Source organism: Ylistrum balloti, unplaced genomic scaffold, assembly GCF_031769215.1.
Source record: "Ylistrum balloti isolate Yb309-2 unplaced genomic scaffold, AGI_CSIRO_Ybal_v1 Utg369956, whole genome shotgun sequence".
Classification (NCBI taxonomy): Eukaryota; Metazoa; Mollusca; class Bivalvia; order Pectinida; family Pectinidae; genus Ylistrum; species Ylistrum balloti.
Genome location: NW_026782056.1, coordinates 344,948 through 417,036, shown reverse-complemented (window position 1 = coordinate 417,036; position 72,089 = coordinate 344,948). Strand labels below are relative to the sequence as shown.

General features: G+C 35.3%; 2 protein-coding genes across 2 annotated transcripts; one reads left to right on the top strand and one right to left on the bottom strand.

Annotated features, from left to right (window-relative positions):
- Window positions 1–5,632: 5,632 nt before the first annotated feature.
- LOC132547459 (tropomyosin-like) lies at window positions 5,633–6,634 on the bottom strand. Its single transcript, XM_060211215.1, has one exon. The coding sequence runs from the start codon at window positions 6,632–6,634 to the stop codon at window positions 5,633–5,635; it is 1,002 nt and encodes a 333-aa protein (XP_060067198.1).
- Window positions 6,635–59,513: 52,879 nt separating this feature from the next.
- On the top strand, window positions 59,514–71,340 carry LOC132547456 (protein TEX261-like). Its single transcript, XM_060211211.1, has 5 exons — window positions 59,514–59,625; window positions 60,818–60,897; window positions 61,289–61,442; window positions 63,822–63,889; window positions 65,301–71,340. The coding sequence occupies exons 1-5, from the start codon at window positions 59,556–59,558 to the stop codon at window positions 65,532–65,534; spliced, it is 606 nt and encodes a 201-aa protein (XP_060067194.1). The 5' UTR covers window positions 59,514–59,555; the 3' UTR covers window positions 65,535–71,340.
- The last annotated feature ends 749 nt before the right edge of the window (window positions 71,341–72,089 follow it).

Sequence of the window (72,089 nt, the reverse complement as noted above, 5' to 3'; positions counted from 1 at the left end):
GTGAAGTGTTACATTGTCTGTAAATGTGAAGAGTGACATTGTCTGTTAATGAGAAGTGTGACACTGTCTGTAAATGTGAAGTGTGACATTGTCTGTAAATGTGAAGTGCGACATTGTCTGTAAATGTGAAGAGTGACATTGTCTGTAAATGTGAAGTGCGACATTGTCTGTAAATGTGAAGTGCGACACTGTCTGTAAATCCTTTTCTTCAGTGGTCATTATTATTACGTTGTACCTATAGCAACAGGGACGACTACACATATTAAAATGTCTGTTTCTAATTAATCACAAATTCATTGAAGAAGTATTCAGTATGGTGTTTATCTGAAATATAGTATTTTTCGCAATAGATCATTGGTCGATTGTAACTGTAAGGATTTTTAAGCTGCCCTATATGTAAACTTAAAAAAAATATTTTTGTTCTCTGGCGTTCAAACAAAAAACGTACTTCTCAGATTTTTCCGTGTAAAAAACAACCAGATGAATATCGACGTGTCAGTAATTTCAACTCAATTCGATGAAACCAGGGGAAAATATGAACAACAGAAATACCTTAATCAATGGAAGGAGAATGAGAACATGGGTATCCGCAGGGTAATCGTCTTATACTATTTGGTCAATCTTATTAAGTACTTTCTCGTTTCCAAATGAGAACAAAGCAAAAAAACAACGGGACTAACAGGTATACTAACGAGTATCGAACACGTACAACTTCAAATCGCACAAGAAAATATATTTTACCCTGTCTGATCGTCATAACGACCGTGAAACGTCTCCATCATGATAATCAACATCTTTCTTTGTTTTTTCATCTTTTGGCCTTGTTTCATTTGAGTCCGACTTAAGATTCTGACCATATTTTCCTTTTTGTTTTGTGGAAAGCTGATAAATCACCACTGACACGTGCATTAAAATCCTGTTGATTACAGTCTGTAAATCAATGTCTTTACTTAATAACTGTACAGCACATTTACTCTAGAGATATTATAAATCTTATTATTAATTTTATCCGCATGACAATGCTAATCCCTTTTATAAATAGATATACCAATTCTATTGGTGAATTTAGCAATACATTAGTTATAGTGTCCCTGAGTCAATCAGGTCGGGATATCGATATATTTCACCTGATTTCTAAAAATAGTTTGATGATGTGATAATCTAATTTAAAAATAAAACTTTAACTTGACCTTCGACCTGATTATGACAGATGTCGATAACCAGTCCTGTTCACTCACACACACAGGTGAGTAAAACTATATAGATATCTTTGTGTTAAATACAATGGGATTCAACACAGCTATCGTACACAGCTTTCGGCTATAACATGGACTAGTACACATGGCTAACTCTATAACAGGATTAAATCTATTGAATTGCACCAAAATTAGGGGGTTTCACCTTTCTTGTGTCCAGTGGAACAGACTAATCATTACACGTGTTTGTGTGTCGATGTATGACCATGTTTCGCGGGTTCTTTCCTGCAATTATTTCCCAGATAAGAAAGGGTTTTATCACTGGGAGTGTAATAAGTACCACACAATTACATAGATAAAACATCACACCGGCCTAAGATAGGGCCATTCCTTACGTATATACATTATACATTATAAATTACGCTGTTAAGTCTGAATAAAGGTTTACTTCATCTACATCTCCATTTGGCTGATCCATCTAATTGTATACATGTATGTACTAACTCATTCCGGGATACAAGAGAAAGGGGGTCTGGCAAGCCTCAGAAACATCAAGTACATTTCAATCGTCATCAATTATTTCACATATACAAGAGCATTTTTTTCAACAGGTCCAAATCGTCCAAATTTAGTCTACATTTTAGAATAATCTAAGATCAGATATTTTTGTGGGGCTCAATTTCCGTATTTTTTTAAATGGACACTTGATTTCGTAAATGACACAGTTCATTATATTTACTAAATAATAAATTTAATAGTTCGTTGACATAAATTCTGGAATTTACATTAACCACGAAATCCATGAAAATAAATTTTCCGTGAAAATCAATTATTTTACATTGTTACACCTTAAACTTTGCTTATTTACATTTTGATAAATTCACATCGATTACGTCCCAATTCAGTAAGTCTGCATTTTATATCGTTTTTTACCGACTGAAGTTTCGACAGTTACAAATTACCGTACATTCTAGGCGGACAAACGACTTCTTTTAATAATAGATAACTTATTCATAAAACATTAACATCTTAGGGATATGATATACAAAAATCCAAAATCCCTGAATGATTGGCACCTGGTATGTTTTAAATCATTCTTATAATCGTAAGACATTACCAGGTTCGTCATTATTTTATTTTAGGGGATTCGTGTCATTGATATGGTATTAGTGTGCGATTTAAATTCACATTTTCTGGAATTAAGAGACGCGGGGCGCCCTCTATCAGATAATTAGTTCCGTGTATAGACTTGTTTCCGGATCAGAGTTGTGGCCTTGTAAATATCCATCAATCTGTCGAATCCATTGACTCTCCTATTTGTAGCGTCTGTCAGAATTAACCGGGTTTTACAAACCGGAACTCTTTTATCCTACTTAGAAATTAGAATTTTCTGTAAGAGTGAACTAAAACCAATGTATATCGAGGGTAATTATAGAGCGAATGAATGTAATACTACATGATATTTGTTGATAAGAAATTGTACAAACACAAATATATAAAATAGATAGGCACAATTTAAACAAACACTGAAAATATTGACTTTTACGTTGATTATGCTGTTCACTTCTTCAGAGAAGAAACGTATTAAGTTTATAATGCTAGCTGATTTTCTATCCCACAGGAACAGTATTATTTTATGAAGTTTGAAATTCCAATGATATTTTATAAATATCTTTTTTGATATTAGAAATCCTAACTATATTTCAATTAAATTCATTCCCAACAAAATATCAGAAAGATGCCTAACGAGCTGTTTTCTGAATAAATTGTATCCTACATCACCCTTAACTAAATCAGTGAATATATCACAACAGGTGGGTCTATCTTTACAACTGTTTTGTTAATAAATCATATTATCCACACAGTGGCCAAACTCTAGACGCGTTTTGATTGGCTGTCAGGGGCTATCTTTTATTAACCCTATCTTCGTGCTCGTGGACATTATCATGCCGAACGCTCGCAGAGTGAGAAATGAAACGTGTTTGAATTCACTTCTTTTTCTGTTTGGATTGTTTTTTTTTTTTTTTTTTTTATTTTATTTTAATTGTTCCGTGAATAGCCAGTTCTTTTTTGAGAAGGGACTCCTTTTGGAGTGAAGTTTCCTATCCAAAACCACAACCACGGCAGCATTGACAAGTTCATTTCTCAGCCTTAGTAGCAACACAAACCGCCACCGGTATGGAACCTTGTGTTAACGCCAGATTAATAGTGGCGAATTTTGACATAAACACCGACAACACTGATATCTTTTCTCCATCCGTATAAAAATGATAATAAAAAACATCCAAGAGTTATTTAATCCAGCGACAGTTGCAATGAATATTACTGTGAATGAATGGACAATTTGGCATGAAGGAAGCTTCGTGCAATCGCGGAAATCTAAACACACAAAAAGTAGTTCGCGATTGTTTTTTGAACAATTGATTTTTTATGTGCATTTCTATCAATTTATTACTTTCAATCCGTGAATGACCTGCTTTAATTTGTTATAAGAACGGTAACTCTGGATAGAGATTGATAAGACACAAATGGATACCAGAACAGGTTGATTCAACTTCGGAATAGCCTTCTTTTGTGGTAGAAAAAGGTTACACAAGATAAAGGTCACAAACACATGAGCTACTCGCTAATCTCCCTCCTCGCATCCCCCCTCCCCAAACCCCTGAGTGAAAGAAATACCATATACAACAACCACTTGTGTTAGCTCTATTTATATATATCATAGTAACTTTGACATGGTTAGCTTATGTATAGTACTGTATTGAAATACATACTGCGTGTAATCTACAAAGATTTCACTTGCTGTGAAGTAGAATTTGATATGAAAGATTTATACATGTCTACACATAAAACGATCTGACTACACTTAAAATCAGATTACAGATTACATTGATGGGTCAGATATGACAACTTAAGAAAGTACATGTACACTTAATGTACCGGTGTAGATTCCATAATTACGTTACGTTAGCTTCTCATATTCATAATTAAATAGTGTAGATACTTATACAATTAACATATATATGAATACATACATGTAAGTACATATGTATACTGTAAGCGACAAGGATAGTAGTTAAAATGTACTTGGAATTATAGTTCTACACCTTAAATGCCATACAGATGTTTCTATACATACTTAGATCATAACATTATCATCCAGTCTTTTATTAGATAACAGTCGATATTTCGTTACTTTTTTTAAAATTTCAGATTCATTGGTAGAATAAAGGAGCGTTTGGGGTCACCTGCTCGACCACGTCGGTTTCCCCCCGTGTACTTCGGTTTCCTTACACAGTTAGACCCCTCACTTCTGTCTGGGTCATCAAGAGTGATTAGTATATGTTGAAACAGCCTGTTTCGAAAGTGTTAAAAATAAACAAGATATGGACCACAAATGGATGATTTAGGACGTATTCTGTATGTATAATCGTCCTCGACAGCACCAAACATGTTAATATTGGTAAACTAATTAAGTAATGTCATGTTTTCAAAGGAGACCAGTGTCAAAAATAGCGAAACCACCAACCACTATGAGAATGTTTTTGATATGTAACATATCTTATTACGGAATGAAGTCTATTCATTATTCATTATTTTTAAAATATTATGTTGTCCTGTCATTCTTTGGTATGGATATCTACAATGAATGTCTGATGAAAGATTGAACTTAAGACACACAAGGGAATATCGTCTTTAACTACCAGTTTAGAATTAGATACAGCATAGCCAAATAACGAATTAAAATGCATCATACAGCTTATTCGTCTTTCTAGGACTAGTCAGTGATGCTTACGGCCTAAACTTTGAAACCTAGGATGCAAATGAGGACAACCAAAACATCGTTCGATAGAAATCTAGATGGGATGGTGCAACAACCAATGTATTACAGTAACATCGATCACTGTGCTTTATCGTTTAATGAATGATACTTATCCTTGTAAGACATCAATGATTGTTTAGGTTGATGAAACAGAGCGTAAGTAACACAAAGCTGGTTATGGTTATTCTTCCCGAGAGGAAACAACAATATATCTTCAGCAAGTTTGGCAGACAATAAACAATTCAAACTACATTATCCAACAGACGGAGAAATTTGGTTCTGCGTAAGAATATTACATGTGTGGTGTGCCTCAGACTGTACACACCCTTTGGGAAGTGACATGCACGCATTATCGTGATAAAACACGATATGTACATCTACAAATCTGGTAAGATACGCAACAGCCGAAAACGGAGCCAAGAAAATCACTCTAAATTCAATGGTCTGTCAAGCTTATTAAATAAATGTAAAAATACTTACTGACATGGTTTGTTATGGTCTATGTCGTGATGATAATATTTTATAAATATACCGCTATATTATTACTTACATCATTTCAAAGTTCACCTAATGTGTGATGAAACACATTTATGTACACTGAACTATGAGCAGGCTATATACAAAGTAGTATAACTGCTTCTAGACGGCACTCTCCTACTGGTCTTCCCATCTCTACTACTGGTCTTTCCATCTCTACTACTGCTCTTTCCATCTCTACTACTGGTCTTTCCATCTCTCCTGCTAGTCTTCCCATCTCTCCTACTGCTCTTTCCATCTCTCCTACTGCTCTTTCCATCTCTCCTACTGCTCTTTCCATCTCTCCTACTAGTCTTTCCATCTCTCCTACTGCTCTTTCCATCTCTCCTGCTAGTCTTTCCATCTCTCCTGCTGGTCTTTCCATCTCTCCTACTGCTCTTTCCATCTCTCCTACTGCTCTTTCCATCTCTCCTGCTAGTCTTTCCATCTCTCCTACTGCTCTTTCCATCTCTCCTACTGCTCTTTCCATCTCTCCTGCTAGTCTTTCCATCTCTCCTACTGCTCTTTCCATCTCTCCTGCTGGTCTTTCCATCTCTCCTACTGCTCTTTCCATCTCTCCTGCTAGTCCTTCCATCTCTCCTACTGCTCTTTCCATCTCTCCTACTGCTCTTTCCATCTCTCCTACTGCTCTTTCCATCTCTCCTGCTGGTCTTTCCATCTCTCCTTCGGCTCTTTCCATCTCTCCTACTGCTCTTTCCATCTCTCCTACTGGTCTTTCCATCTCTCCTGCTAGTCTTTCCATCTCTCCTACTGGTCTTTCCATCTCTCCTGCTGCTCTTTCCATCTCTCCTACTGCTCTTTCCATCTCTCCTACTGCTCTTTCCATCTCTCCTACTGGTCTTTCCATCTCTCCTGCTAGTCTTTCCATCTCTCCTACTGCTCTTTCCATCTCTCCTGCTAGTCTTTCCATCTCTCCTACTGCTCTTTCCATCTCTCCTACTGCTCTTTCCATCTTTCCTTCTGCTCTTTCCATCTCTCCTACTGCTCTTTCCATCTCTCCTTCTGCTCTTTCCATCTCTCCTACTGCTCTTTCCATCTCTCCTACTGCTCTTTCCATCTCTCCTTCTGCTCTTTCCATCTCTCCTAATGGTAATTCCACATCACAACAAATACCAAGCAAATCCCATAAAACTAATGAAAGTAAAAACAGTTCGATGAAGTATGAAAAGCAATGGAAACACAGTTTCTTTCGAAATAAGCGACAACAGAAGTACACGTGACAAAAATAAATAATGGAAACAAAGAAAACCACAAAACAAAACGAGGAAACAACATGAATCGAAGATACGTCAAAACAGTAACCTAGGAGACATTGTAACAAATTGAACACAAGGCAGGGAGAGATAACTGAGAAGATACTATATACTTGTTTTAATAACCCTTATTGGGATAAACATCTTACACACCGTAATACTGTTGATTTAGATGTGATTCACTTCTGGTAATGGATAAACAGGACATCTCCCAACACGTTTATATCAACACTGGAATCACCAGTACGACCTGTTGGCTACATAAGGATTACAGGTAGATATACTGTATATATATGACTGCAATGCGTAGTACTGTAATTACAAGCAAACAGAACTCGATTACATATCCCCCGACCTGGGATACGAGATTCTTCAGGTTCTATTAAAGGGGTGATTCGTCTTTTGTTAATCTTCGATCGATGAACTTTTATCACTGATTTAAACACAGGGACGTTACGAAGAGTCCTAGCTTGGTTAATAAGACTCTCGTGACGCCTTTTTGACCCGACTTTGTTTATTATGCTTCGTGCCCGTAAGGACTCTACTTTACCTACGTATATTTACCATTATGACACTTTAATTTCTTCTTCCAATACCCTTACAGGCATTCAGTCAGTCCACGCGCCTCTGTTTTGCGGTATGTAATTGGTTCACAAAGTTTTTAGATTCATCATTCCAACAATAACGTCCTTTTTAATCATTATTTCATTCGTAAAGCCCACACAAAATAATGGAGCTTCGGCTCAAAGTAACAGCTAAGACACGGAAATCAGCTTTTAAGAGTAAAAGAAAGATATTTACGAAAATTAACTCGATTTTCAAAAGCTTGCTTTATGACTGACACGGATATAATTTGCTGTACACACACTATGACGCATATCTCGTATTGCAACAGGGAACTCCCGTTGTTTACGTTAGCTGAAGCGATGTGATGAAACGTGCGCGGATTTATCTTAAACTCCACAGTGCAAACAATCATCATACCCCACACGTATTTCATATTTCAGCGTAAATGAATGTTTTTATAAGATCTCATCGATGAATGTATATTCTTTTTTGTAGATTTTATTTACATCATTCTGAGAGGATAGATACCAACAGATTGGTCTTGTCGCCCACATATCACTTATCACTGATTGTTTTATGATTAAAAGGGAGAAAACTGTTGGATCTTTGACAACGCTGTCAAACGTTTTGGTGATACATATCGTAGACAGAAATCAAGGTGGTATACTATACCAATAACACTGTAAACATCGGAAACAAAGAAAATAGCTTAAACACTTACCGATATAAATTTATCTGAATGCTGGACAATAAATTCATGTTTACTTAACAATAAAGGTGACTCAGTTCAACGAATATTTCAAAAAATTTAATAAAATTAGTTTTCATCCGTCAGTTTATGCAGGGTTCTGTACTCATTCTTCAAAGGAAATTGATTCTGACCTGACTCGGGGATACGCATTGCACGTGAATGTAACATTATATTGCATGTACGATTTCTCTTCAATGCTTAAACACAATAATATTTTAATATTCGAATAGGACCAAAGCGAATCACTGACTGATGCTAGGAGGCACGATAGACAAACATTTTTACTATTGTACTATATACCGTGACGTAATTATAATGAGGTACAATCTGACAATCCCTGAATCTTATCTACCAAACAAACATTTGATACATTATCAACTGTAATGTTTTAAGGATAGGCTGGTGTCACTATCGTAAATAACTTCAAAGTCAAGCAAAATGATTATCTTTATCGTTAAATATCTATAAAAACAAAGGCCAACTTGGTATTAAAATATTACTATATTTTTATGGTCCCTTGTGAAATCATTCTAATGTAAAAATCAGTTTATGGAACAATTAGATGTTGACTTACCACAGATTCTGGTTTACAATGTACGTTACTCTTGGGATGCTGACGAGGTAAATACTGTAGCTAACATATTCCTCAAATAGTCTCTACTCACTGCTGTGGTCAGTCCGATGAGACTAATTAGTTATGACAGGCTATGAGTAGGTAATAATTAAATGTACTAACGACGATGTCATTTGAGCAGCATGTACAACGGTTTCTTGATGTCTGTCCGTCTGACAGCATTTTAACGACCATAGCAAATTATACAAGATTTTTCATGTTATCGATTTCTGTTTCAAAGTATTGTGATATCCAGAATGTGTATGGACGGGTGTATCCTTGGGCAGTGTGTTAGTTGGTCATAACGTCTTGAAAATAGCTCCATATGTGCGAGGAACAATACAAAAAGGTACATGTCGACAATCACTGAAATTTCAAAAGCAACAACTTAGCGTTGCATGTTGTGTTTATTGATAGAGGTTAGCGTGCGAGTTGAGGTATAGAACTGATGTTTTCAATTACTCGATTTCATCAAGTTGATCATCAGCAAGTTATCGTGCTCAATGCACATGCTTAACAAAGCATAGACATAATCCAGATAGGGAGCTTCTAAATTCAAACTTAAGATGTTTTCAAGTAATTGAATTCGATTGAGGTTTCCATGCAGCCTTGTTCGTTACGTGACAGAAACCATACCCTGTCCTTGGCTTTCTGGTGAGATCAGTTTGATAGACTGCCAGACTATCTGCTTTATCGTACATACAGGTACATGAATAAAGAAACACTCACCTGTTGTTAAGGTCAACACAAATGTCGGTTCACAAACTCCTATTTATAAATCCCAAAGACGAGTACGTGTAGAAAGAGTGGTTGTTCTTGTCCGGTATCAACACCACTCACTTCCTGTCCTAGGTAACAAGCATAGTACGGACCTCACACGTGTTTCACCTAAATAATTATCGTGTAATTGAAAAGAAAAGGTATTGCACTGTGCGAGTCCTACACAGGCACTACATCGCAGGCTTGAGTGACATAAAGTCTTATATTACTCCTGACACAACAGCCAATAATAGTACGAATTGTGTTCTTAATCTTGTCATGGCTATCAGGCACATCAGTGCTCTAATTATCTAACACTCCGGAGTAAGACGTGCGCTCAACTGTGGCGAGTCCCCTTAAACGTGACAGAGTTTGATAATTTCTTTGTTTAGCTTCACACTTGAAAATGAAGTTTCAATTATTGATATTTTTATTCTTAACATCGTGACATAAAATAAATAGTTTCGAACCGTTTGTCATTCATTGTATCTGTTAAATCGTACAAGAGATGTATAGCAACGCTGTTGTCACAGATGTTTATATAATTCAAAACTAAATAAGAAATTTCTTACAATAGTTGTAAGCTAACAGTTCGTCCGTGATATTAAAGTATACTCAGACATTCCGATCGTTTACTATTTCATTGTACTAGCATTAAGGTAGACCGCGCTCGTCCACGCTCGTTTCAAGGACGTTAACACACACAAAAGGCTCACGTCGAACGATTTCTCTGTAATGAAAACACGAGTATACATTACACAAAACCATACACATACTACTTAATAACTAATCCGGCATTTCAAATTTAAGGCGAATAATAATTAGATACACTTTTTCATGTCATGAAAAGAATAAATCTCTTTAAACACTTCGTATTAAAATTATCCTGGAGGATGCCGTGTTCGAGAATTGTTTTACGAATGCATCGTTAAGTCAAATTGGTAGTCAATTCACGGCTGTTTTGGTGTATGGGTCATAGGTCAATCACAGGCCTGGTTTAGTGTATGGGTCATAAGGTCAAAGTAACAGGCAACTTTAGTGTCCGGGTTATAGGTCAATTAGATTACAGTTTTAATCCATGGACTATACGGTCAACTGAGAGGGCAGTTTTAGTGTATGGGTCATAAGGTCAACTTAGAGGATAGTTTCAGTGTATGTGTCATAAGGTCAACTTAGAGGATAGTTTCAATGTATGGGTCATAAGGTCAACTTAGAGGATAGTTTCAATGTATGGGTCATAAGGTCAACTTAGAGGATAGTTTCAGTGTATGGGTCATAAGTTCAACTTAGAGGATAGTTTCAATGTATGGATTATAAGGTCAACTTAGAGGATAGTTTCAGTGTATGGGTCATAAGTTCAACTTAGAGGATAGTTTCAATGTATGGGTCATAAGTTCAACTTAGAGGATAGTTTCAGTGTATGGGTCATAAGGTCAACTTAGAGGATAGTTTCAGTGTATGGGTCATAAGTTCAACTTAGATGATAGTTTCAATGTATGGGTCATAAGGTCAACTTAGAGGATAGTTTCAGTGTATGGGTTATAAGTTCAACTTAGAGGATAGTTTCAATGTATGGGTCATAAGTTCAACTTAGAGGATAGTTTCAGTGTATGGGTCATAAGTTCAACTTAGAGGATAGTTTCAGTGTATGTGTCATAAGGTCAACTTAGAGGATAGTTTCAGTGTATGGATCATAAGTTCAACTTAGAGGATAGTTTCAATGTATGGGTCATAAGGTCAACTTAGAGGATAGTTTCAGTGTATGTGTCATAAGGTCAACTTAGAGGATAGTTTCAGTGTATGGGTCATAAGTTCAACTTAGATGATAGTTTCAATGTATGGGTCATAAGGTCAACTTAGAGGATAGTTTCAGTGTTTCAGTGTATGGGTCATAAGTTCAACTTAGAGGATAGTTTCAATGTATGTCATAAGGTCAACTTAGAGGATCAATGGGTCATAAGTTCAACTTAGAGGATAGTTTCAATGTATGGGTCATAAGTTCAACTTAGAGGATAGTTTCAGTGTATGGGTCATAAGGTCAACTTAGAGGATAGTTTCAGTGTATGGGTCATAAGTTCAACTTAGATCAACTTAGAGGATAGTTTCAGTGTATGGGTCATAAGTTCAACTTAGAGGATAGTTTCAATGTATGGGTCATAAGGTCAACTTAGAGGATAGTTTCAGTGTATGGGTCATAAGTTCAACTTAGAGGATAGTTTCAGTGTATGTGTCATAAGGTCATAGTTTCAGTGTATGGATCATAAGTTCAACTTAGAGGATAGTTTCAATGTATGGGTCATAAGTAACTGTTTCAGTGTATGTGTCATAAGGTCAACTTAAGGATAGTTTCAGTGTATGGGTCATAAGTTCAACTTAGATGATAGTTTCAATGTATGGGTCATAAGTTTCAGTGTATGGGTTATAAGTTCAACTTAGAGGATAGTTTCAATGTATGGGTCATAAGTTCAACTTAGAGGATAGTTTCAGTGTATGGGTCATAAGTTCAACTTAGAGGATAGTTTCAGTGTATGTGTCATAAGGTCAACTTAGAGGATAGTTTCAGTGTATGGGTCATAAGTTCAACTTAGAGGATAGTTTCAATGTATGGGTCATAAGTTCAACTTAGAGGATAGTTTCAATGTATGGGTCATAAGGTCAACTTAGAGGATAGTTTCAGTGTATGGGTCATAAGTTCAACTTAGATGATAGTTTCAATGTATGGGTCATAAGGTCAACTTAGAGGATAGTTTCAGTGTATGGGTCATAAGTTCAACTTAGAGGATAGTTTCAAAGTATGGGTCATAAGGTCAACTTAGAGGATAGTTTCAGTGTATGGATTATAAGGTCAACTTAGAGGATAGTTTCAGTGTTCAAAAATTCAAAAATGTTTAGTGTATTGGTCACAACGTTGAAGTAAAGGACTGATTTTCTGTATTGATCAGATGGTCAAAGGTTAAACTAGAGGACTGTTTTTGTGTATGGATCGTTAGGTCAAAAGGACATTTAGTGCAAGGATGATACACGTAAATCTTAGGTGATTCTTTTAGTACAATATCCTACAGATATTGGATGATAACGAAGGAGCGTCAAGTACATGTGTATACCCTTGTGATATTAATGGAATGGATTAAAGAGGGACACAAGTTTTACAAGGAATATCTTTATATTATCAAATGTCAATTTCAATCGATTTCTGCAGTTTTCCACGATGTTGCGCAATTATGTTAGAATGATTATAGTGTTTTTATAAAAATGGAAGGCTGTTTTCTGACATATTTACATATAGGAATAATAAATCTACGTTTCTGTGAGATTATAGTGTCAGTTAAACTACAACTTCAATTTTTGTGTGTATATATATGTATATGTATATATATATATGAAGAGACGTCTCAGAACTGTATGTGTCATATACATGCGTATGTTACATGCTTAATAAAAGATACTCGCATTTGATAAAATGAAATTCATCCAATCCAATTACAGTTTGATCGCCCAAGTCTAATCCCCTACCATCGTATACACTAGTCATACAATCGATGTCAGGGGGACACCATATCGACAAAAAACAACCAGCTATACATGCAATAATCATTATTATTGTCGCCGCACGACTGATGTCATCAATGTACGATTGTAATCCGTGAAGTAAAAAAAACATGTAAACAGCTGTTGAGTGCGGTTGAATAATGAATAATGTGTTTGTTCATTACATTTTATTGCTGACATGCGTAATACACAGTGAGGGTGATCATCGGACAGTAGATTTGTTCATCAATAGAATGACATTTATTTTCACAACCTACATTAATATTTCAGCGGAGTTGAAAAATGGCTGGCTGGTATATTTACCACCAAGTATTGTTTATGTATACAGAACTTAATTTGTTTCATTCGAGAGTTAGAGAAAAGTGTTTATTTTTGCTTATCAATAGAATATAGTAACACTGACGTTCGAATGCATTTCTGGTGACGTTAAACCGTCTGTTTTTCTTCGTCAACGCATTTGTTGTAAACTACCTATTAACTTTGTTTGGTGCGTTTTTGTACTAGTGGTATAAATAGTATGTATACTGTTTATATATAGAGTGATCCTCAACAGTCAATATAAAGCAGGGTTCCATTGCGATCGGATGAGCATAGTCCAGCAAGATGGCGAAGACTCGAGTTCACTACCACTGACGAACGGCGTCAAAAAAGACGTGGCGCTTGCCAGGGCGTTTCTGCAACAATGTAGTCTCTACTATGCCGTCTTCTACCACTACGGTATATAAGTAAGCTACCAAACTAACGACATACTCCTCTGTCTCGTCGACTGCAAGATCAGGCGCATGATTCGATCGCCACAGACTTTGCTGATGACGTCCCCTGAATTCCATTTATCGACTACAGAATTCAAGGAAAGATGGAACATTCCTCATAGGCATGCTATGTGTAATTTGTTTGCGTTCGTTTATCAGTAATACCTCTTGTTATTTGTCCTTCTGCAGCATCCTGATTTACATTAACCCTTCTTCTGCACTTTGTTGTATTTCACTTCACTTCTGTTCTATCCTTTGTTTGTTTTATCTTTTTGTCACATTTTGCGTTTGAAAGGCATGTACATTAATTATATTCTCTGTGACCAATCTTTACATGGTCTTGCCGATGAAGAAGACTACGCTTACTCTTCCGGAACACCTTGTCTTATTCTCCTTGTACTTTTTAGGAGTTTCCGTGTAAATTCTTCTTTTGTTCATATTCTGTCCTACTTTATCTTGCTGATAATGGATTATGATAATAATGACATATTTGGTATTTACTTGTTTTTCCTACGTTCAGGAAAAACAACCCAATTATAACAACTCTTTATTTTTTGACATACGTTCAAAGTCAAGGTCAGTCAAGGTGTACTACTTGTCCTTTGCTTTAGGGTCACTTCCTTACCTTCTTAAACATTTAAAACAAAAAAACTTATCCTAATACCTCAGTATGACTCGCCGGCCTGAATGATTTCATTAAAATTGTCCTCTAAAATCTTACAGGTGATAATCATATACAAACGTTACTTACGGTGTTATTTCATATACTGAAAGTGTTCTCTTTCCTATTATTTTGTGTGATCTGTGTGTACAGGAATCGCAAGCTGATAAGGATTTCCATAGTAAATATGGCAAATTTATCAGATTCAGAAACCTTTCTCTTGGTGATTATGAAAAATAAGATTACAGTATACTTAAACTGAGTGGTATCTATTAAGAAACACTCTTTGTGGATATGGAAACAAAAATAGTATTAATGGAAGTGACTCCCAAACAAATACAAACCGATATAAGACGAAGATCAGAAGGCTGTCAGGAAAACAACAAGTGCCAATCTGCGTACTCAAATGTACAGTTGTAGTAGGTTCCTTTACAGATTAATTGGATGTCATTTCTCAGGTAGAAAGCAGGTGTATAGCCATTCAATGTCTCAATGTGTAGTCTGAGTAGGACTTATACGTGTTTAAAGTAAAACCCAAACTCTATCGAAAACGGCCAAAGAAACCGCAAATGGAGGGATGTTTACTAAAAGTAGTTTTGTCCTAGTTTTACTGAATTTGAGATTGGATCATGATAATATGTTGATATTCTCTTGTTGTAGTTTTATATTGGGGCTTTAAGATAAATTACGTACTGAACTTCTTTCAACAACCCTTTCCTTGAAAATAATAATGCTACTGGGATTACGAGAACTTTCTTAAGTTTTAGCATGCAAGACTTAAGTGTATTGTCATGAATATTTTACGAGCCAGCGATCTTTTAAGCCCTGACAAGCCATTAAAACATGCGAGTGAAGTGCGTGCTTATCTTTTCATTTCCCATTATTCCGACAGTTTGACCTTAACCAGTAATCTATTCAATCACAATCGACTGTCGATGCGTAATACAAATACCAAAAGTTATCGCTAATATCTTTTCAAATAAGATTTTTTTAGATAGTTCATAGAATGATAGACACCCTATGTAATTCTTCTAAATAATAGGTATTTCAAAGCTCCCTTTAAAGATTGTTTTCGAACCATTACATTCTCCTCAGTAATAGGAAGAAATACCGTGATTGTAGTACTTATACGTTTTGAAGACATACATATGTATGTCTCTCGGATCGGAACCTTAACCCTAGCAATAGACATATTTCTCATTTCTCGTATATTTGTTAAGATTAATTAATCACAGAGGAAAACTACAGCCAAATTCAATGGCAAACCATAGCTAACCACTTGTCACGACCAATACTACGGGGAAACTACAGTCAACTGAAAAGGAACACCATGACCTTAACCTTAAAAAGAGCACCACTTCTGCCAAATAGAGTGGGAAACTACCACCAATTAAGTGGAACACCACGGTCTATTACAGTGGAACACTACGGCCAATCTCTGTGAAACACTATAACCAATTGCTGTGGAACACTACGGCCAATCACTGTGGAACACAATGACCAATTAAAGTGGAACTCCAAGCTCGGCCGCTGTGGAACACTACGTGCAATCACTGTGGAACTCCATGGCCAATCACTGTGGAATACCACGACTAATTCTAGAAGAAAACTACTGTCAACTAAAGTGGAACACTACGACCAATTACAGAGGAACTATATGACCAATTTGAGGAACTCTACGGTCAGTTACAGGAAAGCAATTCGGTAAATAGCAATGCACCGCTAAAGCATATATTCTGCGGACCATTTCAAAGGAACACAATGGTCAAATGAAAAGGAATCCTGTGTCCAATCACAGAGGAACACAAAGGTCAAATGCAGAGGAATCCTGTGTCCAATCACTGAGGAACACAAAGGTCAAATGCAGAGGAATCCTGTGTCCAATCACAGAGGAACACAAAGGTCAAATGCAGAGGAATCCTGTGTCCAATCACTGAGGAACACAAAGGTCAAATGCAGAGGAATCCTGTGTCCAATCACTGAGGAACACAAAGGTCAAATGCATAGGAATCCTGTGTCCAATCAAAGGGGAAAACAAAGGTCGATTACAGACAAATACTGCGGCCTCTTACATTTCTAGTGAATCTACATATTTCACACCTCGTCTTATACATTTCATCGAATTGCCGATATCTTCAGAATATTTCGATTGTCATTTAGGTAAAATAAACAGTAGCTTCCTATTTTTCCACCTATATAGCATTCTTCTTATCGATTATTTCATTTTAAACGTTTTATACACTGTATCGCGTTATCAATGGTTACTTAAAATGTGCTTTTGAGGAGGAAATGGTGTCAATTAAAGCAAAGATACAGATATGTCGTTTCTCTAATCTGACTTCTTAAATGTGTCAATATAGTTTCTCTCTCAAGGCAGTGTCTTCGTAAGTCGTAATTGACTAGGTTTACACTGTAAAACTGACAATAAAGATATCTGCTATCTGTCATATCTATGATGAATTTCTTCATTCTGAATTAAAAGCATTGTATCAGCATCTCTAAAAATGAAATATATTTCCGTAATGTTTTTTCGCGATCAGTAGTAATTAATTGCTTTATCTTCGCTTTTCAGAGCATTTCCACATTGTATATTTCCAGATTTGTTTTGACAGAATATCTAAAGTTTTTTTTTTAATTTTTGATACAATATAAAGATAATAATTGCAACTTTCTAACATCCTTCTCGGATGAGTTTTACTATGGAAAGTAACAGGAAAACAAACAGTCGATGTGGTCTTGTAGAGGCAATTTCCCATATAGTAAAAGTGGATGTAGGTGTTCGTGGGACATGTAGTAGATACCTTATTATCGAACACTTGTATCTTATTTACGTCCAAGAACGAAGTTTAGATATCGATCATATCGTAAAGTACAGAGAGGATTTAGTATGTTTATAAAGTGAAGGAATACGAATTCCTAATAACAACGATCGGATAAATATTTAGAAAACACTGAACTATCACAATTTTTATAATCACAAAATAATTAATAGATTAATTGATACAATACTAACAAATGCCATATAAATTTACAGATAGATGAATTGGAATGGATGAACAATTCAAAATATGCATGTAGATTAACGTGATCAATCCATAAGAAAAACGAAAAAAAGAAAAGAAAACCTTTGTCAAGCAGCTGAGTTATCTTACCCGAGATGTTACCATTGTCAAGAATGTACAGAACCTTATGCTGGCAGGCGATTTAACGCCAGATTATACTCGTTTATGGAAGGCTTAGAACCTTACGCTGGCGGGCGATTCAAAACACTTTTGCAATCTCCGTGATTATTTTTTGCTAATATGCAGACTGAATTGTAAGTGTTTTGCTTTTGCTGAAATATCAACGCACCTAACGTCCCTGTTAACTCCAAACACTTCTAAAATGCTGTCCCTGTGGCATATTGTGTATACTAAAATTAGGTAAAATTAGATACATACGAGATGCTGAAGAGGCAAAAATGTAGACAATTGGTTGAAAATACTAATTTGAGAAAGGCAAGGAAATCGGTTGATCAAAGTCAAAATGTTTAACAACGCACAGGGATTTTTATATACAAGTATACCTTAAGGTGCTTCATTGCATATAGATAGTAAATTCACTGAATCATGATAAAAGTGCTGGCGGAATTCTATGTCCACATAACAGACTGGGTCATGTGAGGACGAAAACGCTCATCACCACGACTGAATCCAAATTTCAGGGTGATTTGAGAGCTACTAAATTCAGTTTTCAGAAAGTTAATGACAAGGCAGTACCTGGTAAGCAAAATATATCTTCTGGTCAATACCACTGTAGGAAGCAATACAAAAAACATCAAGAAAATACAACAAATACAAAAATGGCAACATAATCATAATACTGTGATGTAACACTATTCCTGACTTACTGTGATGTAACATTATTCCTGACTTACTGTGATGTAACATTATTCCGGACTTACTGTGATGTTACATTATCCCTGACTTAGTGTGATGTAACACTATTCCTGACTTACTGTGATGTAACATTATTCCTGACTTAGTGTGATGTAACACTATTCCTGACTTACTGTGATGTAACATTATTCCTGACTTACTGTGATGTAACATTATCTTTGACTGACTGTGATGTAACATTATTCCGGACTTACTGTGATGTTATCCCTGACTTAGTAAGATGTAACATTATCCCTGACTTACTGTGATGTAACATGACCCCTGACTTACTGTGATGTTATTCCTGACTTACTGTAATGTAACACTATCCCTGACTTACTGTGATGTAACACTATCCCTGACTTACTGTGATGTAACACTATCCCTGACTTATTGTGATGTTATTCCTGACTTATTGTGATGTAACACTATCCCTGACTTACTGTGATGTAACATGATCCCTAACTTACTGTGATGTTATTCCTGACTTACTGTGATGTAACATGATCCCTAACTTACTGTGATGTTATTCCTAACTTACTGTGATGTAACACTATCCCTGACTTACTGTGATGTAACATGATCCCTTACTTACTGTGATGTTATTCCTGACTTACTGTGATGTAACACTAACCCTGACTTACTGTGATGTAACATGATTCCTTACTTACTGTGATGTTATTCCTGACTTATTGTGATGTAACATGATCCCTGACCTACTGTGATGTTATCCCTGACTTACTGTGATGTAACATGATCCCTGACTTACTGTGATGTTATTCCTGACTTATTGTGATGTAACATTAAAACATGTAAATATCGATATCTGAATCGTTTGATACTTTAGATGTATGCTGCGATCCTGTTGTGATCTAGAAGCCTAGAACCTGAATGTTGCTGGGATACTGTAACAGTTCAAATTATAGAGGTTACTTTATATCATTATTTGATAATGTTAATGTGAATGTTTTAAGCTTAAAAGTGTATGGACTGATTTAAGCATTTGCACAATACCTTAGAGAAAAGATGTTTTGATAATATGATAACAACAGAATTGGTATTTTTCAATGCTAATAACAAAACTGACATCAGACAATGTTAACAGTAATTCTTGGTAGTCTATAAGAATAAAATAACAGAAATCAGACTTAAAAAATTACGTGTCGTCCTTCGAATGACTTTATTGATTTCAGTTTAATCATGAATCAAATACAAAATGTTTTACATGACTTGCCCACGTCTCGATGACGAATTTAAAAAAAAAAACTTCGCTTTTGGCTAACTGTGGTAAGGTGTGTTAGAACCTTTATCATTATTCTTACAAGGCTTGTAAAACATTCCCATTAAGGAAATTATACCTAATGGTATCAACTTGATCACATCCGCCCTCCTCTGTAAGTTCCAATTTCGTAATATAGCTAATCGATGCTATTTCTTGAACACTCTTTATCCAACCAATACGCATACTGACATCTTTACGTGCATGGATATCCATTTCATCTATACTGGAATAAATACTATTTTAAGCAAGCCTGTAATGCCGATCTCATAAGAATATAGCTTGGTTTATCCTATAAGATTTGCGACATGACGTGTTTTATTCTCATTAGTATGTTCATTAGTTGGGAACTTGACATTGCTAGCTAGTGTTGATTATAAATGGCGAATGTCGTCTACGAATCAGAAGAAGCACACTCTTCCGGGACACCTGGTCTCATTCACCCACTTATTATTCATAGTGTTTTGTGTCTACTTTTCTTCTTATATTTCGTACTTTTTCATCGAGTATGAGCTGGCATTCTGATTATATTAGCTTGTCGGTATTTACTTTGCGTTTTATAAAATCGAATCAAAACAAACGATTTGTTGTCATTGTAACTGTACTGAGTATCCATGGTTGTGTTCATGATTTTCTGGTTATTATGTAATATTATAGAATGATTTGTTTGACTGTGTTCCAGCAATACTATAGAAAATTAGACATACTATAGCTGCCATATGGTGTGTAAAACTTATCAATGGAAGGGAGCGTTCATTCCCAGTTATACTAACCTTTCCGTAATTGATTATTAAGGTTGGAAGGGATGGGAAAAGGTTGCTAGGCGAGGTATTTGATCATCTGTAAGGGTCGTTATGTTTCTGTAATTCTTTACCATTGAACAATCTTATGCTAATATTGATCTGTGGTAATAACAGTTAAATTCCCACTGGGAACATTCCGGATTCTGTTGCGCGTTAATAACACGTAAATAGCGGAGAAAATTAATTCTAATGGCCTTCTTCATACCCAATTAGACAGGCATTTACTCGGCACGCTGACTCTAAATGTGAAAGGTTTGTAAAATGTTTAGGTGATTGTCTTTTCATCTAGAATTGGAATAAGTATATGGAAGTAGTAAATCTTTCGAACGGAGTCAAACAACTTTGTTTTTTTTTTTTTTATTGTAACCTTAGTTATACAAAAAGAAGAGGTATTGAGATAAAATTGAAACAATCATCTATCTGGAGATATTCGATTTACTAGTTGAAGACTAAGGAATGGTTATGCGCCTGCTTGACGCTTACAGATCGCATCAATCAATCAAGTATGGTAGTGAAATCGATTACTTTTTTCATTGTTGAACATTCAATCACTTCTTAATCCGAGCTAGAATGTAGCAACAGTAACGATACAGAGATAGGCGTCCGTCTGGTTTATCTTAGTTTCAATTTGGTGAAATCTTCATTTTCAATTTTATTTTTCAATTCAATCAGAAAACTGTGGCGGTAGTATAAAAATGAATGTTTTGTTTTGATCATTAATTTTAAAGACATTATAGAGTTTTGCTTTCTCTAAACTCTTACATCTGGCTATTTGTACCTACCTAGGAGTGTAGGGCTGGGGACCGGTTACCTAACGTCGTCAAGAGATAGTGGATGTTTGAAGGATTACACGTTGTCATTGGCGATGTACATATTCGATTAAATCGAGTGTTCTAATTGGATGGTAGGTAACCGAGGTAGAGAACACCTCCCCTACAGACTAGCACACCTCTATCTTAGTTTGATCTATACTGTAATCTTTGTTGATGAGACGCATTCTGATTTTTCAGGGTTTTTTTTATCAAACGCTCAAGTAAATGCCGATTACTTTTTTAAATGAACATCTCCAAGATTCAAAGTTATTTGTATATCCTGTAAAATCTAAACCTCGTCATACACTAATTGGGCTAGTTTTTTTTAAAGTCTGTTGGTATCTAGACTAATAGGCTAGTGATGAAAGACAAGTTTCTGCCTTGAAGCCTCTTCATTATGTCCTTGAGGTTTTTTTTTCTACAAATAGCCATATCCATCTAAAAGACCCGTTATAACAAAATGCAGTGATAATATTTTTGCAGTCATACTGTTAACTTTGTTGAAGATCTTACATAGATGATTAATGCAGAAGATACTGAGCGGCATATACTTTGTTTTTCAAAACCGGTTTGCTTTTTTTTTTTTTTTTTCACATTTGTTAATATAATTTCGGACAAATTTTAAACTCTACTAGCCAGGGGCGATTGAGCGAAATTTAACCAAATTTGGTGTGAAGAGGAAGATGACTCAATTTTGTATACATGGTTGGGTCTTGGACTATCAAACATCCTTGGTGCATTAGGGCCGGGGGAAATTGAGTATAAAAAAAACTTTTTTATTCTGTTTGCATTTTGTTCAAATTCGGTCAGAATCATCCATGGCAAAAGTACATCAATTATGTATAGAGCGGGGCCCATTGAGGGTAACAAAGCAAATTCTTTAAAATACTCGTACGTCTGTAGGTATGTGAGGATCCTCTCCCATTTTGGTTTGAAGCATCCTTGGATGAAATTTGTTTTACAAAAACAGTGGGTCTCGACCGAATGCTATCAGAGGGATGGTTCAGAATATGAGAAATAGAGCAAATTCTTTGAAATACTTTTTTTGTCGGTAGGAATGGCAAGATTCATTCCCAATTAGAAATGAAGCAGACTTTAGTGAAGTGTTTTTATTTCCTAAATGGTTTTGCTGACCCACTTTAAGCAGAGGGATAGGGACCAATGGGGAAATAGACACAAACCTTTTGAATTAATTTTCCTTAAGTTTGTACTAAGAAATTTCAGTCAAAACCAGTTCAGCGATACAGGTCCCGTGGACCTCTTGTTGAAAGTCGATCTTTTGATGTACTTCTAACCAAATTAGTGCCGTCTTTTGTTATTATTGTTAGTATTCAGCATTTTTTTCCGGAATCTATTGTTCGGGTTAACACAGCACATACGGACACAGCAAATTTACAATGAGAATAATCCCTGATTGCAAGCTTACTAAACAAACGTAATTATCACTTTAGTAACTAATGACTTAGTACAAGCTGATCGGACACAAGAGAGAAGACATTAGATATAGCCCAATGAATGTTTTATTTATTTTCCTTTTTTACGTGAGTCACTAGCAAGTTCGGATGATATTTCAATAATATAAGTAGCCAAGAATGATTTGGTGTAGCTTAAAATACTGGCATTGTTCCAATTAGGAGAATTTCACTGCAAAATGCCAGTATATCAAAATTATATCAATATATTTGCGTAGGCAGGCGGAAGATCTTTAACCAGACAACTAACCTTTGCGGAACATTTTGTTCAATCTTCTTCTGGCTGTGTAATATTTATTTTACAAACATTCCATCTTATTTTGTTGTGTTGCATGAACTTCTATTTTACAAACAGCCCAGCCAGGTTTGTTGTGTTGTATTAACTTTTATTTTACAAACAGCCCAGCCAGGTTTGTTGTGTTGTATTAACTTTTATTTTACAAACAACCCAGCCAGGTTTGTTGTGTTGTATTAACTTCTATTTTACAAACAGCCCAGCCAGGTTTGTTGTGTTGTATTAACTTTTATTTTACAAACAACCCAGCCAGGTTTGTTGTGTTGTTTAACTTTTATTTTACAAACAACCCATCATACTTTTTTAAACCTTGCTGTATTTACAACTAAATTGTTTTAACCTAAAACTTAACCTGTCTTCATTTACATGACCAAAGTAAACAATGTCGTAATTTTAAATATCTTTGCCATCCCGGATATATATCAATAATCATTTTGGAGGCAAAATTGTCATTTAGACTATATTTTAGCTAGTTTAATATGCGGTGTTTTTATCTACCTGCGAAGTAGTGTAAGAAACGCCTCAATAAGACGAATATTACAATCAATTTAATAAAGAGTTTTTTCAGAAGTCCGTTTGGCATCTGATAGTGGCAAGAAATACATAAACACTAATGAAAGGTCGCCACGCCCCCTTCCCGTGTGGTCTGCATAAAAACGTAACTCCTCGGCAAATAACTATTAGGAACGAATAACAAAGCCAATGAAGGTAGATAACTCTAATCATCCTCAAAGGTAATTGATATTATCGACCTTGAACATGAGGCCTCATTACGGCAGTAGAAGTAATAAGATTATAGCAGTTTTAGATGTTATTTCACGTACTAATATTGTCAATGATTGAAGAAAGATAACACAATTAAATCTACAAATATCTAGCATTGAAATGATCTTAGCTTTAACAACGTTTACAGGTACCATTTCTGTGTGGTAAATTTAGCTTCTTTAGACAACGAGCAATTACAGTAAAATAGGATGTTTACTATTGTCATAATGAATTACGTAAATAATATAATATCGCTATGGATTAAGCTCTTTTAGTTGTTTTCAATTTTACTGAATGTACATCTAACTCTCAACAATCCACTTTCACCATCGACATAAAATCTTTCTTTTTACCCTCAATATCATATCTTTGTTTTTATTTCTAACTTCCGTTTTCTAGTGAGAAATTTTCACTGTTGGGGTAGCACTGACACTCCCAGTCTTTTATCAACGTGGTTTTATAGCCATTATACACTCCTGAAACACCTCGTTATAAACGACGTGACAAACAACAAAGATAACCATTTACATCCGTTAATTGCTTCATTACCATACCTTCATCGATAATTAGTCTTCTTAATTATGTACGTCGGTAAATGGTATTCCTCTCTCTATTGAAAGCAAAGAAAGTTATTTTGCTTAATATTTGAACTTTTTTGAAAAGCGTAAGCATTCCGTATGTTCTCAAAGGATCGTGCTAACGTTTCTGCAGTTAAAATATCAAGACTGCAAGCTTATTTTTGTTGATAAAGATACTTGTCAGTGCAATCAATTCATTCACCTGAATATATGTGTGTTTGGTCGAACCGCAGATTAAAGATTTGGCTGTGTGAGGTAAACCATAATACATAACTGAATATTGCATTTCATCAGAAAAGAAGTAAAAGATTTGTATGATTCAAATACTGAATTAAACTACATAATACAACTGTTTCGTCCACCTGAATCTCGTAAACCATGTTTGTATTGACCATTATAATGTTACAAATGAATATATACCGCTGTTTACAGCGTAATGAAAACGTGCGGGTGATTTGTTTTTGTGAAACATTGGGCCTATATATATATTTTACATGCTAGTTTTAAAATTAAAATGAAGCTTAGTTACTGCCTTCAGAAATTCCACCAATGTTAAATGTTAGTTGATACCTTACTAGTACATGGTGTATTTGTTAATGGGTGATGTTGGCGACATCTTAAGTACACAATAAGATTGCTCACGTGACTTAGTTAGTAGCGAAGACGTAAATTATCGACGTTTCTTTTAATTCGTTCATGCCCTAGATTTAGACATGTGTTGACAATGTGTATTCAAGGCGTTTCAGAGTTAGAAACGATAAACAAGAAACCTTCAACACTTGTGTAGTTAGTTCCATTTCTTAACAAGTATGATGAGAAAACACATTCCTACTTTGCCTACTATTAATTAATACAAGTTGTTTTTGAAGTTATTTTGTTAAGCACGTGGCTTTGATTAAACACATCTTGATATAAAACCACATGTTTGCTTCTTTTAAAGTTTCAGTTGAGGTGACCTCGAAGAATTTACATATAACTTTCTTTATCAAATAAATATGATAATAGAGCAGGTAGAGAGGATTTTTAGAAATCAAAGTGTTTTTTAACACCTTAAACTCTTAAACATAGCATTGATGTAGGTATACTCAAGTGACTGATTTTATACTAGAATGTCGCCATGGAAGCAGACGAGTTGTAGGTCGATGACCCTTAGCTGATCCAGCGGAATGTCATTGTCTGAATTACAAACTGTATACTGATCGCAATCCATGCTAGCTGAAAGTACTTCTAATGAGAGAGTCTTCCTATATCATTATTGACATGTACAAATTAACAACATTTCTTCCTCGTCTGACATTTTATTTTCCGTCGTGTGTATACTTGTATAATGTTCTATACATAGATGTGGTTGTACAATGTATAGTATATGTATTCTTTATTGATGACAAGGTAAGTACAAACAGCGAACACGTATTTACCATCCATAGGCATTTTTTCGAAGTTTTCTGTAACTACAAATGAATGCCGAAAAAATATTTAATCACATGTATTTGCCGTCATTTAGTGTTACCAAAAGTATCAAATGACTTAACAGGCTGTGCTGCACCAACCCTTATGTGTCACTGAGACAATTTACATGTGAAAACCAACATGTAAACTAAATCATGGACCATGATAAATCAAGATACAAAAAAAGAGCAATAAAGAGTAAGACGGATCTTGGTCTCCTCTTCACAAACAAGTAGGTTAGCCATATGGTTACCTAAAATCTGGCATCTTTGTTGGCCAGGAATGTTCAGTACGATACTCTGTCAAAAAGGAATGTTCTGGATTGTAAGAGTGGTAAGCGAAAATGCAAGTGATACAGTTAGATATCAAGCCCTTCACGACAACACTATACGACTTCAGAAAATGCTTACTGATAGAAATTTGATTTCTATCATATGTGTGGCAACATGTCACGTAAATTTGTTTAATCTAAACACTTGGACCCGTTGTGCGTTTTAAACTGAATGTGATCAACCCTTATTATATATATAATCCCATTTCATTGTCCTCATCCGTCAACTTGGCAGTAACTTCGGGAAGAAAACATTAGTTTGTTACAGATAAAAGTATCACATATTTAAAGCAGTGCTGATCTTTCATCCCACTGAATGGCCTTGAATAAAAGTCTTATCGAATAAGACGACGCACCTGGTCTAACGAGTAGTCTTATTAAACAGACATCTTTAATCCTTTACGAAGGTACAAGGGTTTCTTCCTTGATCAATAAATTACACGTTCTGGAAAATTCCCTTCGTTAGGTTGTGATATGATTATATATTGCTTAATTATATCAGGATAAATGATTAGTCTTTCAACGAAAACCACCGTTATACAAATATCCAATGAGGGTGATCCATTATTCTCCATTCAAACAAACGGGGCGAACCCGTCTTGTACCTGTATAGTGTTACAGATACTCCAATACTCCGTGAAAAGGCACATGATTACACCTTCTATGCAGATATTTTTTTGAAATATTTACATAACGGTTTGAAATGAAACGAAAAAATGTTCTGTGCTGGTGGTTATTGAATTAACGGTAAGGATAAAGCATTGACAAAGAAGACGATAATATGGAGGTATATGTAATTAAATACAATTATGCTTTTAATTTGGGTTAGCCTCCGACCAAGCCGACATACCATGCTTTGTTAGATCTTTAAACAACTTTTCGGTCTCTAAATAGAATACCTTGATGAAACTCTACACTTAACTTAAAAGATTTTATATATGTGCAAGAATATTACTGTTGTAATGATCACTTCCTGATATTCATCTATACCCCGACCTCGCCATTTTAAATCTGATAAACTGAACAAGGTAGAGGGGAGATATCTTCATTTTGTATTCTTTACAACATACGCTAGCAGTCAATCAAATACTGGCCATAACATATATTAAGAACCGTCAATATTTCATTATAACTTGAACTGTATAAGTGTTATTTGCAGTTTGCAACAGTGTACAATACAAGTGTTGCAGTCGGAGATATGGCTTGGTTTGGCTTAATTAATTAACACGAGGTTGTCCCTGTTTCCAATTTCAAATAATCAGATATGACCCTGTTTATATAGGTGATATTTTAGCATTGCGTTGTTTTTTGTAATATTTAGGGCTTTAGAAGGCAGACGTCTTATCACACGTTAGTTACACACACACACACACATACATGTATTTATAGCTATTTAATGTACTTTCATTTCACACGTGCTACAGCTAGGTTTGTTTTGTCCATACTGGACTGAAACGTCATTTAGATAAATTGAGAATTAGATCTTATGACTTTGAGTCTTATCCAACGGCCGTTTAGAAACAGGAGTTACGGCGTGGGGTCCTATCCAGAGGATCATTCTTGTCACCCGTCCAGAAAATTTCTCTTGCGGGCGGGATATATTGTACTCTTCTTCTGTGAATGACATGAAAGGTGAAATGTTAACACTGTATGCACATTTATTTACAAATGTAATATGTATCTATCTTTTATTGCATCAGATAGTTTGTTAAGTTGCTGTTCTGGTTTAAAAACTGCCACCTCAGACAGAAGAAGATTAATTTTTATTGAAGTCGTATTGGGTTAAGCGGCAAAACCAGGCGCCATTTCTATCAAATCTAATCCAATGTGCTTGAATTCTGGGATGTTTATGTGCTAAATGATTAGATTTGACTGTTTTATGGAACTTGACAAAGACATGTGCCTTGTGTGTATTACTATGTAATTCCATAAGCTTATATAAGAGCCAGGGTTCAGCAACATGGGTCAGTGTGTATCATTATATCCTCATTAAAGGGAGGCCACTCTAAGTGTTAATCCAATAAAGGTGATAATATCTAGCAGAATATTAAATTGCTAACACTGCCATGAAAGACTTTAGAATGGGTGATTTATGGAACTATGTACTAATAGCTATGCCAACAGACATAAAAAAAATTAACCGTTCTTGGCCACGACAGAGATATAGCCTCAGGTTGCAATATATTTGACAATTCTACTTAGTTAAAAGAATGTTTGGTTAAATACCAGTTCCTTTAAGATAACAGTTTAATACAATTCGTTGAAATTATTCTGACATTCCATCGACTTTTCGATATGGGTCTGGCGTCTCCAGATGATAGCACATCAATAATTCCGACCATAATACTGATATTGTCTAAACTGAAAACGGACATAATTAGAATTTTAAATCAATAGTCATTTGAATTGCTATATCGCAAGCCTCCAATTTGTAAAATGGCCGAGAGTGAGTATACCCTTTTAAATTTATTTTGAAAAGGAGGATTTCCTCAAGATTGTAAACGTTAGACTTGGTACGGAATAAGAAGTGATACGTAGCATTAACGTTATGGTTCTGGTTAAAAGTAATATTTTTAATAGAATCATCGATATACAGTTTGTAAATAGTCGGTCTGATTAGAAGGGAGTTAATTCTGCTTCAGTATCATTACCACTATATACTGGTAGTAAAACTTTGAATGACAATATTTAGCCAGGACCAATGAGCTATATATGGTTTTCCCAGCATTATTCTGGCTATGCCTATGGAATAACTGATTAAATGACAATATTTAGCCAGGAACAATGAGCTATATATGGCTTTCCCATCATAATTCTGGCTATGTCTATGGAATAACTACATCGATAAAAAGTTGATACAGATTATATCTGGTTACAAAACTGTGTGCTTGTTTCCGCATCATTACCTCTTTACCGTATTAATCTCTTTGGAATCGTGATCCATTTATAAAGTCATCACTGTTTACAGGTTTTTTTTCTATTAGAATCAGCTTCAGTGTGTCTATGTTTCATCCGGACGTTGGTTTTTTCTGCAGAATTATTCTTTCTTTTGTCTCTTCTATACAGGTGTATACTGTTGAATTAAACGTTTATATCTATCTGGCTATGACTGGTTTCTCTCGGACAGACACGACAGATTTTAGGTGTCATCTATCTATGGTTTAAGGATTATGTATGTTGCCACTTTCGTAATTGTTCATATGTGTATTCCTTAGGAGGTTTCTCTAAGCTTAAATCACTTGAGCAATATATTGAAATTACCTCTTGCAAATAATTTTATGTTATATTGACCGTACTTTGATACAAAGACAATTCTAATTTCCCAAAAACCAAATACAATCACTTCGAATAAATAAAACGTATCTTTGGGGAATGGAAACATGTTCTTTGTTTGAATAAGAAAAAACAATCGATATTTAGATCACTTAAAGATTTTTGCTCTCAAATCACAACAGAGATGCACTGTTTTCTTTTATTTTTCTTTCTTTTTTATTCAAAGAAATGGAATTTATTTCCTACATCCTAATGTAAAGGAATTTAGGGATTTAGAAAAAGCGTGGCTACATATTTTTCATTTACTATCTATATGAATTGATGTCATATAGTTTAATAGCCATTCAATTCATTGCGGGTCCATCGTTGAGAAAACTTAATATCTAGCCACAGATTGTCGATTCGCGTGTGTATTTAGATATAATAATATTAAAGAAAAAGGAAGTGCTACAATTTGATACTAACGTCATAGCTATAAAATTAGTTAATATGATGAATTCCATCAATATTTATCAAACTGTTCTTTAATCTACAAATTGATCATTAGACTGGCGAGGAATAGACGAGAATTTGAAATCGTTATGCCCAATAACTGACCGATAAAAATATATTACAACTCAAATGTGGTAAAACTATTTCATATCTACCTACACGGTTTCATTCATTGCATTTCTTCATCAACGGCGTGCGAAATACTTATCCATCAGCACTATCGTGATCTTACCGACTAATGTAACCGACTAATGAGTGACGTGCAATGAGGCCTAAACTATATATACAATATTGCTAAGTGCTGAATGTTATCTCCAAATTTAGAAATTAGGGTATTACGCTGCGTTGGAATAAATATATTTCATAATTCTTTTAAAAAATGTATTTATGATTGAAATATAAGCATCATCATATTGTACTTGTTTGCCATAGATGACAGATGTTAAACATAGTTTTAAACACGATATCATGTCCCAGCTGTTCCAATAGACGTGACAACTACCACCGGGCCATGTAAATCGACAGACCGGACTATTTAATGCATCATTTGTGCTGACCAGATTTGGAGTTATGCATAGGGTCAGCATATATTTGTAAACGCACTTGTTAGTATGGATCATATGAGATACGAAGAGACTAAGCGCATGTCGAGAGTACATCGAATCATGGATTCCGCTGAAGCTTAAGTGGCTATCCATGGCAATCTGCAGCAGAGAGAGCATTTATCACGTAAAATCTTCACAGAAGGAACCGTTTAGAATGTGAACAAGTCAACCAATAGCTGATATGTATACTAACTGTTTTCTGTCTCGGTGGACTTCTGTCAAAACCATCCCTGCCATGTCGCCGAAGTGGCGGTCGTAAGCTCGCGATGGGAAGTCTAATATGTCCTTTGAAGACGAAAACTAGAATAATTACTCGAAAGTTTGAATGCTAACTACACGCTCGAGACCTCTAACGTGATTAATTGATATTTTCTATTATTTCAGGGTGTACCAATTGCGATATGGCACGTCAGGGAATGGTGCTTTGTTAACCGGAAGTTGAACAAATGACTGCCGTACGATGTAATACGAACTTGTTTGGCCGGGACTACTTGTATACGACATAACTAAAGCCTATACTGTTTTAACCGCCATGTCTCTGTAATCATAGAGGGAACACTCCTTCTTCATCTCAATATCCGACATTTTTCTTTTGTTTTGCTATAATTTGGCAATCATTTCATAGAAATTTCATAGTACAATCGACACATAAATTTGTTCTGTGAAATATCCTACCAATGTCTGTTGCTTGTTATACTTTATACTAATTAATTAATTGGAATATATTATACTGTCATGTTCCAATTTATAGTTTGTTTCAAACTGTGTTTTATCTTTTTTGTACTATTTAAATGAGTATGCATTTATGCGTTTATCGATGTGTAAAGTTTTATTAAGTTTCAGTACAACAGATTGCTGTGGTACATTGTATGTTACATAGCTTCGAATTATTTTCAATAATATATATTAAGTTTTCTACATGTTGCAATAACTATTTATTTTTGAGCTTATTTGTGCAATACATTGAACGGAAATGTTCTACGTTATTCTCCATCTAATACGTTGAAGAGCTCTTATAAACCTTTCAGGATGACCGATAGTTCTTACAACTATATATCATTTTTCAAATGCTTTTACTTGGCGCTGCCTAAGAGCGAACTCATTGTGATCAATACGTTAGCTGTACACGAGCCATTTGTCATATAAAAAATGCAATGTTTTTTGGTATTTTCACAATTCGAATGACAGCTGAGTCAAATCATGCAAATTTTAAGTTGATTTCGATGAAAGTTCAGGCGACACAACTGTCCAAAGCTATCACATATGCAGTTTATTGGCTTTTGCTGGATTTTTAAAACTTTGAATACCCACACATAATAAAGCGCTCTCTGTAATACCGTTAGTGCAGTAATAGTTCCTAAGGCGGAATTTCTTACTTACAGAAGATCTACCAAAATAACAATAACGTCTATGAAATCTAATATTTGAACTACTTTTAATACTGGTAAACTGAGTCATTGCGCATGTTATACACTGCAATTTTATATTATCTTACAGCGCTATCTTCCACTGAACTATCACGTTACGAAATACCACCACATATTACCAGCTGAACTCTTCTATATATGTGTCCCTGTTCATCATGAGAACGATAATCTTCTGTGTCGACGTATCACATTGAGAAATCAGTGCACGTTCCATCAGTGTATAAATTCCTATATGATTAAGACAGATTATACAAGAAATGCTACAGAAAATACCAAATAAAGTGAAACATTAGTTTCGTGGTACAGCGAGTTCGATTTCTCATCATGTAATTATGTTGACATATTTGTAAGATTTTTTCGACTGCATAATGAATACAAAGGAGAAAACAAAAAGGAAAACTCTTAACCTATAGACAAAACGAACACAGAAATATTATATCGTTTAAATGTGGATTTATACGTGAACATATCGGAATAGGGTAAACATGTAGTAAACAGCACCTGAACCACTTTCACAGAAGCGCGATAAGAAAGAACAATCTAACAATACTGAGGGATGCCCACACGTTTGATGTATTTGTTCATTATATCACTGTAAACTTCCTCACTAGAATCCAGAGGAAGAGTGCGGTTCTTGATATACCATAAGATTGTCATTAGTACAGTGTGCACCTCTAGCTATTTAATGTCGTCTGGTACCAAAGCTCTTGGGGTGCAGAGGGAGACCCATAAACTGAAGTTGTAAGGCAGCATAAAAAAGGCAGATAAGGACTATGGACAAATAACTCACATTATGTAATAACGCTTTCCAGTATCTTGAATGTACATTTTTTTAATATCTTAATGTACATTGAATATTAATTTTCTTTCAAAGGTTTTATCAAATCTTGTATCTTTTATCATATTCTTGGTTTTATGGCTAAATAGTGAGTGCCCCAGAAGCCAGCCTTTCCTCCATTGTCATATAATTCAAAGATCGATTTGTAGACCAGTTAGGAAATTTTACTTCAACCCAGGTGGTCTCTCATTAATAGCACTCTGAAACAGTAGTGAAGAATACACAAAAGTACTTAAGAAATATCTATTTAGTAACGGAATATAAGTTGAGAGTGAATTTGTGTTCTATGTTCCCATAGAGACCCTCAATAAGCCGTAGACGACCAGAACCTATTAGAAAGACCTTTTAATTAAATGTATCGAAATTGGATGAATAAAAACGTGTTTCAACTTCATTGGCAGGATTAATAGTATAGATGAAACGACAATGCCACGACTTTATGTAGATTTGGAATGATGAAATATGGCAGATCTTGTTCCAAAATCTTCCCTGCAGAAAGTCAAAAGAATAATTGCATTCGTAAACTGCTATGTTTGTGTCTATTTCATTATCATGTAAAATAAGTGAATGAAAATTAAGTAAATATCGTTGTTTATGGTTTGCCAGAAGCAGTTCATGTCAGTAAAAACGATCTCTTTAAAAGGCTTGTGCACTTAATTCCTCCAGAAAACTACTTGAAGGAAACAAAATGTTGTCCGGTCCCTACTTCGAATGATATAAACAACTGAATCTTATTTAACATATTTATTTCTAAAATATGTCACTGTTGACTTAGAGACTAGATTTAAGCGCTATAGATCTGTACATTCATTATCTTATTATCAAAATTAAGTTTTGTCTTTAAAAGTCAAATCTTTATTAAATTGTATGTTTTAAATGTCTGTGCGGTGGAAAATAAAAGATTATGATATCTTATCGTTAAACAAGTATGCAGTTATTTATAAAAGTCATTAGAACCGCAATGGATAGAATGAAACAATGACAATCTCAGATACACTTTCACATCTTTCAAAATAGCAATTGTATACGTCTTAGTTCAGATTGACACTCCTGTTAACTTTTGTCTCCATATTATGTTGTTTTCAACCAATTACACGTATTTGTGTTTGAACAGTGTAAAACTGGAAAAACTAATTTGTGTCAGTATCCCAGAGAAATCCATCTGGTTTCGAAACCGCTCCGTCCAACACGATCAAATATCATTACAATTACAGGCTCACGCCTTCTTTGTTTGGTGGTCAGCCATAGCCATTTCCTTGCATAAAACACATAAATGAGCAAATATGGGTTGGACATTACTCCCGTGTGTACTTCTTGGCTATACCTAATACCTCTTCTCGAAATGTGTTCCAGTGTTGACCTCTGAAGTGGACTGGGGCAAAACGTCAATGACCAAATAAACCAGATTATTTTGTATTATTACCCTAGTTACACCATGATTGTCCTAGTTATAGGAATTGTATCCATGCCAACCAGTTGTTTGGACCTGTGCAAAGGCAATAGTTAACGCTTACCAAATAACCGCGATCTCTAGAGGCCGGTATCAATTTCTCTTATAATGACCTCCCTTGAAATAAGACATTACATGATGGATAGATGTGTGGCTAAATTATCGACACATTACCACTATCATCATGTAGCAACTCTTTAGATACAAGTCAAATTACAAATATTTGACTAATTGCCATATTTTCAACAGGGCTACCATTTAATTGATACAGCTGTAACACTATTGACAACAGGCGTGAATGAATAGTATGTAATGTAAAGTGTCCAAGCCTATATTCTCTTGTGATCTGCTAACTCATAATAATATTTGTGACGAATTAACAGCTATAGAATATATCCACAATGGGGTTAAATATATAGTTAGACACTTAGTCAAACTTTTGATAAAGAATTGCTTTTATATTTGATCACTTGATGTTTGATTTTCAAACCTTTTTATTAGGTATGTTTCTATTGTTGTTATTTCCATTTTTTATTTCACCTGCTGCTTCTCCGCTTAAGCCGATAAAATTGTTCAACGATGTCAAACTTTAATGTAACTAAGCCATGTCATTTTTTCAGTCCACAAAACAAAAACGTTTAAATTTAGATATTAAAAGGCTGACTTCTCCAACACATTCACATCAATGTTTTGTTCATATCTTCTAGCACTCAAAAATTCATTACGAATGCAGTACTAACGGTCGTGCATCATTGTGATTAATTTCTAAATTTCTTCAAAAATAATTACGACAAATAGTAAATGCCATTTAATTGTGAAATATTCGATGTCTATTGTTTCCGACTGTATTTGTATTAAAGCTAAATTTCATCTTATATTAAATTCAGAAAACGACACATTTTCTGTTCTAAGAGCCGTTTCATTGAACATGCACGTGCAAAGGGATTTACTTTATAGTGCTGAACAATTAATGATTATGTACGGTTATATGGCAAGGTTGTTCAACAACATATATAAAATAGGCCGGGAGATGTTTCCGCCTGAAGTATTCAAAATATCCATTGTGTAGCCCTTGTAATAGAGTCCATGAAGGTCGGGACATGTTATTTGTCAATTCTACAGAGGTCGATAAGAGGTCCAATAGCAAATACTAATGATAAATTGTCTACCAAGGGATGGAAATGGACTTGTAGCTCAAATCACTCTTCAATGGATAGAGGAGAAAACACACACTTACCCTTGGGGAAGCATTTATCGGAAACAGTAAACCAAGTCCAGACAGACTGTCCTACAGACATAGTCACTTGGCAGGGGCTGGCGACATAAAGTGAAATTTAAAAGATAGAAAAGTGTTTGAACATATCTTTATGACTACAGTGACAATATCAAAACAGATAATGCCGTTTAACTGCCAGTCGACTGTCTAGTTTATATCTATATCGCCAAGTGAACATTAATGTTTATCCTGGCGATTTTATCACAGGCAGCATATTTAAAGTAAAGATAATATTTCTAGTGTATCGACTGTCAAGATGATATATTAGATAACGTTTAGAACTTTGCTTTGAAATTATACTCCGCCGTTAGGTCTGTCAATATATATTCCTCAACAATCTACTTCAACAACCAAGAAAAGACATGCTGTCTCTCTTCCCTTTTACGCGTGTGCCTTATCCGAAGCCACTGGTACATATGTTATTTCTGAAAAAAAACTTTCATATCAGCACATGTACGACCATTGTTGTATTATATTGGGATACGTGTACGGAGTAAACCTACAACAGACGCTTCATCATAGTTCATCATCAGACGGAGAGGTCTTTGGTCTCACACATTGGTCCCCGGAACGTCATTAGAAGTGCCGAGCAGGTTGCGATATTTAGGTTTATATACTGCTGAAGATCATCTGTATTTTAAAAACAAAACTCGAATATCAAGGATACTATATTTTCGTTCCGTTCTATTTTGGGAGATTATGTTATTTTTCAAAGTCGCATGTACGTTCTGCCAGGTGTGTAACCACCCACTCTTCCCCTCACTTCATTCCAAATCTAAGTTAGCTAAGTACGGCGTTGTTGTAAGTTGTTAAGGAAATCGATTTGATGCATATTCCTACATGTCCTGCATACGCTATAAGACCACACAACGTTTAGATGACGGTGAAATAACTAAGGGCTTCTGTATGATACTTGTCTGAACGGCAGGGTACAACAGACCATGGGATGTCTTAAACTATAGCATCGAGAATGTTTCTACACTAACGGAAACCCTTCCCGAAGTTATTCTGGAGGTCGTCTATGGACTACATCGCTACGCCAACACAGATTTTGCATGCAGCACGGCTTTGCAAACCGCAAAAGCTTGATCTCCTTAATGTTTCAGATACCCGATTTGGCAGTTAAGAACCGTCTTCATGATGCTAGCAATACGACTTCACTTAGATACCCGTTGTGTAAGATATCTATTAGACTCAATGTCACATAACCTGGACCTTTACAGGAATGGGAACCGATCCGTTCTACTGACGAGTCCGGATCTAGTCTTCTATGTTTACAGAATGACACATCCAACACTAAAACAGTTCATATCCTACCTCTTTGTAACCGATCATAAGAAAAACCTTTTCTTGGGTTTATGTTTTTACTGTGCTTACATTTTGTTCATTGTCTATTGCTTGGTTAAAAGAATTTTAAAACATCGCAAAAACTTCTGTTTAGATATGCCTAATATAAAAATGAACATTTTAATGTGTCTGATTGGAACACGATTTCCCTTTATTTTATAACATCCTACAGCGTCCTATTTTTAGTATATCAGTTATGGTTTTTGTTCGATACATTGTGATTGTGTTTGTTAGTATTGAGTGTGTATCAATATATTTATTGGTATTTCGCGAGTGGCGTTCCTTTCCTCCTGTCTGTAGATAAAATCCTAGCTCTACATATAACTATAGTCTCTTGTATTCCAACAGGACGTCTTCCTTATCCATTACAAGTTCCCTGGTTTGTGCTGCATTTCCTTTATCAATATTTTATAACAAAAGTACATTTTATTTCAACTGTTGCTTCATATCATTTCCATCAAATTCATGTCATGCATATGCCCCCTCAGGATCGATTAGTCGTTTTAATGTTGCTTTCAGAACACCATATTGTTCAGAAAAATATATACCTGCTGTCAACCACGTGATTCGCAATGTACTTTGCTCCATGTGTTTCCCGAATATGGAATTGAGAGACGAGGAGGAAAATTCAAATACAATGTAATTATTTTGTACTCTCGATCGCTGGTATAATGTGAAAAAAATATATTCATTCAAACGGTTGAAATAGAGCAACGTTATAAATATTTTAGTAGTGCAGATGTATGAACCAACTCCTTGAGTCTCTGTCAATCAAGATTTTACCGTGACATCGATGACATCGAAACATGTTTCTTATTTGAAAAAGGTTATACATGTACTTCAAGATTACAATGATAAATTAACTTTAAGTTTGTTTGAGATATGATTATTATGATAAGATAATGGGAGAGGACTAATTCAACAGAGGTCCTGTACTAAACAATTAATCATATATGTTGTTGCACGTCCAGAAAAAAATTAGTCATAAAAGCGTTATTATAGCTATAACCAAGCTTGAAGACACAGGGTTAGAATATAGAATTGAGAAATATTCTATTTCCTTCTGCGATGTGTTTGATGCTCGCTACTTTGCCTATTGGTACCGCTGTTGTATGGTTTGTTCGCATTTGAGAACGCGACAATTCTTTCTTAGACAATGGCTTACATGTCGTCGATGAAGCAGAAGACGCTTACTCTTTAGGAACATTTGGGTTTATTCTCCCTATATTTTTCCATTAGTATCCATATAAATCTTTTCTTTGTTCATATTTTGCCCTGATTGTACTGAATTTATTTTGGATTTTAATGATGTTGACATGTTTCTTTGCTGTTCTTCGACAAAAACAAACTTTTTTCTTTAACCCCAGCACCCTCCCTTTGTAATTTTGACATTATTTTCGATGCATGTACACCCTAGCTTATCACTTACAAGCTCTAAAGGGAACGAAACGCTGTTTTATGCAGTTAAGTTCATTAGTTGGCTCTACTATCTCAATTCTAAATTGGTTTCGAAAAGTGCTATTCACCCGTGTGTCTTGTACAATAATTTTCAGATTAACTGATGACAATAAAAATACACAACTAATCATCCAAACTTATCACTGGACCTGCTTACATAAAGAAAAATCACATAATATGTGTCTCCGTCTTTAACTAACCGTGTCACCAGGATTCCCTTGTTTTTAAGTCGCTGTTTAACTAATATTACCTGTCTACAGCTTGCTTTGTCACCAAGAGTCTACGGATACACCGTCTCCAGCTGTCTGTGTCACTACGATCCTTTATCTTCCCCTAGCTGTGTCACTACGATCCTTTATCTTCCCCTAGCTGTGTCACTGAGATTCCTTTATCTTCCCCTAGCTGTGTCACTGAGATTCCTTTATCTTCCCCTAGCTGTGTCACTACGATCCTTTATCTTCCCCTAGCTGTGTCACTGAGATTCCTTTATCTTCCCCTAGCTGTGTCACTACGATCCTTTATCTTCCCCTAGCTGTGTCACTGAGATTCCTTTATCTTCCCCTAGCTGTGTCACTGAGATTCCTTTATCTTCCCCTAGCTGTGTCACTGAGATTGTGTCACTGAGATTCCTCTTCCCTAGCTGTGTCACTACGATCCTTTATCTTCCCCTAGCTGTGTCACTGAGATTCCTTTATCTTCCCCTAGCTGTGTCACTGAGATTCCTTTATCTTCCCCTAGCTGTGTCACTACGATCCTTTATCTGTGTCACTGAGATTCCTTTATCTTCTCCTAGCTGTGTCACTACGATCCTTTATCTTCCCCTAGCTGTGTCACTGAGATTCCTTTATCTTCCCCTAGCTGTGTCACTGAGATTCCTTTATCTTCACAAAACTGTGTCACTAAGATTTCCTGTCTGCACCAAGGAGATAAAATAGTATCGTATATTTTTGGGAGGACTGTTGCACACAGACTATTAAAAGCCTTCGTACGTCCAACACACATGATGTTGAGTGCGCTGTTAACTTTCAGTAATTGTTTGAAAGTCTGAAGGGTAATTAATATAACAATCTACCCATCCGAATGCTGGTTTGTGTATAAGTTGAATTATCTTCTTCCGACCGTACTTTTAGAATGACTCTTCCTCTCTATACATCACAAACCTTGGGGTTATACAGTTTGTGGGTAATATTCAGTAATTACATTGATTATCATTCTTTTGTATATCTAGGTCTTCTGCTGCTTCAGTTATACCCTAAAACCTCAAAACCAAGCCTATCTTGAAAACAAGTCTGTGGTTTATTACACTAATAAACCTGCACGTGCTTACCATCAAATAAGCCGCGTTCTATTTTTCAGTTTTTAGGATATCGGTTATGGTTGTCGTTCGATAAAATGTTATTTTGTTTGTTAATATTGAGCATGTATCAATATCTTAATTGATATTTTCTGCTGTCTGTAGGAAAATCCTAGCTCTACATATTCACAATAGTCTCCTGTATTACAACTGTAAGTCTGCCTTATCCGTTACAGTTTCCCTGGTTTATTCCTCATTTCCATTCAGTTCCGAACACAGTTAAAATCAACGTCTTCTCTCTGATATAATACTTCGTTTTTTTTGTTTTTTTTTTTTTGGGGGGGGGATTTTTTTTTTCACGAGTACTAAAACTGTATCTAAGAAATGCTGAAGAATATGTCAATATTGAATATTTCACGTGTCGAAATATTGTTTGCCGTACAAACGACATTAGCTTTGGTAAGCATAGTAAGATTTCGAATGCGGAGAAGTGTTCTGTGTTATATTTATTGACTTAGGACAGAGCACGAGCTGAGATCACTTATTTGCATAACTCTGTGACGATGATACGCACGTCTTATTTCTGTACTATTCAAGAATAATTTGTATTTTGCGGTTGGTTGTAGAAACGTAGATTTGTCATTATTCATTAGAACAGCCAGAAATGTTCTCCTATATACTTGTCACATGTTATATCATGATTGTGTCGTGTTGTGTCTTGAAATGTTGTCTGGTTGTTCGCAAACACGAATACACACTATTTTTGGACGGTGTGACGAGACCATATTGAAGTTTAAGTTACCAGATGTTGCTCTTGCCGATTGAAATACCGTATGCCTGCAGTTTCATTGCAGTAGGGGAGGGAACACCGATAGCTCATCAAACATAATTAGTGCCACCTTATCAATATGTGCTTTAGTGAGTGTCCTTTGCCAAGACACTTTACCCTAATTACTCCCGATGGCGCACGACTTGCCTTCTTGTATGTTGTTCTGCTTGATAACCAACAGCTACTACAAGGACTGCATCAATAATGTCTTTATGATGTGGTAATTGTTCATTACGCTCAGCAGTGTCATTTCTCTTCAAAGAGATAATATAGAAACAGTGGTGACGATATCCATATCTTGATAAATGTATGCAATGCAGACCCCCATCCCCCACGAGATCACGCATTTTTAGAAATTTTTACTATGATTTAAATATTCATCAAGAATTTTAATTAATGTATCGTCGTTTATCATAGTACATTTTGTACGTGCTAAAGAATTGCCCAAGTATCAACGTTAACCGGTAGTAGAATATATTCTTGCACGAAAGTCATTTCTTATCTTCACAAACATAATTCAAATTATTCCATATCGACATAAGAGGTTGTTAAGTAATCTATAGTTTTTGCTTTCGTGTTCCTGATTCTTCCTATCACTAAGCGTTGTCTAACCATCGAACCTCATTGTTCTTGCGATAACCGATAGAGACATGAAACTTTGCAACTGACCTTGTCATTCACACGAATATCCGGTACAACAACAATAACATTTAAAAAAAAGTATTCACAAGCTATTTCTATACTTTTGGGGCACATGACCTAAGCTTTTTAAATATATAAAAAGGACGTAGATCTGTTTAAGTTCGTGATATAAACAATGTATTATTGTATCTGTATATATAACTACGACAGTTACTTATAATCTATTTACTTAAAAAAGAAATCCCATGTAGTTTGATTTTTGTAAATCATGTTATTTCTCATTGGTCTAGTTGCATTGAAAATCTCACAGATAAAAAACCATGACTGTTAGTACAATACAAATATTTGTCAGAGAGAGATTAAATGATAAAGGCAATAAGTTGTTTATCGGCTATAATACACATGTAATCAGTAATATTGAGTTCTCTATCCGATCTTCTCTCCACAAATATTACACACTTGTTCAATTTTTTAAGATTGCGGGTGATAGATCCTGTCGGTGGATTTTGGTTTCTAAGGTTCGCTATAACCTGGATGCCGTATTTTGTAGATGTAGATATACCTGACATTAAAACTTTTTTAAAGTTTATTAAATTATGGAGTTAATTTCCCTACATAGATTTTAACATTTCTTCCGATCAATTCCTGTTTTTCTCGACCGCCTCCTAGGTTTCACGATTTAGGCCCTTAGCATCACTGATGAGTCCTAAAAGGGTGAACTATATGTACAGATTTTATTCATTTTGAAATGTTCTATTCACTTGTGTGTAATTTGTAGATTGATAAAAATCATACAAGTAAGATTTAATATTCGACTTGAGACCAGCTTTTATCTTCAGCGGTAAAACAGCAAGATAATGGGATCAACAGGACATTATATAAACCAGTCTCATGAGAGTTGATAGAGTCCAGAGACCATTTGCCAACTTATTGACTAAAATGCCCCAACAGTTTCACAAAAGTCTTGCACAGCATATGGGAATCGACCTTTTACACTGACAGTTCAACGAAATTGCTCGTGACGTAATCATTTTATATGGTAATGATTATTTGTTTTTGGTCCGAATTAAATTACCCAAATCACTGACTGGAAGCAATAAGCAGCTGGCTATGAATGTGTCCTCTTTAGTCTCGTCATTTCTCGTTTACGCTATGTAATCAGATAAAACAGGAAGTCCCTTAGTTGTGATAAAACCAGGAGGCGTAGTCGGCGCTGTTGGTTTCCGCCAAAAGTAACGACATTAGGTTTGGGCATAACTGTGTTACCCTCTGAGCGATGGTGGTACGCGAAATACCTTAACGTCGAAGAGAGAGTTCCCAAGAGATGTCTGATGTACACCACCATCATGTACTTCCATTCAGAATGCTTTAAATATCATACTGGTTTTTCGTTCAGTCGTTCAAAAGACAAATATTACTTCGATGCAAATTGAATAAAGACGGCACCAGTTCTGTGAGGTTATTGAAGTGATTTTACAAATGCTTCCTGTATCTCGAAGAAGTCTTTAAGTAGGTTTTACATATCAAGTTAGATTTACTAAACGTTTTTTATCTGATGTGCAAGAAGTCAGACGAGTTACGGTCAGGGAAACAAAAGGACATAAACTGCTTTGATTGCCATTAAATTAGACCCGAGGGAGGTCGACTTTCTACGTAGCGTGGTATCATAAAAACAAAACAGAAAAAAACATGAAATAAACTGTAGATTAAACACTTGCTTTTGAGGTGCGCTGAATGAATGAGATTGGTTATCTCGGCCGATGGCTAAGATTTCGTAGCAAACTTCCAGCAGAGATGTGTATCGAGGTCAGGGTACAATGATTATTATTGAGCCCAAATCTATCATTTTTTTCTCCGCTCAGTATTCAGCGATTATTTCTTTTATTGTATTTTACGAAATTCACGTCTAAAAAAAACTCAAATTTAAGACTAGTAATGCACTGGTTAACTTCATACACTTCTAAGAAAGCAAATAATTGATAATTAAATAGTAGGTCTCATGGTTTGATTCCATTGTATAACAGTTTTGCCAGGGAGGTTTTAGTCATTTGATGTGTAACCAGGTACTTTGTATCACTACAATTATTGACCAATCGGAAAAGTATATAGATGTAATTCCTATCTATATGCGTCTTTTTTCGTGTATAAGTTAAATTTAAATGTCAATTTGATCTACAGAAAATTTAATTGTTTCATAAATTTAAAGGGCGCATGTTGATAATCGCACAATATAGTGTTTTACTAATTACCATGACCAGGGAAAATGGCAATGACAAGATTTGAACTAGTTACGTATTTCCAGCACAAACCAAAATCATATGTATATTATTGTACAACATGAAGGTTGGTATGTGTAACGGTGTTTTAGTATACTTAGATGTCTCTTTGTTATCTATCGTGCTTTAATTTTAAGAACGTGATATTATCTTCTTTGATATAGATACACATGGCAGTTTTTGATGAAGCAGAGAACACTTACACTTCTGGAACACTTAATTGCATTCTCCTCTTAATCCACCAAGGGTCTAAGTGTTAATGCTCCTATATCGCCCTCGTTTTATCGATTTCGAGTTAGACACGCGATTTTCATGACTCTCTGTTGGTACTTGTATTGAACTAACCTTGATTATGTTACAATCATTTACTTGAAATATTCACATCAATATAAGCCCATAGGCCCTTCGTTAGTTTTTTGTATGCCACCAGTATACCATGTGATAAAACATTACTTACTTTAGCGACTTATCAATCCTCTTATATATAAATATATTTTCTGTAAAGCACGACACTAAAATGATATATTGAAATATTTTCAAACTCATGTCTCTGAAACCATAGTTTAGTATAGGGCATTAAAACATGTGACAAAATAAACGATGAATTTATAATTCTATATTTCATATTTCTCACAAATCTCCAGAATCTAGTGTTAGTTACAGGAAAACATATTTTACATATCCTAGGACTTATTACTCTCACGTTTATTACTGTTTGTAATTCAACAAGCGATAACCCGACATAACATTTGAATAATGACTCTATATACAAGACATAACAGGAAAATAGTATGTCAGCAGGGAATAATACCCGGAAATATCTCAGGAGGTAGTATCATGTCAGCAGGGAATAATACCCGGAAATATCTCAGGAGGTAGTAACATGTCAGCAGGGACTAAATACCCGGAAATATCTCAGGAGGTAGTATCATGTCACCAGGGAATAATACCCGGAAATGTCTCAGGAGGTAGTATCATGTCAGCAGGGAATAATACCCGGAAATATCTCAGGGGGTAGTATCATGTCAGCAGGGAATAATACCCGGAAATATCTCAGGAAGTAGTATCATGTCACCAGGGAATAATACCCGGAAATATCTCAGGGGGTAGTATCATGTCAGCAGGGAATAATACCCGGAAATATCTCAGGAGGTAGTAACATGTCAGCAGGGACTAAATACCCCAAAATATCTCAGGAGGTAGTATCATGTCACCAGGGAAGAATACCCGGAAATATCTCAGGAGGTAGTATCATGTCAGCAGGGAATAATACCCGGAAATATCTCAGGAGGTAGTAATATGTCAGCAGGGACTAAATACCCGGAAATATCTCAGGAGGTAGTAGTAACATGTCACATGTCAGCAGGAATAATACCCGGAAATGTCTCAGGAGGTAGTAACATGTCAGCAGGGAATAAATACCCGGAAATATCTCAGGAGGTAGTAACATGTCAGCAGGGAAGAATACCCGGAAATATCTCAGGAGGTAGTATCATGTCACCAGGGAATAATACCCGGAAATATCTCAGGAGGTAGTATCATGTCAGCAGGGAATAATACCCGGAAATATCTCAGGAGGTAGTATCATGTCAGCAGGGAATAATACCCGGAAATATCTCAGGAGGTAGTAACAGTCAGCAGGGAAGAATACCCGGAAATATCTCAGGAGGTAGTAACAGTCAGCAGGGAAGAATACCCGGAAATATCTCAGGAGGTAGTATCATGTCACCAGGGAAGAATACCCGGAAATATCTCAGGAGGTAGTAACATGTCAGCATGGAAGAATACCCGGAAATATCTCAGGAGGTAGTATCATGTCAGCAGGGAATAATACCCGGAAATATCTCAGGAGGTAGTAACATGTCAGCAGGGACTAAATACCCGGAAATATCTCAGGAGGTAGTATCATGTCACCAGGGAAGAATACCCGGAAATATCTCAGGAGGTAGTATCATGTCACCAGGGAAGAATACCCGGAAATATCTCAGGAGGTAGTAACATGTCAGCAGGGAAGAATACCCGGAAATATCTCAGGAGGTAGTAACATGTCAGCAGGGACTAAATACCCGGAAATATCTCAGGAGGTAGTATCATGTCACCAGGGAAGAATACCCGGAAATATCTCAGGAGGTAGTAACATGTCACCAGGGAAGAATACCCGGAAATATCTCAGGAGGTAGTAACATGTCAGAAGTACAGAATACCCGGTAATAGCTCAGGAGGTAGTAACATTGTAGCAGGTAAGAATACTCGGAAATATCTTAATAGGTAGTTACGAAAATACCTTTTAATACCAGAATACCGGCCATCCAATAGTCTTTGAGTGCATCACGATTTTTCGTGGTTCAACTACAAGTGAAACCAATAACATCTGATACAAATTTTATTCATAGAGTTGTGGTGTACACAGTGTTGTTTATTGATATTGAACATAGCAGACACATTATGAACTCTTATCTTCGCCTTTCAAAATAATACTATTTAAACCACAGCGAGGCCCACCAGCGACTGCCCCCACCGCGTTAAAGTCTGTCTCTTGTCCGATAAAACAATCTGACTCACAGAACGTTTATGTTTAAAAAAAACTTGAAGAAAAGGTTTTATTTTTGTTTGATACGTAAGTTATTACTGCCTCGTATTATCATTTGTATAATTGAAAATGTCTTACCGTGGATGATAACCATTGAAAGCGATGACATCAAATACGAAACAGTCCGCGATATGTGCTTTCTTTCCATCACCAATCAAGTATGAAAACACCATGGCAACACTAAGATGTCCGCCATCTTCAACTTAATTATGATTTCGACCTCCGGGTATATAACAAATCGCGGTGTTCTAAAAGCAAGATTTACATTATGTTCAATACCCATTTACCTTTTTCCACCTTAAAGTTCTTTATTAGCCTTGAGTTTATTGACTCATCGGTTTAAAACGTAAACAGTATCCAGTAAACAGAATTTACAATATACACATATACATGTACGTTGTACATTATCAACAATGTCACAAAATCTTATATACCCCAGAGAGAGCAGCCAATCAGATTAATTGGTTTCTAAAAACATTGGCTGCTTTGAATTATTTCACCATTTTTTCTATTTCTTTTGTATTTTTAATATTAAATGATTCCATCATTTCAACCACATTCGGATTTTTTTAAAAATTAATACCTTTTCAAACATTCATTTCACAAGACAGAATATCGAGGACTTATCTGAATGGATATCATATACAAGACATGACAACAAAACTCATTTATTACTCACAACAGCTGAAAACTGTATCAATCATCAGGTGTAGTTTTGAACGAAATCCATAGATTTTTTCTTGACATGACATAAACATTTGTACCTTACAATATTTAATAATCAAAAACCATCTTTTCAGCTTCAGTACATTTCATCTTGTTATTTGATGGTTTTCATATACGTGCATCTCAAATATATTGTTTTTACATCAGGCTGTCTGAATAAACGACAGTCAAATATCAGGAATGGGTGTTTCAAATAGTTAAAAAAATGTTTATCTTTACACGTTCTACCTATTAAAATATTTCATCGTTTGCAGTATCAAAATAAAATAACAAATAACAAACTCAAATGATAATGACAAGTGTACATACTAGCAAAGTTTATCAACTTGTCGCGCCAAATAAATATTTTTAAACAAGTCTTATTAAGCTCTATCCACAATGCCATTATCAAGCTAGAGGGGCGCTGGAAGGGTTCGTGGTATTGTTCGGTAGGATACATTTCTCTGTACGTAAAGATACAAGGCTTACTTGTTTGGTGTAAGTATATATGCTGTGTTTGATTAACAGTAGTGCCCTTGGTTTTCATTCCTGAGGTAGACTTTTCCATTACAATACTAAAAACAGCATACACACTTAATTACAGGCTCCGAGGCAATTCCGGATACGACTATATGTTACAAACAGCTAGAAAACTTCTACTTTCCGTAAACGCTAATTTCCTTCCTCGTTCCGCAACTAGAGAAAGTGTAGAGAGAAAGATCGATGCTCGGTTCCGTTACGATTCCAGCCAAGGAAAAATAGTTATGTGTTTTAACGGCGCGTTGTATAATGAAACAAATAGCACATTTAACAGGATTCGAACACCATTTGTATGTTCAGTAAATTTTGTAGTTTAAATTTTTCATTTTCATTGATGTGAATGTCATTGGACGGGGTAGGGGTCAATAAAGCAATAAATATAGATAGTAGATAGTAGTAAAGACAGATTCAGCAGAATTTCTGCCACACATCTTTGTATCTAGACATATGTTTTATCCCTAAAGACATCTTTTGATTAAACACCAGATATAAAACCCGATTTCTATATCTTGTGTTTTTTTGTTTTTTAAACAAATCTATTGATGTATGGAAGTACAACCAATGTTATTTGTAGCTTTGGCTTCTGTGCCAGAATGCTATTGATACCTCCAAGTCTGGCGTCCATTGTTTATCATTAATTCTGTTTTACGGCAAATCTATCGTCGGGAGTGATACAATCCATGCGGACTCCTTCATTCATTTGAAAGATGGATGTTTTTTTGGACGATATCTCTGAAAGATTTTGGAAACATATATCTGGACCACGGTGAATGAGAGTGCTGACCAGAATATCAGATAATATGTTTACTAGAAATTCATTCAATGTAGATTTTTTATGTTTACACTATTTTGTCAAATTAAAGGAACTTGTACAACAAAATTGCTAAGTAATAATAGAAGGATTCAATACAATTACATCATAGAGCTGTTTCTTCTCTCGAATGCCTAGAACTTAATGAGTGAAAAAGTAGCACTCGAGTCACTTGGATAAGAATACTCGGATACACCAGTTGCATAATAGTGTGTGACGCGGACATCCGTGATATCTACACGTACTTTATCGGATGATATTAAAATGAAACACAACCAATATATATATATTTTTTCTGTGCCTGAAAATTTGAATTTTGATCTTAACTGGATATAAACTTATCAGTTTCATCGTTCTAACACAACAAGGTACTGTCATTCGACGAATTGCGTTGTCGCAGTGTGACGTAAGAAATATTGTTATTCACGGTCTGGCCACCGTCTGTGATACCATCCGGTCAGTATCAGACGGGATAAAGGAAATTTCCTTACTTCTGAATCAGACAAGGATTTATTGAGCACATCAACATGAGCGCGTATCAAAATGTTGTATCCTACCCATTGGCATTATACATGTACAAACCTGATACCTCCAGACTTGTAGACATAGACTGAAGGATCCGTCTGCAGCAGTCGTCTCTTATCACCGGAAGTTACATCAACATTTCCCAGATGACGCTGGAGAGCACACGCGAGACGATGGTTATTATGTGATTGGGATGGATTGTATCAACGTTGGTGTTTTGATTACTTTATTCACTTCCACCAACAAAAATACACACTACGTAAAATTCTTAGAAAATAAATAAAAATATTATTCAATACTTAATGATGAAATCACCGCATTATATACTTACCGTGGGACCTTTGTTGTTAGTTTTCTTTCAATAGGTCAAAAAGTTCAATCTCAAAATTATAAATTTTAGATAGGATATGGAGGATAAAAAACCAGTGGTATATATGGTCATTTTTTCATTCGATTTTGTGAATTTTTCAAAAAGTTAATATCAATAAAATAAAGAGTATTTTTTTGTTTTTGTTTTTCACTTTTGGATGTGGAAAAAATACCACAACAACCGCTAGTTGATGTGACCTGTTGTGAAAAACCGTTAAATATTATGCAAAATAATTCCACGTGTGGTATAAAGGTTTTCATGAAAGATACCGTCCAAGTAAATTTTGATCAGTTCTAGAAAGTGATGTCTTTTCTTTCTTTTTTTTTTTTAAATAAAAGATGCTAAAATTGCCACACAAGAATTCGAGACACAGCTTTGTGAAAACTATGAGGATTTTATGATCGCCCTGATCTTTGTGGGAAATACTTTATTCCGTTCTGTGATATAAAGTAAGATGATTCTGAAGCCCGTTAATATGTCTGGTGGTTTCCTTGTTGTTTACATTTTGCTCATTTGAAAACGTGACATTACTTACTTAGATTTACAAACATATACATGATGTGTGTTGTCGATGAAACAGAAAACATTTCTATTCCAGAACTCCTAGCTGCTCTAATTCGCCATGTGTTTTTTTTTCAAGAATCTAGACAGAATTTGTTTTTAATGTTTTGCACTCGCGTCCTCGATTACAAATTTGGATTACATTTTTTATTTAATGTTTTGCTATTTCTTGTTTTTGTCAAAATGACATAAATAAATTGTCACCAGTTGACACTCTCGCCATGTGATCAGGTAATTATACGTGAAAATATATGAAATTATTGTTTTGTTGTCTGTCTGTACGTTATTGTCTCGACCTGAGAAATGGGATGGTAACTGAGCACGTAATTCCGGTTAATGTATCGTTTTCTCGTGTGTATAAAACGTGATAAAAAGTAATGATGAATATTGTTCAATATCCAGACAGCTGTTCGGTTTTATGTTGTTTTTATGTTCCAGGATGTCCTACAGTGAGTATTGTCCACAAGTCTGATGGGGAATATTTCCAGATGTTTCCGGAACAGAACTCCCGGAATCAATGCGATTAGTAATTCAGATCGTTTTCCTTGGAGACTTCCATGCATTACATGATAAGTATCGTTATAAAATGTTCCTGATATGCAGTGTTGTATGTATGGCTCCCTTGAGCATCGTGTCCGTCTACATAAAAAATAAATAACGTTTTAATGTAGAGTCTTTATTTACTTCATTAAAAGAACTTCGCATTTCTCTTGGAAACAATCATCTGGATGGAGTGATTACTGTTATTTGTTGCTGTGAGTGTATTGTTCTATGAATTTAGGAACGTTCCTGTCACTTAATAATGATTACTGCTGGACTCCGAATGGTTGTAACCTAGGACAAACAATCTGGTTACCAGTCAATCTCAGATTTGTATGTACATGCATACATCATCCGAAAGAAACTGTGGCCTCTTCATGTAAAGCTCCGCTTTCCCATGCTTCGTGAACGCTGATAGATAACTAGATAACGATGGCCGCCGAGATATTGGGATAGATAACCTGTTATAATTGTGTAACTGTGCCCGCTTGATGGGAATAGTCCTGAACTCTTTGCACTCAGCCAAAAACTGTTACTATCTTTGATGATGTATTTTTCCCTGTTAGAGGCTATGCTCTGTAAGAATTTCTCACTCGTAATCAGCTCAGCCACATCCAAATATACGTAAGTAATCACACTAATTAACGTATAATGTTTTCGTGTATAAAAAACGTACGGAAAAGCACGCGATATACTCGTAAATGTCTCTTAAAATCAAAGTGCAAAAACATATAGTAAAATGGCAAGTTTCCGTAGAATGATAGATGACCTAGCGGAAGCAAGGCTGATTACGGAAATCCATCGGTAAATCAGGTACTCTCATTTTTTTTTTTTTTTTTTCTACTTTTTGACACTCAGCACCTGTGCTACCGATATGTCAACAGATTATTATTTCAAACTCAAATTCAATATAGCTATGGAAAAATCTGAACAAAAGCAAAATTTACCTCAAAATTACGTATAATGTACAATCTGAATAAGACCATGTGTTACTGAAGAGTAAACATCTTCTGTTCCATACGACAACACCCGCTATGTAAATATTGTCACGTTCCCTAAGGGGAACAAGGTAAACAACAATGAGATCACCAGGTATACTAACGAGCCTCAAATATCACCAGTGAGAGAGATTTCCTATTTACAGAATTGTGTTTAAATGTTGTATATTATATACTAACTGATCTCAGAGTGTTTCAGTATTGGAAGGCGATCTTTGTCTACTTTTGATTTTCCTAAGTCGCCTCCTAGGTTTCTCGACCTAGCATCACTTACGAGACTTTGACACAAACAGCTGGGTGATGAAGTTAAGTGTTATATTTGTCTATGTTATGTGTAATCTTAATCTGTATTGAATGCGTGTCTTTTTGTAAATCTTTCCAATAACTCTATATTACCAATGGGGTTAGTCTGAAGAGATGGGCTTTTCTTATCTCGAATTTGACATTTATTTGGAGCTGTTTTTCTTACTCGATCACGTGACACACCTATACGTACAAGTAGAGCAGCCGACACATTAATTGAAGATAAATAACAATAAATCCCATCTAGACCCGCTGATATCGTTGGACTTGGTCAGTAGAAGCGGAGAATGGCTGCAGTGATGGCCTGATGGCCGATCACTGTCTAATCTGGACATTATCATACCGACAACAGACACTGTTGCACTTACAATAACGTCAAATTACTGTGTAAATCATTCAATGTGCTTGCTCTGTATCGAGTTAAATCATATGATGCCTTCAACCTGTTGTATGTCAAGTTTCATTTCAGCCAGTGGTATGTTGAGTCTATGACTTGCTATCGTTTTTTGCTATAGATCCCGAAGCTCAGTATCTATGGCATATGATGGAATTTGATTTGAATCATTTGCTACGGGAATTTCTAATTCATGACGTAATAATGTGTGTTAAACTACAGGTTCAGACGCCTCTGACTCTGTATGTTGTGAACGCCTTTGCTCTGATTATGGTGCCATACCACGTGTGCTACATTGACATTGGTAAGCAGATGACTTCCCCAAGCTGACATGATTTTTGTGTATTTATAGGTTGATAACCCGAGGGAGCCTCCTCCATCTATAATGGACCTTGTGTAACTGTCCGAGACCTTCAGTTGTATACTTGCGGACACAAAATCAAATCTGTGCCTGCTCCACGTTGTTCTTTTCCATTAATCTTCTCGAATGGCCACGTCAATACAAATAAGTTAGTTATTATCTTGGTTTTGCGGTTTTATTTTACTGTCTTAGTAAATTTGTTTATCCTGAACTCAGCTTAAACACAAATGACAAGTTATTGGTCAATACCCACATAAACGTAACTGTGGCTCGTGAGGACCTTTACAGGCAGTTAACGACGTGACGAAACACAGAGGGCGCCTTGTTGGTATCAAAAACTGTCAGAAAGGCTGCTTCAATGGCGTCCTCAGACACCGAATGAACCACACGATTGATGAGATGACACGGTACAAACAATGTGGCGCCCTCTGCCGAAGGCGAAAACGGGAGGATTTAGAATGAGTCTTGTCATGCGTATAGCAAAAACACAACTATAATTTTATATAATTAGTTAGAAATGGCTGCTCGGGCGAATTTGTCAACTTCTGTCGATCAGTCACTTGTCTTGTTTCTCGAAACATCTCGAGAGAAAACCGATGCAGCGATTGGAAAAAAATGTATCAATTAGGTATGTTTTTCAAACTTGAACTGTTCAAATAAAGCTATATAAGTTCCGAGGATAAAGTTTCTGCTCTACAGACGTGGAGTAGAGCTAAATGGAATTTAAATTCCATATTTGGACTGCATATCCTGCAGTGTGCAATGTAATAACAGGCTATCAAAATGCATCGTGTTTATAATGATACGTTAAGAAAAGACAATAGGTATAAACCTTTCTCGTTTTAAATAACAATAGAGAAGATGCATCTTTGATATGACAACGGAAGTGTTCCCATGTCAAAAACTTTACTGTGATATCAAGCTCAGCTAAGCTTACATCGCCAACTAAAGTGTCCTTTTTTCGTGTCAGATATATATAATAAACAACTTTAAAAATATATCTTTAATAATAATAGGTAAGCGAACAGTGTCATACCTGAAATGTGTCTTAAGCATTACAAGACGGATTCTCTGGTATCAGACAAACGTACTAAGTAACACCAAGAACGTCCCTTCAGCAATGCCAGACGAGAATCCTTTATGATACCAGACAAACGTACTAAGTAACACCAAGGACGTCCCTTTAGCAATGTCAGACGAGAGTTCTTTGTGATACCAGACAAACGTACTAAGTAACACCAAGGACGTCCCTTCAGCAATGTCAGACGAGAGTTCTTTGTGATACCAGACAAACGTACTAAGAAACAGCAAGAACGTACCTTTAGCAATGCCAGACGAGAGTCCTTTGTGATACCAGACAAACGTACTATGTGTCACCTACCTCTTTAGAATTTTACGGCTGCGACCCAAGACTGTGGGATAACCCAGATCATGTAAGTTTACCTTCTTGGAACTAAGATTGTGAGATTATCTTCTTGGGACCAAGACTGCGTGATTATCTACTGGGAACCAAGGTTGTAGGATTATCTACTGGGAACCAAGACAGCATGATTATCTACAGGGAACCAAGACAGCATGATTATCTACAGGGAACCAAGGCTGTAAGATTATCTACAGGGAACCAAGACAGCATGATTATCTACAGGGAACCATGGCTGTAAGATTATCTACAGGGAACCAAGGCTGTAAGATTATCTACAGGGAACCAAGACAGCATGATTATCTACAGGGAACCAAGGCTGTAAGATTATCTACTGGGAACCAAGACAGCATAATTATCTACAGGGAACCAGGCTGTAAGATTATCTACAGGGAACCAAGACAGCATAATTATCTACAGGGAACCAAGACAGCATAATTATCTACAGAGAACCAAGGCTGTAAGATTATCTACAGGGAACCAAGGCTGTAAGATTATCTACAGGGAACCAAGATTATGTGATCATCAAATGGGAACCAAGGTTGTAAGATTATCTACAGGGAACCAAGGCTGTAAGATTATCTACAGGGAACCAAGATTATGTGATTATCAAATGGGAACCAAGGCTGTAAGATTATCTACAGGGAACCAAGACAGCATGATTATCTACAGGGAACCAAGACAGCATAATTATCTACAGGGAACCAAGGCTGTAAGATTATCTACTGGGAACCAAGACAGCGTAATTATCTACAGAGAACCAGGCTGTAAGATTATCTACAGGGAACCAAGACAGCATAATTATCTACAGGGAACCAAGACAGCATAATTATCTACAGGGAACCAAGGCTGTAAGATTATCTACAGGGAACCAAGACAGCATGATTATCTACAGGGAACCAAGGCTGTAAGATTATCTACAGGGAACCAAGACAGCATAATTATCTACAGGGAACCAAGACAGCAGAATTATCTACAGGGAACCAAGGCTGTAAGATTATCTACTGGGAACCAAGGCTGTAAGATTATCTACAGAGAACCAAGACAGCATGACTAACTACTGGGAACCAAGATTATGTGATTATCTCAATGGAACGATGATGATGGGGTTATCAACACTACTTGGAACTATGGCTGGCATATCTTCTAAGAATAAAGATTGAGATATCACGAAATGGAAAAAGTAATTACGGGATTACCTGTTGAAAGCCATGTAAGCCTCCGGGAAGGTTTATCGATAAGCATGCCAGACCCTGTGAAAATTATTACCACACTTATTGATATCCATATCGACAAGACCTATAATGGTACTATTGTTTTATAAACTATGACCAATAGTAAGTCAATTTACTTCAATACGGTTCTGTCTTTAAAACTTACAAAAAAATCTATCTATACTTACTACTGTTTGTTCTTAGTCAATATATATATATTCCAAAACTCCACATGAGTTCTAACTGCGCTACATTGTATATTGAAATTTCAAACGCAATGCCAAGTTGCTGTGTTCTTTCTCAACTGCATTATAAATCGTTGTATCTTTATAGTTTACTAATTTACGTTATTTTTATAATAATCTTTCAAAATATTTTCAACATATTTATGTGAAATTATATGAGGATAACTTACGAAAACAAATGGAAACACCGACAAATCAATATAATCTTAAATTTCACTCAAAATGGATAGAACTAGGGCAATACATGAACAGAAAGATTTCCACGGACACGAATGAAAAAGTACTAGAAGACCAGATGTTTCTGAAGGGAAAGCGTCTTCTGTTTTATCGACGACACCCACCATGTCAATCTTGATCAATTCAAGTAAATGATGTCATGTTCTCAAATGAAACCAATGTTAACAATAACAAAAAACAGGCATCGACAAACTCAGTTTCGTATCCACCTGGTAAAAGACTATTTATGTGCCTCCGTCAACCTTCATCTCTTGAACCCTGTAGTGAGAACTGATTTGTTTTTTATATGGAATAAGACTTGAATATCGAACCAATTGGGGTATGTAAACACCATAGACTGAGGAAAGAGGATTATTACTGTCTGGAATTGACAAATCGAAATCACGCCTACCATACATCTTCGTGGAAAACTGTTCCGTTTGGTATTGCTGTCTACAAAAGACTGTGGTAATCAGCTGATTTAGATACAATTAGCATAGCATTGGTGATCAAATTTGACCCTAACCAGATTGAAACAAAAAAAGGGGAAATCAATTACCAGTGATAGGACCATTGGTGTTCATATCAATCATTGCTCTACGTTCAGTTACCAACAGAACCGATATTTTTGGGATATTTTTTTTCAATTCGTGTGGTTCTTGTTATATCCATTCAGTGACAACATATTAAATTCCTTCCAAATGTTATTTTGATTTATGGTGTTATCTACAGGTTCGTGTTACCCGAACCTTCTGTTGTCATTCTCGGCCAGTCAGAGCTGTTAGAACAAACTATGGATATTGCGAGTCTAGTGGTCTCTCGCCTTTTTCCGTTGCGATTTTTTTTTTCTGATTAGTAGCCGTTGCAATGCACAATATGGTATTCTTGAACGACGTTCCATCTATACAACACTCCAAAAAGCACGCTTTTCTTTTTAAATGGAGCTTTGTCCGCAAGGTATCTGACGAAAAACTGTTTGCTAAGTTAAAAATTCAATGAAGCGAAAATAGCACCGTTTTATATCGCTAATTTACATGCTTCTTGCTATATGATTTCCTTGTTGTGCTGCACTTATGGAGTTATGACAACCTTTCCTCTTTGTCATGGCAACCAAACCAGAAAAAGATAAAGTAGGTTAGATCAACTGTGATACAGATTTGCGTGGAATGAGTGGAAGTATACCTGAGATTTACGGTTTACTGTACAGCCGATCCCTACAGACAGGTGTTAATGAAAATAGGTTAATCTTATTTCCTTATTTGGACTTGTCTTCGCTCTCTTTACTTGTTCAATACTATGGCGTCCTTTAATAAGTCCAATGGTCAGTGGTGCTGACCAACCTCTGTCGTTAACATCATTACAGCTAATCTCCTAAACATGTCTTTCGTATTTGAGCACATCTTAAAGATTGCATATTAAAGGGAATAAGTGTTGTTCGGTCACGAGCGGAACTCTCCAGTCTTAATCATTCAGTCTCCTTAAGCGATAATGAGGAGAAATGTCAGCTTGGAATACCAGTTATTGGTCATGTGACCTTAATTTACTTACCGTGGTATATAAGATCATTGTAGAGATTCTTCCACCATACAGCCTGCCGAGAAAATGGAAATCATGAATAGAGTCTCACTGGGTAAAGATTCATTGAGAAACATAATCATGTGACCAATACTTTATGATCACGTGGTAAAAATATCGTTATGTGATCAATTTGTCGTTTTATCAATCGATCGAAATACTATTTACATGCGTGTCTCCGTTTCTAATTTGCCTCAGTGAGAAGTAAAGAAATATTACAACCTTTGCGATATAGTGACCGTGTTTGTAATAGCCACTCCAAGATCTTTAATGATCCTTAAATATACAAGTGCGATTGTCATGGTCCCAATACGTAATATACGTAGGTTACAGATGACATTTGCCAACATGCTCTTCACTCAATCGTTATTCGAAATAATACTAAGTATATCATTTTCACGAAGTAATGATTACGAAAGAATATTTGGGGAGAGGCAAAGTACAATTCATTATTTTATTTACGAGGAAAGACAGCCTCAATTTCTTAGTGCTGCTTGAAATATTCCTACGCCGTTGACATATCACAAGCTGGTAATACAGAACCGACTTCGGTAAGATTACACTGTATGGTAAGATAATGTCATGACTTTAGCTGTTGTTTATGCAGTGTTAGGTTTTCGTTTTCTTTTTCTAATCAGTTCAATTTCCACACACCATTCCATAGGGCACTCGCTATTAACATACAGCGTTTTTGTAATGTTTCTACATTTAAGCTGTTGTATAAAGTTTTCTAGAAATCCAAAACAAATACTAAATTATAGAAATCTCATGAGAAATAGAAAGACTGGGAAATTCAACAAATAATACAAACAGTCATTGTGTGTGTAGCTATATTCAAATGCGACTAATCAAATTCTCCCAAACAATCTATAATCATTTCAGTATTCAACTCTTAAGTATAATATATCAATTCTCATTAGTAATCTTAACTATGACAATGTCATTGAGCATTATACATACCCAATGGTCATTACTCAAGTCAGGAACGGTTCCACAGGAGATGCGTTACTGGGTAGACCGTTATTCACGAGGGGAATAATCCGCCATGGGAGATTGACTCTGAAATGATGGGTGCTTACAATTTCACAAATCATGGATATACTTTGTGATAAAACAATACAGGGTCTCTGTGAAGATCCAGGAACGTCCCTTAAATAGATAAAGAACTGTTTACTCTATACTGTATGTGTGTAACTGTTTCATCAATTATCAGGAGGAAAAACATGTATGTAAAAATATTACCTTTCGTTTATAAACCTCAGGTTTGAGATAGAAGATTGGAAAGTAACACCTGCTTATCAAAAGAAATTAAAACTGTTAATTGAATACAAATATATACACAAAAAGAACGACGCTAAGACGCAGGGACAATTAGAGCTTAAAATTGGTTTTAAAAATGTATTTCCATGTTCGATTGCTCGAAGAAATTTGTACATAGACAAGCAACACCAAATGAAAATAGATGTCTCAGTGTGTGAATACATTTACAAATGAAAAGAAACAGTATAACGATATAGCTCCGAGGAAAAAAATTGTAATTTAAGAATAATAATGTCATGTAGATATGATAATGTGCTCGGAGGAGGCCTTTAAAGAATAGGGGTCCTGGCAAATATAAACATAACATATATATGACGATGATACATATATTTACTGGTGCTAAATCACATCAGGACAAATACATTGCTTTAGATTAAAAGACAATGTATATCTCACTATGGTTAAGGGCTTAAAACGGCGTATAATAAGGAATATCTATACAATATAGATTAATGCAAATATAAAGGTGTTCTTCCCGTAAAGATCAGACAGGCTCTGGGGGAAATGAAACCGTATATTACTGTCTGCAATAATGAGGTATGCTTAGAAGGACAACCAAGTGCTGTGGAAATCTGTAATAGACAATCCATATCTCATGATTTGTTGACTTAATCAGCAACGATATACTTTTCTCGGAGTAGAAGGAGACCTGTCAAAATAAACAGTAGGTTCTCTTTAATCAATCTGCAATTTGAAGAGCTCAAATAAAGGTAATGTTTACATAACATACAGAATAACAACAATATCTAAGGCAAAACGTTTGTTTCATGTTCCTGTCTGATGAGGAAAAAATAAAGTTGGTGCTGAACGTAGGTTTTTGTCTTTTATGTTATCAATGTTTGCTTGATGTTGACACTGACTCCTCAAGCAGGATATTGATTAGAGATTTGTTTTACCTGTTTCAGATATGTATATGTGCATAATTTTCCCTTTTGCACTCGAGATGTACCTGTGACTGGCACACACACGTTCCAGGTTTGCAACTTCTGAAGGGCTACTTGGATCTCAAACGTCCATATTTCTGTACAAAGAGAGGCAACTCTCATATGACTACGACTAAATTTGGTAATATATTCTGTGTATTTGTTCAGACGAAGACAAAAATGTCGTCATTTCAGCCTGTGAATTCGTCACGAAAATCGCATGTGCGTTGTTGCACCAGAAATATCAGGGCAATGGATACACGATGATAATGAGAGCAAAAGTCAAAACAAAGATTTTTTAAATGATCACTGTGTACTGTAAAAGTGGTAAAAATAAACATTATTTTGCCTTGCTAAGAAACAGCAAGAAGTCAGAGATCATTGGTGAAGAGGCATATTTTGTGCAACGTCTTTCGAGTTGAACATGAAAAGTGTCAGCTGTACACTATAGTCTTTCCGGTCCGTATTTGTATCCGCTACTTACAAACATGAATTAAACTTCCGGTAAAAAGTTTACTGCCAACGTGAACGTTCAGTTGGAGATGCGGATTTAGCTGACCTACTTATCGGTCAAGATGTGGTTCATGTATATCATCAGTTGGATAGCCCTGCTAATGCAAATTGTCATCATAACCTTGTCAATTGGTAAGGCCATATTGGTTTTGCTTCAGCTCTAAGCTAGCCGCCGACTTTCCTACATTTTGTAACCGGTGTAAATTTTATTAGTCAGTAAATTAGTGTCAACCTGTCAACAGTGAAGTGTTAATAATTTTCTATATTGCTCTGTTAAATATTCCAATTTTATTCGGTATGATCTTAAATGCATATAGAATTCTTACCGACCAATGTTACAGTTTTATGGGACAGGTGGAAAGGCTCCTTTTCTAATATAAACTTGCTTTAGTCTGCCACTTCAGTATGTACATGTTTGGGCTTTCGACCTTCTACATAACATAGCAGACGAGAAAGAAAATGTTGAGTAGAATGGGTAAACTAGGTCTATTAAGTGAACGTAGAGAAAAGGAAAAGAGAGATGGGGTACTTTTCGGTCAAGAGATAGAGTCGATTGTTCTGATGTTCATGTAACAATAACCTACATTATTCAAACCTAATATGAACATTTTTACCTCTAAATACCAGCACCAAGCTAGCCCTACTATGGCAATATGCCCTGACATTTTGACCTACACACTCCAACACGAATTAGGGAGGGAGGTCTAGAGTAAGAGGATCCTGGATCCCAACATTAATATCTGTCTTATCTCCTATTTGCACTATTTTCCCTAACAAATATTGTTATATGAACCCATCTATTTCCTAACATATCATAGAACTAGTCTAAGCTATATACTGAGGATTACATGCTTAATACTCTTTGTTATTAGACAGAGATATCTTCCTTGTGCAAGGTAGACATTCTCACATGGAATACCATTTTAATTCCCATCTAACAGACTAAGTATTAAACACCGTGTATACATAGTATTTTTAAGACTTTGATTTTTGGGCATTAGGTTTACCTATTTCATTAATTGAATGGTGTCTTGGTAATCAAATATGAATCCTATATGAGTACAAATGATGGGTCAGTGCTGCCAAAGGCCCAATAATTAATAAGATCTGAAGATCAGGTAATGGGTTTAATATAACTTTTAACACTAAAGTGCTCTGAAGCATTCAACACGTCAAAAGTACTGTTTCTTATTCTAAATTACTAAAAAATCTCAACATCCATTGTTACATTGTTGTTTTTCAAAAATTTTTTAAAAGTTATTGTTCATAAATTTGATTTCAAGGGCTGAATAAGCATAATCCTGAATATATTTTCCTTTATTAGCTGCTGGGCTTTACTACCTTGCTGAATTGGTCGAGGAATACACAGTGCTGACAGCCAAAATCATCAAATACATGATATTTGTAAGTTATAGGTCATTTATTTTTTGTAAAAGACAAGTAAGTTTAATGTATTAGAAAAGAAAAGGTCAAAGGATTCCTGCCTTGATACAAGGATTAAAACATAAGACTCCAAACTATTTTGCAGATGTACTCTTACCTATTATAGATATCTTGCTTAAATAAAGTACACTGATATTGCAAGCTTCAGGCGGGTATTTTACATACCACAAGACCTTTACATCCAAATCCACTTGATATTTTCTTATTTGCTTTATAAAAAGAAAGAGTAATATAAGTATCCAAAACATGTCTGGTATATATGTCACTATGTAAAAACATTTATGTTGCTTGGTCAGTTAATTATGAAAACTCTCTTTATGTTGATGCAATAACTTTGACTTCTGTTTTGTAGGGAACATCAGCAGTTTATGTGGGCTTGTTAGTATTAGAAGATTTCCCACTGATGATGATAGTGGCTGGACTTCTTGGAAATGTGGCATTTTTCTTGGTGTTAAAGACTTTTCCATACTTTGTCATTAGTTCCCCACCTTTTATTGGCTCTGTAGGTAAGTCATTATATAGATTTCTTCAAGATCTTTTAAATTTTTTTCTTCATTTCAGTTGTACCTGATCCTTGAGATATTACTGTCATCATTTCAGATATAACTGAACCTTCTTATGGTCATCATTTCAGTTTTGCCTGATTGTTTGACCTTTCATCATTTCAGTTCTACCTAAACTTTCAAACTGCTATCATTTCAGGTGGGCCTAAACCTTCTGTCATTAGCTTAACTGTACCTAATAAATACACATAAACATGGATAATCATTCAGTTGTTATAAACACTGTTGAGGAAATAACAGCTTTGCGAACCATATTGCTGGAACTGGAACAGGTTTCATTATTAGTTTCTACCCCCAGACATTTTGTTCACCCTAGCTACTTCCAGGTATTTTGTTCATCCTAGCTACTTCCAGACATTTTGTTCATCCTAGCTACTTCCAGACATTTTGTTCACCCTAGCTACTTCCAGACATTTTGTTCATCCTAGCTACTTCCAGACATTTTGTTCATCCTAGCTACTTCCAGACATTTTGTTCACCCTAGCTACTTTCAGACATTTTGTTCACCCTAGCAACTTCCAGACATTTTGTTCATCAGCTACTTCCAGACATTTTGTTCATCAGCTACTTCCAGGTACTGTGTTCACCCTAGCTACTTCCAGGTATTGTGTTCACCCTAGCTACTTCCAGACATTTTGTTCACCCTAGATACTTCCAGACATTTTGTTCATCAGTTACTTCCAGACATTTTGTTCACCCTAGCTACTTCCAGGTATTTTGTTCATCCTAGCTACTTCCAGACATTTTGTTCATCCTAGCTACTTCCAGACATTTTGTTCACCCTAGCTACTTCCAGACATTTTGTTCATCCTAGCTACTTCCAGACATTTTGTTCATCCTAGCTACTTCCAGACATTTTGTTCACCCTAGCTACTTCCAGACATTTTGTTCATCCTAGCTACTTTCAGACATTTTGTTCACCCTAGCTACTTCCAGACATTTTGTTCACCCTAGATACTTCCAGACATTTTGTTCATCAGTTACTTCCAGACATTTTGTTCACCCTAGCTACTTCCAGGTATTTTGTTCATCCTAGCTACTTCCAGACATTTTGTTCATCCTAGCTACTTCCAGACATTTTGTTCACCCTAGCTACTTCCAGACATTTTGTTCATCCTAGCTACTTTCAGACATTTTGTTCACCCTAGCTACTTCCAGACATTTTGTTCATCGGCTACTTGGAGACATTTTGTTCATCAGCTACTTTCAGACATTTTGTTCACCCTAGATACTTCCAGTGATTACTTAAATAAAATTGACTTATTGCATCATTGTAATTTTGCATCTCAAACATTGTTTCAGTTATTCTTTTTGCTCTTCCTAAAATAATTTGTTTTTTAAACAATCAACGGAGTCTTGACTGGATTCGCCTAAATGATGATGGACTTCACTGGAACATTGCCAAAGGGTTGAGCCAGTATTTTTTGCCTTTGGTTTATGGAGTTTGCATTAAAAGAAACTTATGATTATATATGATATACAATAACACTTTTTGTATTTATTTTCAACTATTTGCATCTATTCACTGCAGAATAATGCATTAACACTTGTAATTTCCTCACTTCCTCTCAATTCCACTGACCGACAATATCAAGGGCTAATATAACTAAACAGAAAAATCATGTGACTGGCATGACTAAAATTAGACAAAACACTTCAGTTTTAGATCTAACTCAAAAGACATCTGTTTTGTAATATTAATTATAAACAGATTAAATTGATAAGATTTGTAAATAAAAAATCCAAGGGAATCTTATCATATCTTCCTAGTCAGAATATTAATTTAAAATGCCAAGTTTAAGCATTGAAGTTCCATATATTTTAGAAATACACATATCGTATAAAAATATGTGCATTTTTGTTAACATGCAGATTTTGTTATGAATTCTGGTACTTTTTTAAACAAATCTGATGAAGAATTTGCATTACCTGGTAATTTGATAAGACTAGAACACACAGGATATACTGTATTCATTACAACAGATCTAGTGACTCTAACTCCTGTGTACTGATCAAAAGCTCCATACTAACACCTTGGTATACCAAATTTAAGCCAGTATTTGTCATTTGGAGTCATAGTGATATGGTGATTTAGAAGTTTGAAATACTATATAAAAAAGGAAACATGGAATTTCGTCAGCACGAAGTCTGATACATGTACAAGTTATATGAGGTATATTTAATGATTGTTGTATTGTAGTATGTGCATCATGATACCAGCATCCCAGTCATGAACTTGAGTCTGTAATTTTGACTCAATTACAAAAAATCATAGAGATCTAGAAAATTTTGTTATTTAAATTTTTTTTCTTTTTTTTTCAGTGTTTGTTGTTATCAATCACTACCTTGCCTTTCAATACTTTTCATCGGTTTGGTTCCCATTCACAGATGTAAGTATATCTCCAGTTTGGTTCTATGTATTGATCAGAAGTTCAAGGAATATCCACATGTAACCATGAACTTTTCACTGACTCAAACTGAAAATACCAAAATATGCAATGTACATTTGAGAAATAATTTTAAGGTCACCAGAGACAAAGTCATAAACTTTTCCAACTTTTTCTGGAAAACTCCTGAACCGATTTCAGTGAAACCTTCCATGGCTAAAGGAAAATTATTGTGAATTATATGGTTCCCAACCCCAGGGGCCAGAGGAACAGGGCCAGAAATGGTCAATTTAATTGAACCTTCAAAAATCTTCTCATATCCCAGGTATGGTACTCTTCATGGATGGAAAGGCCTTCAGATGCTTGACCAAAATTGTAAATTTCATTACCCCAGAGTCTCACATTTCCCCCTGGGAGGGGGTAATGTTTACTATCGTTTATATAGGAAAATTACATTTTTTAACATTATTTATTTATTTTCTATTGGAAATACTTCAAATCTGGTTATAATTTTTAGTTTAAGATGACAGTTAAATGAGATGCACATACTGATCTCGGTTGACCCCTAGAGACTTATGGGCAAGTCCAAAAATGGGTAAAATTGACTGAAATTTCAAAAATTTTCTTCTGAATACCCAGATAAGGCAGAACCAAGTACTCTTTATACGTTGAGGTGTCTTACAGTGCTGTACCTACCATCATATTGCTTATATTGCTATTTAATGGAGATAGGTATTTGTTAAGTTCAAAAGTTAAATGGAATAGAGAAATTACATGGAGCTTGGAAACAGTTCTGGTTCAATATTTATAGATATTTAGTCTGAACTATATTGTACACATAATGCAAATCTAAATTGTGCATAATATTAACTACTGTCCCATGCTAAGGCTTCTAGCAAAGTTTGAATTAAAAAAATTACTCTAGATTTGAATTTTTCTGAATGAAACCTCCCATCTAGGAACATCTTTGAAATTTCAGTCTATTTGACCAATTTTTTGCTCTGCCTATCAGCCCCTGGAAGTCAGTCACGGTCAATATGTGCATATCATCAAACACTCCGCTTATACTAATAACAAAGAATCCTAATCAACTTTGAACTATGTCTGAAAGAAAAGAAACAAATTATGTTCAAAAATGGTAGAGCACCAGATTTTGCAAATCTCAACTGAAGATTTGAGGTCTGAGGTTCAATCCTTACCCAGGAGAATTGATGTTTATCAAGAAAGAAGTTGCCTTAATTCTTAGGCCTTTTCTGTGTTGTACGTTGAGGTAGTCACCAGCTACTTTAACAAGAGGAGGTTGCCTCAAAATGACCCAGTGTGTTCATGTTGTAAACCTTCCAAACAATACAAATAAAGACAGTGAATTATAGCTCGATACAAATGTCAATGTTTTTTGGTTATTTATCCACAGGTGTTGTCATACTTCACACTCTGTCTGTGGCTGGTGCCATTTGCCTTTTTTGTTTCGCTTTCTGCCAACGAAAACGTCTTGCCGACAATGACAGAAGCAAGACCCCAAGGACAGGACTCGTCAGATGTGGTATCAAACTACTTTAAGGCAAAGGGAAAGAAATATGGACTGCTTTCTTTTTTGAAGTCTGCACAGGATAGCATATTACCAGATCGTGTTAGGAAACATTACTGATGAAATGAGCAAACAAGAAACTGTATCTTTAATGCTATGTTTTGTGGTTTTCTTTTGAGAGAGAAAAAACTCTGTCTTTTCAGATTGAATTTAAGTGTACTAGATTTCTTGTTTAATGCTGATAGTTTTTATTTTGATTGTGAATTTATATATCTGTAAGGTTAGACTTCCATGAACCCTTAGACCACCACACAGACATCATAATAACTACAAATAAAATGTTATTGCATAGGTTTTGTTCTTTACGATGCAAAACTTCATGGTTTTGTGCTTTGAGAAAACATAGTTGACTTAACTTGGAGTTGAATTAATTGGTGCCAATCTTTAGTCTTAACTAACTTTCTGTTATATTTCTGAAAATATGAGAAAGGCCCTTATTCGAGGCCGAGAAACAGCAAAATTCACACTCCTCAAAGTGAAAGTTCAGCATGATATAATAGTAGATAAGCAGTGTCCCATTAAAATTGGGAATTTGATATGCTGTATACAGGGAATGTCCAATAATTTGCTTGTTTTGTGATGAAAAAGGTACTATCATTTTAAATGCATATAATTCATTTGGTATTTTACTGAGATGAAGTAAAAAATACACATTCAAGTGTCAGGAATGGAAATAAAAATGACTAAAAGTTAGATAATTTGTTTTAATGGATGTTATATGTTATTGAAATGAAGAATATTGAAATATACTCTTAAGACTTAAACTTGTGTAAGAAATTTGACAAACTCATCTGATGTAACAGTATGTATAATAATCATATCAATTCACTTGTAAATAACAGTGATATATATTGTGTAGACTTATCTCACATTTGATTTTCCTTCACAATCATTTTATCAGTTCATATTGTTGAGAATTGGTTATATTCACCTTTGCACAGGTATTCTTGTATTAAGCATACTTTGTAACATTATTTAAATCTACATCTAGACCATGATGGAAATAAGATCCATTTAGCCATATTATAATTTGTGTTTAATCAATTATCATTTTCTGTCAGCAGTGGCATTCACTTGATAACAACTCTGTATACAAATCTGTGTATTTGTCAGTATAATGATTATACTTATCATCAATATCTAATTGTTAATAGTTAACAGTGATATTGAAGCTGTACTAAAAAACATGTACCACAGTCATCTGTAGCTTTACTATTCAAACATTTGTAAAGCCAAACATTATAAACAGTAGCCAACAACAGTTTTGGAGTGATTGTACCCACAGAAATTTACAACAAGGTAATGATATTCTTTATAGCTTATCCCAAATAATAAACACGCAGAAAGATATGACAGGAGTAATTCTGAAAATAATCCTGTCAGTAGGTAATAATCGAGAGAAATTTAAACTATCATGGGTACAAAAATTTGTGATGTATAAAAAAATACATATGGGATGTCATATGTAAGGAAAGTATTGGTTGTACTGAGTAGATACTTCAGATGATTCATACTACCTAAAGTGATTAGGGGTCATAAGGCTAAATATAGTTAAACAATATCTGAAAAAAAAAATATATGAATTTCTTTGGAGAAAATAATAAGAAACTGATCGTGGTCGTCTTTGCTATTTGTAAACCTTTTCTAAAATATGATTGAGAAAATAATAAGAAACTGATCGTGGTCGTCTTTGCTATTTGTAAACCTTTTCTAAAATATGATTGAACTATTTCACTCAACAAAAAAATTACTGGTACTCTGAGGTAGCAATGTACTATCTGACAGACTCCTTCAGTGCTAATGGCAGGGGTCAAGATAGTGATGTTCATTCAGATGGCTGTGGAATAGCCCCCAAAACATGTGGTTGCCTGGGTACTTGGTCTAAAGATGCAGCAAGATAAACGATTGATAACTGTTTAGTTTTACACCTGTGTTGATAACTGTTTAGTTTTACACCTGTGTTGATAACTGTTTAGTTTTACACCTGTGTTGATAACTGTTTAGTTTTACACCTGTGTTGATAACTGTTTAGTTTTACACCTGTGTTGAAAACTGTTTAGTTTTACACCTGTGTTGATAACTGTTTAGTTTTACACCTGTGTTGATAACTGTTTAGTTTTACACCTGTGTTGAAAACTGTTTAGTTTTACACCTGTGTTGATAACTGTTTAGTTTTACACCTGTGTTGGTAAATTGAAAGCTTTCTTTGGGTTTTTATGTTGTTTATTTTTTAAAATGTACAAATAGAGCTTTCATGTGCATAGGAGTAAACTTTAAAACGGTGCTGTGAACATCTTTTATACTGAATACATTTGTATGTCCTACATTTTCCCACCCACCATTTGAACCGTGATACATGATGAACTGATTGGCTGTTTTACATTGAATGTTATATGTATGTTAGTATTATGTGTAGTCAGTGTACACAAAGATAAATTGTGCTTACTGATGTTGTGGTGTGTCTTTCCCATGGGATTGTTTGTTTGTTTGGCTTTTTGTTTTTCTTTTTACACAAATTGACATTCTAATGCTACAACTTGTCAGAACAAAAACAGGATTAACAGTTAGCCTTAAAATCTCTAGTGGCTTTAGCAGTACAAAGAAAGTGGTAAATGACCCCATTGTAAAGGTTAGGGAGGGACAAGGACTCCATATTAACAGTAAAGAGCGGTTGTTTTAACCAGGTATGGGACATATGAAAGGTCTGGAGAGTTTGTCATTAAAGCAAACTTTTCACATTTGAGAACATATAACAAAAGTTCAACTGAGATCTATATCTGTAACAGTTTCCCTATGCAAACCAAGACTTAAAATGAAGTTTAATGTGAAGTCTTGGTGATGGTGAGATTTGTTATGTCAACAATGTACAACATTGTTTGAATCAATAACCAAGTAACTGTGATGGTATGGTTGAGATTAAATTTGGCTTCAAACTGTTATCAGCATTAGGTGTTGTTGATGTTAGTTGGTTGTGTACCAGAAAGTGAACAAATAGTGTATGATTTGATAACCCATCTCATACATACACCAGTCTATGCAAATGATTTTAACTTCCTTGAATATTTTGTAATCAAGGAATGTTTTGTGAGTTCATTTTGTGTGATTGTTTGCTTGAGTTTTTTTGTTCGTGTCCTAAAATTAGTTTTCATATAGCAAAGCTAGATTTGTCATCTCAGTACTGCTAGGTGTATGTGTGTAGCACCTTGAAGATTTGAAAGATTGATGTGTTGGATGAATTTCATTGAAACTGAGAATTGGATTATTTTGGAGAGTTGTGTTTTGAACAGAATTTATTTGAAAACCGATGCATATACATAAATGTGTTGATGAAAAGAAGTGCTGTTTTTTATAGTTATTGTACAATATCTATCCTGAATTAATTTTCAATCTACTTCCTGAAAACTCCAAACATCATAAGATCTATAAATATCATATGATGCAAGAGATATCTGATGTTTGTGAAATTGAATATAAACACAAGGGTGTAAAAGGTCATATTCATTGTTGAAAACATGAGTTTATTTATAATATGATAATTTCTCATACATAATGTAACCTATCAGTTGAAATCCAAATAAATGATTGATTTACAAAAATATTAAGTATATATTTATGTAGATGAATTTCTTATAATTGCACATATTAATGAAATGTATAATGTGATAGGGATAATTCTATGATTATGGTGATATAAAACACTCAAGAAAATAATGTTAAAAACTAAAAACTCCTTGTAAGGCATGAATTCCACATGCATATGAAAGGAATTTTCATAAATATTAATGCACACATTACCTTGACCTTTGAGCCCTGAAACATAGTCATGATTACATACATGTATCTTATAAAGACTGAATATTGTAAAGTTGAATATGATTATTGTACACATACAATTTTATTCATGTGGAATGTTTTTATACAGTAGTGAGATTGTCGTCGTATGGAAAAGAAATGAGACTACTTCTATACAAAATGTACAGGTAAAACTTAGAAAGTCAGAGTGCAGGCTTAAAGATCAGCTCTCTTATTATGTAATGATATCGGGTTTTTTTAGGTCATCTGACCAGAAGGGTCACCATGCGCCGTCCTCTGTGCGTGAACTTTTGACATTTCAAAACTTCTTCTCAAGTTCAACCAATGGGATTGAGCTCAAACTTGCATGAAATGATTCTGAGATGGTCCTGACCAAGTGTTTTTTTTTCAGGTATATCTAAAATCCAAGATGGCTGCCATCTTGGAAAAAACATTTTAAACTTCTTTTGCAGTTCCATTGATGCCATTGAGCTAAAAATTGGTGGGAATGTTAAGGAAAGGTAGCCAAGGAAGTGTGGTTATTTTTTAACCACAGCAGCCAGGGAGGATTTTGTACATGACTGCGCAATCATGGTTTTCCTGTGCAATACCTATTTCTTCTCAAGTTTCATCAGTCGGATTGAGCTCCAACTTTACTGTCAAAAATTAGGTAACACTTGTTACAGTAACATACTCCTCACCAAAACTACCATCTCCATCATGAAAAACACCTTCTTAGTAAGATTTCATTCAAAATAGAAAATATAACCCTTCTCCCTGCTGAATGTTTTTGTAATCAGATGACCGTTAATGCCCTTAGGCCTCTTGTTGAAAAATATTGTTGTAACCAAGTTCACTTTTGTGCTTGTACCATAAGTAAAACCCATGACTGTTGATTTACCAACTGAGCGATTGAAAATGGCAGTGTCGGTAACAATCATTTATCTTCTGATGGTATGGCTGGGAATGTGATTGAACCCTCTGAAATTTCCTGATCATTACTAATGTGATTTAGAAGTAATGTAACAGGTGTATTGTGAAGTTGTTGTTTATGATTTCAGTGTAATATGTTGCACAGGAGAATGTCTCCCAATAGTTAGTGTTTCTTGAATGTTTCATTTCTAACTCGTATGAATGTGTTGTCATTTGCTCAAGTATTTTTTGTTACCCGAATGCAATATATGCATATTTATGTACATCAAATTAATTGTAGGGTTCTACCTAACTACTCGATCTTATCTTTTGTCTTGTAGTATTAACAGCAACAAAGATAAAAATAAACTTGCAGTTAGATTGTGAGAACTTACTAATATGAAACTTGTTCTGTCATCAACAGGTTATTTGTATTACGGTGTGATAGAGTAGTTGAGATTTTAACTAGCTGCCAACAACTGGCCAGTTCATTCATCACCAAATCATAATTATTCTACTGTTGGCTGTAATAGTTCAGATTTTAAGTGACTACCATCGATAGGCCAGGGCATTCATCACAAAGTCATTATTTGTTGCACTGGCCAGCAATCAGATTATCTTTCTCCACAACTACTGTACATCCCCTTTTTCAAAATACAAGTCAGAATCATGATTTTACTATAGAGCTTTAAAGTGTCCCTATAAATATATTTTTGAACTAGAAGTTGGTTTAATCGTGAATGCAGAGATCCCTGTGAAATCAGCTGTAAACTTTGTATAAAATAGAGGCCAAGTCCAGGAGGAATGAGCAGGTTATTGTATTTGAATACATTGTACTGCTCTTCCTGTAAAACTCGGTTAAGATTGAATGGAGAAAGAAATCCTGTATAAGCTAATGGTAATTCAATTGTTCTGGTGTGTATAATGTTAGATTACCGTTAGGTAATGCAATAACTACATTTTTAGTGTACACTCTCATGTTAATTGATGTTTTTTTATGTGTAAATTTTCAATGAAATTCATCAATACATTGTATGTGATGTATGATGGTATTTGATATGTTACATGCTGTTACCAGTATATTGAAATATGCATGTTGTCCTTTATGGAATTATAGAAGTATTTGTGCAGAGCATGGTAATAAAAAATTGCAATCTAATAATTTGATTATTTCATTGAATTTGTTTATAAACTATCAGGTGCTGATTGGCATCATGTCTACAATATATGAAAGACATGTATTGGGATCATGAACATGGTACAATTGTTTAGATCACCCAAGATGAAGTCTCATGTCAACTATTGCAATCTCATTATGTTATCTATTATGTTCAGCATCATGCATCAGTTAATAACTGATATTTCATTTAAGCTATCCATCAGTAACAGTAGGCTATTCAAATTGCTTTTCACCCATCAGTAAACAATCTATGTAATCGCTACTACAAGAATGTTAAACCTGATATGTAGATTCTCTCTGTCCTTAATGTTCAGTCAGATCAATGCAACAAAATTGCTGAAGGTATTGGCATTTAACAGTCCCGGAGAAGTTCTATAGGTACACAGATACTTCATTTGCAAAATTCATCAAGTTAGATTCAGATTTGTACATGTTATTACAAAATCTGTGCAGTTACAATTTAGAAATTTGGTATCAAACCAAAGGGCAATAACTCTTATCAAATATTAAAATGCCATTTAAACAACTTTAAGCCATGGTTGATCAATCATGTCCAGGTGAGCCAAATTACTGCTCCAGAAGGATAGACTGAAAGTTATTACAGGTAATTATTTGGCCTGCACTGTATTGCTATAGGCTTCATAAATAAAAGGCAAGCATACCAAACAATGATTGCAAGCATCTAACTAGAATAAAGGTAAAGTTCAAAAGGTCATTACAGGTGGGCTATA

What these genes read in the sequence shown, in the direction of transcription:
- LOC132547456 (XM_060211211.1), top strand. Translation starts at nt 59,556, where the DNA reads ATGTGGTTCATGTATATCATCAGTTGGATAGCCCTGCTAATGCAAATT. An exon ending in CATCATAACCTTGTCAATTG is followed by an intron (nt 59,626 to 60,817) that starts GTAAGGCCATAT and finishes TTCCTTTATTAG; the next exon opens with CTGCTGGGCTTTACTACCTT. An exon ending in TTTGGTTCCCATTCACAGAT is followed by an intron (nt 63,890 to 65,300) that starts GTAAGTATATCT and finishes ATTTATCCACAG; the next exon opens with GTGTTGTCATACTTCACACT.
- LOC132547459 (XM_060211215.1), bottom strand. Translation starts at nt 6,634, where the DNA reads ATGGAAAGAGCAGAAGGAGAGATGGAAAGAGCAGTAGGAGAGATGGAA.